Source organism: Passer domesticus, chromosome 10, assembly GCF_036417665.1.
Source record: "Passer domesticus isolate bPasDom1 chromosome 10, bPasDom1.hap1, whole genome shotgun sequence".
Classification (NCBI taxonomy): Eukaryota; Metazoa; Chordata; class Aves; order Passeriformes; family Passeridae; genus Passer; species Passer domesticus.
Genome location: NC_087483.1, coordinates 1,150,475 through 1,221,552, shown reverse-complemented (window position 1 = coordinate 1,221,552; position 71,078 = coordinate 1,150,475). Strand labels below are relative to the sequence as shown.

Here is a 71,078-nt window from a genome sequence, read left to right as displayed (position 1 = left end):
ATGGAGTCCAGCCCATGCCCTAACACCTCAACTAAACCACGGCACCTAGTGCCACATCCAGTCTTTTTTTAAGCACTTGCAGGGATGGTGACTTCACCAGCTGTCTGGAGGGGTCTGTTCCAGGAAGAACCAAGATAGCACTGGGGCCTTCTACCTCCCCCCCAGTAGTGCTTGGAGCTCTGGAAGTTTGTCTTTCTGCTTAGGGAAAGGCCATGGAAAAGTACTGGGAAAACTAGTCACTAATAGAGTAGCTTACAGAGCTACAAATATATGTGCAAAGAATACAGAAAACATAGAAAAGAAAAATGGCAAAACCCAAACAGCATGAGCGTGGTCTTGGGCATGATCACATAGATCCAAATGGTCTTCTCAGCCCTATATCTGTGTATTTCTGAGAACCAAAGGAATCCTGCTGGAGCCTGTGGGGAGATGGGTTTGGGAGGTACAAGTTCATTCATTTTTTTTCTCCTTGGGGCAGCTCCTGTTCCTAACATCAGCCGAGCCTGTCTCCAGCCTGATGCCTCTGATGGTTGCAGCCAAGCAATTCATGGCAGGCAGAAGACATGACTTTCTCCAGGGCTATCTGTGAGTGGGAGTCAGAATAAAAACTACAGAACCCACAGCTCCATTGGAAAATTCCCTTCCTTTTAATTCTGTAAATAAGTTCTGTGTCCACTTCTGAATTGTCAGTTGTTTGTTAAGGATGGGAAGTTCTCTTTTACAAATTTTTTAATGTGGTTTGGAATTGGATAAGGGTCTCCTTCCTTCACAAACTCCAGCCCAAACTGCCTTTGGAATATGGCCCACTGGGCAGTTTTTGCCAAGCCATGGTATGTCTGGATAAGAAAGCAAGGGCAATGGTATTTGCAGCTAAAAGCCAACAAAGCCTGGGACAGCCAAAGCATCCTGTGGAGATCCAGGCCTCCAGCTGTTACTAGAAATCAGCAGAGTTCCAGCCAAATGGTTCTGTGTCACTAAGTGCAATCTCTTTGCCTGGATCAGAGCCTTGCTCAACAGAAAAAGCAGAAAGATCAGCAAGGGTGATCCCAAAGGCCCACAACAGCATTGTTATGTTGTTATTTTGCTCATCTTGTTTAAGTTTGCAACTAAATGTTGAGCTGATGGGGGGGGGGGGGTTGGGGGGGGCGTGGGTAAGAAAAGAAAAGAGGCTTATGACAGGGCCATGACATTCTACAAGAGGAATCACTGGTGTGCCTGGTGTGCATTTCCTGGACCTGTCTCAATTCCATTAAAGAATTGTAGCCCTGATTTAAAGCAGACAGGTAGGAAACGACCTTTGAGAGCCAGAGGCTAAAATGGCTTGTGGATTTTTTTTAAGAACGAGGACATAAAAATTACCAATTGCAATAAATAAAGAGTTAAAAAAGAAGTATTTTGGTATATGAATAATTAGAAACACAAAAATGTGGAGATGGGAATGCATGTTTTCATGAAAATAATGACATTATAGACAAAAAACACAGGGCTGTTGACATTTCTCTCTCCTCCTGTGGCATTCTTGAGTGCTCTAACCACATCTCCAAAAGACCTAGAAACAAAAGAGAAGCAGTGAAATGAGAAGCTGTTTAGCTCTTGGAGTGAAAGCCAGCCCACACAGGAGATGTCTCCTGCAAATGCCCAGAACCTGCAGGATGCAGGAGGGCTCTGCCAGAAGGCAGATGATGCATTTTCCTCTCAAGTGCATGGGCACTGCGCCTGTTCCTGAAGCACTGGGGTTCACTGCCTCAGCTCCTAAAGGGAGTTTGTTCTTTCATCTTGGGTTTCAGTTTCTAAACTGTGTGGTTCCTATCCTAACCACAGATTATTTCCTTCAGCAAACCATGGGAAAGAAATGTTCCTGAGAACTGTTATCTGACAGCTTTGATAAGGGGGTTGCCCTTTCAGGCAAGCAAGATTCTTCTTTTTTCATTAGTGTGTCAGTATGATTGTGAGACATACAGAAATGCTAAAGAAATTAACACAGAGCTGTCCCACACTTGAGAGACAAGGAGATCTTCCAGGTCCTGCTCCTTGATGCAGGCAAGACCTCGGCAGCATGAAGATGTCTCTGACAAAGCACTCTGAGCACACTCACAAATTCTGAGCAGCACTGAGAGATGGGACAATCTATCCCCAGTGTGTGAAGACGTTTCCAGCTGGCCTGACTTCATGCTGGGTAGACATTTCCACCAGAAAACCTCCTGGCCCATGGTTGTGCAGAAGTAACTGCGTTTGGACTCACCCGCTGCCAATACATCCCCTTTCTGTGTATTTAATCACAGGGTTTTCCATGGTCACCATTCTCTCCGAGGGAAACAAAATAGAAGATGCTCAGTTTTAAGCAGAGATCCGAGCTTCCAGGAGATACAAAAGGCAGCCCCACTGTCAGGGACTCTGAGCCCTTTGTGGTCAGCTGGGTAACAATAGTAACAACCACAATAGCAAAAACAAACCAAAAGAAAACAAACAAACAAACCCCACAAAAATAAGCAAAACAAAACAACAACCCTTCCCCCCAACCAAAATGACAAAAATAAATCCCCAGCCAAAAAGACAAAACTCCAAAACCAGTCAACTTCTGTGAGGTTTGTTTGCTCTGATGACTATTTGGGAGTCAGGAATCTAAGGAGAATTTAAGAAGCTAAAAATTGTGTTCAGTTTGGCCACTAGCACACAGGACTTGTCCAGATGATTTGCTAGTCCACAGCCTTCATCTGGTTCAAGAACAATTGCTGCTTCAGCCTTTAGCAGAGAGGGAAGCTCAGGCAAAGACAAGCCAGTCCAAGCTGCCCTCAGAGGCAGCAGGAACACCCAGAGCGCTCCCTCGCTGCCTCAGAGCACAGCACTTCCTCTGGGGAGTCCTGAATGTCCCCAGTGGGACACCAGACTCAGGAGGAGCATTTGGTACAGCTCTGCTGACACCTGCACAGAGTACACTGTCCCTCAGACAAGAAATACGCCACACTAACCCAGTATCTCCAGGTACTTCTCAATCTCCGGTTTCGGAGCAGCCATGCTGCTGTCAGACCTGGAGATGAACAAACTGCCCCAGCTCGAATTCCCAGGTTCAACAGAATAGATTCCCCCAGGTAACGCTGCTGCAGCAGCAGGTTTAGTGCCAGAGCCCATGGAGGCGTGCTGAACCTGTAGCACTTCTGGTGGGGACAGTTCCTGTGCCTCACACCAACCTTGGGGCCCTTCATTGCCAGTTGTTTTCTGGAAGTCTTTGCGGTCTGCCAGGTGAGATGTCAACACTTGCACCTCAAGTCAGAGAACAAAGCAGTCAGAGACTACAGCTTGTCCCTATCAGCCAAGAGTCATTGACTGTGAGCAAAGGGAAAGAACAAATTTACAAGGGATACAGACAGCTTGTTTCAGTCCTCCATCTGGGTCACCATGTTCCCCCTGTAAAGAAACAGAGAGAGCAGGAACATGCCAGCAGGAATCAGTTTGGATGATTGCTGGCCAAAAGCCAAAGAACAAGTCCCACTGTCCAGGGCAGCACTTGAGATCCAGCACAGCAGGAAATGTCCTTCAGAGTAACTGTGATATATACTAGAGCAGGATGGCACTCAGAGGCACGGCCCCACTCCCTGCTGCTCTGCACTGAAAGGCAAGAAGGGCAGAAAGCATCAGTTTGGTGACTGCAGTGGCTGTCCCTCCTTCACTCCCTTGCTTTTGTAGAGCCTGAGGGAGGTGATTAACTTTCTCTCCGATGATTTTCATTTCTTCTTCCAGCCTCTTCTCCCTTGCCTTGTTCCTAGCCTCAGATTCCTGCAGCTCTGCCTGCACATCTTCCTTGATGGTTTGTAAACAACAATGGAGAGGAAGTTTCATGAGTGGAGTGGCTGCCATTCTTTCTCTCACCTGGTTTTGTTGGTCACCCCTGTGCTGATGGAGATTCATCTTCTCTTGAATTCTTCTCATGTCTTCCTTGTTCTTTCTCTTCACTGCCATGATGGCACTCTGAGCTTCAGGCAGCTCTGCTTGTGGCTCTGCCTTGATGTCCTGTGCACACAAATGCAGAGCAAGTGACTGGGAGCTGCCATCAGGCTCAGCTTTTTCCTCTTGCAGCCTCAAAATCACATCTATTCAGCCACGTCTTTCTGCTTCCCTACCCACCTCTGCTTCCACTGCAAACCTCCTGTCCCAGTGCTGATCTCTGCAGATTCCAAGGCTCTGTGCTTTCAGTGCCTGTGGGACTCCTGGCCTCCTCAGTCCCAAGAGCTCAATTTTATGCCCCTCTTCCTGCCCTTCCCTCTGTCACCTGGCCAGTCAGGCTTACCTGGCCATTCTGCTGTGGCTCTTCCACCTGTGGCCTGAGCTGCTCTTCCTGCTCTCGGGCTGGGAACAGCTCTCCCTGAGCCTGGCATGGCATCTTTGATAAGCAGTCTGCTCCTGCTCTTTCTGTACAAGAACCTGCACAGAAAGCAAGAGACGATGGGTTTCGACTTCCTGTGTGATATTTGTGAGCCAAGACTCAAAGGCTGATGGGCTCACACATTCCCAAGGCACTGTGCTGATGCTCTCCTGGGTCATTCTCTGCCCGTGGGGAGGCACAGATTCCAAAGTGATCCTGGCACTACAATCAGGGGCCATCTGGGACTGAAGCTCCAACAGCCTGTCAGGCAGCTGACAGGGAAGGTGTGGCATTCCTCAAGGCTCTGGTGAGTGCCTCCCTCTGCTCCTGCCATGTCCTCTTTGTCTTTCAGTAGTGACTGACACCCAGCCCTGTCCCACAGCTCCATCCTGGCTCTGCAGGTGGCTTCCTGGCTGAGCTCACTCCTTGTGAGAGACACTTCTGCAGTTCACGTTCTCCTCAGGCCTGCACCAGCATTCCTGCCTTCCTGACGTCTACACTCTTGTTAGAAATCCTCGTCATTCAGGAGATAGGGATGCATGCAAAGATACTTTGATGTATGTCACAGAGCCTCTACAGACACCTCAGTATATGGAAGAGGACCAAGGTGTTTTTTCTCCCTCTTTTGTCAACTGAGAATTCTGACCAGCAGTAACAGAGACTCTCATAAGGCCCAATTAACAAATGCACTTACACACCCCTGGGGATGCCAGTGAAGGAAACCGTGTGTCGTGTAATGCATGTATGACCAGAGTCACCAAACAGCACCTAACCATGGAATTGTTCCACCTAACTAGGACAAGCAGAAATTAAAAAAATTAAGTGGGGACTTCAGGGCAGAAGAGGCCAGAGGAGGAAAACAGCTTTGAGGGGAAAAAACCCATATCTGGAGGGGGAAACATCTCTGCCTGTTCAGAACTGGTACAGGGAACATGTCTCTAATCCTCTCCTGAAAGGGATGCTTTAGGTGAGGTTTGCACCTCCAACATCCTTGGGCCAGAGATGGGAAGATTCAATTATGTAAAAGTTACATAGATAGATAGATAGATAGATAGACAGACAGACAGACAGGTAGATCTCACTACTATAATCTGTCTTTACTGTCCTCTCTCACATCAAAACTTGGTAGGCAGTGCCCCCACTCAGCAGCAATCCTGAGATTGCTGTCCTGTTGCTTCAATAAACCACACTCTTGGGGAATCTGGAGCTTGTAGGTACTTATGGAAAACGATCTGACCCAGAGCATTGCACTGAGAACTGCACTCTTTCTGCATCTGTGCTTGAGCAAGTTCTTCTCTTGGACTCAACCACACTGACACTGCTGAAGTGGCTGTAATCAGAAATGCTGCCCAGCCCCTCCCAGCCCCTCTGATCTCTGAGGACCAGTTGGAATGAAAGGCCGTTGATATCCTGCTCAATTCCCGAACACAAAACAAATTGATTCCCTGGGCTTCAAAAAGCCACAGGCGTTGATAACCTGAAAGTGATCTCAAAATGCCATACTGGCTGGCCAAGAAATACACAGTTTCATCTGCACCAAGGAGCTAGCACTGAATGATGTCTTGTCATGCAAAACTATTTCATTCTACAGCAGTGACACCTTAGAAATTAAAATTCTAGCAGAACCAGTACCAGTCCTGTAAAAGCGCAGAAAATAATGAGGAAAAGCAGCATGGATGGGAAAAAAAGAAAATGAAGAAACCTCATTCTCCAAGCAAAGACAAAACAGCAGTTAAAAAAAAGGGGGGAAAAAGTAACTACAAAAAGTGGCTAAAATAGTTCAGTGGAGAGAGTAGAAGCTGAAGGTCCCCTCATGAGCCTCCCGTTGCCCAGGCTAAAGCTCCCTCAGCACCTCGTCACTGGGCTTGTGCTCCATACCCTTGCCCAGCTCCCATGTCCTTCTCTGCACCCGCTCCAGCCCCTCAGTGACATTCTGCTTCACAGGGCCCACAACTGCACACAGCACTCACTGCAGCTGTGGCTGCAGCGCTGCCCAGCACAGGCCGACACTCAGTGCCCTGCTCCTGCTGCCCCTCTGCTGCTGACACAGGCCACCCTGCCCTTGGCCTTCTTGGCCACCTGGCCACACGCTGCCTCACGTTCAGCTGCTCTGGACCGGCAGCACCCCTGGCTCCTTTTGGCCCACGCAGCTGGCCAGCCAAAAAGTTGCCCATCTGACTTCAAATACTGTATCCTCCATTTCAACACGTCCCTCCTGTGCAGAGCAACACAAGACCGCACTCAGGGACTTGCAGCTTCACCCCCACTCCAGGCTCCAAGGCACTTTCCAAAGCTGCAGACTTCACCGCGAAACAGATCCACAGAAACTCGCTGCTTCTGCCTTTTGCCTGACAAGAAGGCTTCGCAACTGCGCGGTTCCTTTCCTTGGCCACACGGGACAGAAATGGCCCCCCACAGCTTCAGGGACAGCGCAGTCATCTCCTTGCAGCTTATCAAAAGCCAAAAGTCAGCTGGGCCAAAAGAGTCTGTACGAGTGAAGAACTCCTCAGGAATACTGCAGAACACTTCCACAAGCCAACCACACCTTTCCATGATGGAAAAACCAACATAGCCCTGGGATCTCCAGCACTGCCATGTGTGCCCTTGGCCAAAGCACTGCAGAAGCCCAGAGATAGAGCTTCACTGAGTCAGGCAGCCAAAGGGTCATCCAGAGCCCCCAGCTCTTCGGTGCCTCAGCATGACAGGTTAAAGGCCAATTTTGAGCTGTCACTGCCCACAGGAAATGGCTACATCCTGCAGGACTCCAGCACTCAGCATCCTCGGCCAGCAACACAAAGTGCTGGCTCCTCAGAAACTTGCACCTCTGCCTTGCACTAAAGGCAGCAGCACCCACAACTGGCACTTAGTCTCTTGGAATGATGGGGCTGTGCTGTGAGCACAGCTGGACGCATGTGGTTGTCCTGCTCACTTTGCTCCTTTTTGGCTTCTTGTCCAAGAGCAGAAGGAGCCAGGGGAGAGACGGCTGTTGCTTTTGTCGTCTGTGGCAAGACAGAATCATGAGGGACAGGTTGTTACCTACCATTTCTAACCTCATTTCTCCTTGCATCTACAACCAGAACTTCTAAGGAGAACTCATCAACTGTGTCACAATGGTCTTTTGGTTCCATGACCCCTCCAATGCATCATAATGGTCTCCACAGTTCTATGAGACTTGGTGTCACAATGGACCCTCTGTAGATGGGTCCTCACAGTGTCACAATGGTCCCTACCTTCCATGGAACCATACAGCTTTAGTATGGTCCCCCTGTTCCATGAGGCGAGCGAAATATCACAGTGCTCTCCATGATTCCATGAAGCCCCACGGTGTAACAATGGTCCCTTGGTCTCACAGGGCCCCACAGTGTCACAATGGTCCCTTGGTCTCACAGGGCCTCACGGTGTCACAATGGTCCATGCATTCCATGGGCCCTGTGCTGCTGCATTCCCCCCTCCCCTTCTCAGGCCGCCCTGCCAGCTGAGAAATGCTCCTTGGGCCTCGGCCTTGGCCAACAGCCCCTGGGCTCAGCTCCTCTGTGTAGGAATCCATAAAATCAGAGGGTTTTGGGAAAGCTGCGAAAGGCAAGCCTCAGAGACAGCAGAACTGTGATTAGAGCTAAGAAGTAGCCATAAGATAGGTCAGCAGAAAATTATGTAAGAAGTACACAAATAAGCACAAATAGAACAATGGTCTGTGTATTAACGCTGGGCTAAAATAACTCCCTAAGCTCCAGAAAAGTATATCTAGTGAGATATTAGGAAGTTCTAAGCTTAATAATGGAGATCTGTGCCTTGTATTTTAAGGCTTACAAGCAGGTAATGTATTTGAAATAAGCAAGCATTCTTTATGTTATGCTGCCAGCTCAGAAATGCTCCTTGGGCCTCGGCCTTGGCCAACAGCCCCTGGGCTCAGCTCCTCTGCAGCTCAGCACAAACACTGTCTGCTCCAGGCACTGCTGCTGCCCAACCAGCTCCTGGTTGCTGTAGAAGCAGCCCTGGGAACTGGTTTTGTTCCCTCAGTGGCACAACATCCCTGTTCTCACAGTGCCAAAGAAAGCTGTTGATGCCAAGTGCGGCCAGGATGAACCATTGCTGTGACTGCAGCCCCTCTCTTGGGCCGTACAAACAGCGCTGCAAAAGGAGCCCCTTGGAGCTCTCCTGGGCCAGCGACTCCCTCTGAGTGGGGCCTCTCCCAGCCGGGAACTCTCCCGTTTGCTGCACTCGGGGATCCTGGACAAGGAGGGAGCCTGGACCGATATCCCCCACTCCTCCAGGCTCAACCCTTCACCCGCTGGGGAGATGCCAAAGGATCCACAGGGAGCATTTCCTGCCCTCAGGGGAATTTCTCACAGGTGCCTTGCACTGACTCTTTGTGTCTGTGTGCACACAGGAGTGCCTGTGCTGGGGAAATGTGGCAGAAATGCTGCTCTTGGAGGGGTTGGAGTGCCTTGGATAGCTGAGTCAGTCAGGTCTGCAAGTGAGGTCAAGTCACAAGGTCTAAGCTGAGTTAAATGCTGCTAACAGTTGTTCTTTTGCTAAGTTGTAATGTTTAATATAAGTTCTTACCTAAGTTAAATATTGTTAAGCATTATTAATCTCTTATATTGCTAAATCATAGGTTATAAATTAGCTTAAACACTATTAAGTGCTGTTCTTTTGCTAAATTGTTAAGTTTACAGTAGAAGTAAATGTTAAGGTGTAAGTTAAGAAATGTTAATTTTGAGCTCTGTTCAGCTTTTAGGCCCTATTCCTTTTATCCTTGCTCTCACTGTCCTTCTGTCACACACGCACAAAGAGACAGTTCTTGGTTCATTTCTGGTTTGATTGGCTGGATTTTGTTTGGTTTTGTTGATACTTTGTTTCTTTGTTGTGCCTGAAGTGTCCAGTCAAGAATGTCACTTGCCAAAGAACTTTGTGGTGCTGTCACTTAATATTAAATCTGATTTTTGCTGATCCCTTGCTGGGGATTTTTTCTCAAGCTTTCGTTTGTAGCAGGGTGAAGGAGCCCTGGCCCAGGCTCTGGCCCTGGGGGACACGAGGACGCTGCCAAGGGGGGTCCCTCTCCCCCTTTCCCACCCCCATGGCCCTGGCCCCCCGTCCCCGTGTCAGGCTCTGGGGTCGATCTCGTGGAACATCCTCTGGGGGAGGCTGCGGCGCCGGGGGCGGGGGGACCCGGGGGGACAGGGGACCCCACTGTGAACGAGCAGGGTTGGACTGCTCTGGGGGAAACTGTGAGGGGGGGCTGGAGCAGAGTGACCTCCCCAGTGACCTCACACAGCCCCTGTGATGTCACACAGACCATGTGATGTCACAGAGCATCTGTGATGTCACACAGCCATCTCTGTGATGTCAGACAGCCTCCTGTGATGTCACTGAGCCCCCTATAACGTCACACAGCACCCTTGTGATGCCACAGAACCAACTAAGGGATGTCAACCTGGAGTGTCATGCAGCTGCACTGTGATGTCACAGAAGACTCTGAGATGTCACAAAGTCACCATGTGAGGTCACAGTCTGTTCTGTGATGTCACAGCCTGCTCTATGATGTTACACAGCCATCTAATGATGTCACAACCCAATCTCTGATGTCACAGAGCCACCCTCTATGATGGCAAAGTCTGCTCCATGGCTTCACACCCTACTCTATGATGTCACAGCTGTGAGATGTCACAACCCCCTCAGTGATGTCACAAAACCCTCTCTGTGATGTCATACTGCCACTCTGTAATGTCACAGCACGCAATTTGATCTCACAGCCTTCTCTATGATATCATACAGCCATGTCATGACGTCACAGCTGCTCTGTTATGTCAAAGAATCCCCTCTATGATGCTGTAGCTGCTTGACAACCTCACACAACAAACTCTGTGATGTCACACAGCTCCTTTCTGGCATCACAGCTGCTCTGTGCCTCTATGACACAGCCACAGAGGTGCCGCTGTGACACAGCCCCCTCTGGGACATCCCCCAGCCCCTGCCAGTGCTGAGCCCCTGTCAGCTCTGGCTGTGCCCTGCTGGTGTCCCTGAGCTGCCCTGGCAGTGCCCCAGCCCTGCTGGGCTGTGAACAGGAGCTGCTCCTGGCCAGAGCTGTCTCTCTGCAGCGCTGCCCTTGCCAGGAGCTGCCTCTGGGCCAGGAGCCCGGCCCAGCTCAGCAGCACAGACACAGCACCAGGACTTCAATGACCCTCTGGGGCTTTGGTGCTCTTTGTATCTGCCATGGCCAAAGTGCTGCCTAAGTTGGCTCTGTCAGGGCCTGCAGCTGCTGCCCATCCCTGTGCCCTGTGCAGCCCAGGCTGTCCTACGGTGTCCCTGCCCTGGCCTCTGTCCCTGCAGGCTGTCGTCATCCCCCGGCTGCCCCACCTGGCTGGCGCCTTCCTTTGCTGACAGCTCTGCCTCCTGCCTGCCTCTGCCTGCCCACACAAAGCCTTGGGCTGCTCCAGGCTCCTTCTGGGGGACGTGTTGCACCACAGCCCTGCCCTGGCAGGGAAATTCCTTTCTCCTGGTGTCCACTTCGGGCCTCCTCAGCTGCCCTTGGTGCCATTATTGCCTTCTCGTGCTTATATCCTCTATGAAGAAAAGCTCCAGCCTCTCTGAAACCACCCTTCAATTCCTCCCAGGCTATTCCTGTTCTGTCCTGTTTCCACAGCATTGATCACAGAGCCGTGTGCTTCTACCTGCTTGTTATGTGATGAGGCCTCCAAACCCCATTTTGGGAGATTTTTGTGTCCTCTCCAAAGTATGTGAAAATGGAAAAATAATGGTCAAGGTTGTTTTCTCCCAAATCTTGCAGTGACAGAACAAGGGTCAATGTCTCTGAACTGAATGAGGGCGGATTTACATTTCTTAGAAGGAGGAAATATTTTATAACTATGAGAATTGCACAAAACTGCAAATGTTTTTCCAGAGAAGTGGATTCCCCATCCCAGGAATGCTCCAAGATGAGGAACTTTGTGCAACCTGACACAGTGAAACTCTCTCATCCCCGAGGACGGAATTGCTGTTGTGTGGGTTCTCTGATGTGCTGGGTGCCCTCACAACGCTTCTGGCCAGAATGTCTGCTGAGGGTAGCCAGGCTGCTGCAGGGGCAGTGACCTCACAGCCATCACCATGGCAGCCCTGTCCCCTGGGCCTGGCTCTCCCTTTTCCTCTACCCCTGCCTTGTCTCTGCTGGCATGAAGAGTTTTGTCATTCATATCTTGTCCCCAAGGTGCTGGGGCCAATGGCTTCCCAGGCAGGCTCCTGGAGCAGAAGTGGCTTTTCAGAGCCCAGGCAGAAATGAGCCCTGAGGCAGCAGCTCTGCAGTGCTGGCCACCAGACCGGGCTGCCAAGGGAGGCTTCTGGCCATGCCCTGCAAGCAGCTGCTGCTGCCAAGGTGCCTTTGGTGCCTCAGGCTCTGCCTGGCACAGCTCCCAGCACGGCACTCTGCCCTTGTGCCCGAGCCCTTCTCTGTGCTGGGGCTGGCCTGGGGCTTTTCCTGCAGCGGGACCTGCCCTGCTCCTGGCACAGGAAAGGCAGTTCCTGCTGGAGCAGGAGGCTCTGCCTGCAGTGGGCTCCAACAACCCCAGCCAGGCCGTTTGCAAAGCCCCAGTGGGAAATAAAGGAGGAGGGTCCTGCTGATTTTGGGGTGAATAAAGCTGGAACCAGCCTGACTCCTCCATCCTGAAGTTCAATATCCTCAGAGGGAGCTGAAGCTGTGGCAGAGATGGAAAAATTCCTGGAGAAAGGAACAACCAAGTGACACCACTGAAAGCTTCTGCAGAGCTGCTGAGCTGGCCCAACCTGGGCACATCTGGTTGACAGGGCAGCACTTCGGACTGGAAAAGTCCTGACCCAAATTTTATTGGTAGCATCTCCTGACATTTCTTTTCTTGGGATGTGTGGAAATTCTACCCTGAAGTGGGGACACACCTCAAGATCACGTCTCCAGGTTGAACCAAAGGGATTTGCCCACGGTCATTGGTGACATCAATCTCTGCTTAATTACTGGTTTTGTTTTAATCCAGTTGCTTAGAAATCACTTCCGAGTGCTCTAAATAATAAAATATGTAACAGCTCTTATATCTTGGTGTAAATATTTCTAATTAAGATAATTTTGTCTCATCATTACCATGGTAGATATTTATATAAATATCTCTGGTTTGCTATCCTTAATCCTGGGGGACAAATTCTATAAAGGTTAGATTCCACTTTGATAATTATTTACACATGAAGGCTTGAAAATTCTGGAGATGAGACTGGATCAGCTGCTCCATGGCTGTTCTCACAGAAAGAATTTAGAAAGCCTGGAGGTCCTTGGGGGTATTTGGGTGTGGATATGACAGTGTGGTGAGAGACAGAGAAAGCAAGATAAGTTTCCAATGAATTGGTCAGGGAACTTTTAGGGAGCTGGGGGGAAAGAATTGAATCTATCCACAGGTGGTGTGTATAGTAAGTTGGTTTTTCTCCATAAAGTTGTTTACTGAAGGATATTGTCTTAATTAGCCAATCATGTGTAATGTGTTGACTAAATGACCAATGAGGTCCACCTGTAGCAAACCAAGGTATAAAAGAAGAGGATTGAATAGACAGGTGGCCTTTAGCCCTTAGCTTTCTGGTCTGAGTCTGTGCCATCTCTGACTCAACGGTGACATTTGGGGATCTGTGGGGCTATTAGGGATCCTCTCTGCACGCTGTGTCCTAACAGGAGCTTTTCCAATAAACATTGCCTGAAGCTCCAACTGTGCACATGACAGGAACCCCTCTGAGTGCTTCTGGGACATCCCAGCACTTTGGCAGCCTGGGGACTCCTGGGATGTCACTGTGGAGCCCCAGTCAGTGCCTGTGACAGATCGGTGCCTTTGCAGCCCAAGGTCCCCTGGGATGTCACCATGGAATGGCTGTGACTGCCTCTGAGCACAGGGCCCTTTACCATCCCCAGAAACCCCTGGGAGGTGTCCATGGAGTCCCTGTCTCTGCCTGTGACATTCCAGCTGTTGAAGAGCCTGGAGACTCTTGGAAAGTCCCCATGGAACCCCTCTGAAGGCCTGTGACAGATCTGATCTTTAGCGGGCAACCATCCCCAGCCCCCTGTTGCTATGGTCAGTTTCCATGGCAACCATCCCCAGCCCCCTGTTGCCATGCTCAGTCCCTCGGCAGCTCCATGCAGACCCCATGCCAGGGGTGGGTGCCATGGACACCAGCTCAGGCCTGCAGCCAGAGCCCGTTGCCATGGCAACCATTGGCAGCCCCATCCCCAGGGTCATGGGATCCCAGATCCACAGAACTGGCTGAGCTGGGAGGGACCCATCAGGATCCTGGAGTCCAACTGCTGGCCCTGCACAGGACACCCCAACAATGCCAGCCTGGGCCTGGCAGCGCTGGCCAAACGCTGCTGGAGCTCAGAGAGCCCTGGAGCTGGGAGCCTTCCCTGGGGAGCCTGGGCAGTGCCCCAGCAGCCTCTGGGGAAAAACCTTTTCCTGAGATCCAACCTGAGCCTGCCCCGACTCAGCTGCAGCCGTTCCCTCCAGTCCTGTCCCTGGGCACCAGAGGGAAGAGATTCCCACAGCCCCAGCCAGGGACCCGCTCCCAAGGCTGTTGCCATGGCCACCAGGGCTGGGACCAGCTGGGATGCTCGGTTTCCACTGGCTGGGGTTTAGGAATGGGATTCCTCAGATTCCTGCTCCAGCTAAAACCACGCTGCTGCTCTCTGCCCTCCTGTCTCCCATGGAATGCACAAAAGGCAAAGATCCTGGGCTGGGATAAGAACAATTTATTGGGAACAGCAACGAGATAAAGAACAAACAGGAACAGAACAATACTGCTAACAAAAGGGAAAAGAAAAACTATTTACAGGGAAAACCGAAACACAACTCACTGGGTCATCCTGGCCACATATTTCCGCCTACCTGGCAAGGATACTCTTCTCCTCAGGGAGAGAGAGACCCTTTCCTGCCTCTGGCAATGACCTGAGGAGGGAGTGGATCTAATGACATGGCCCTGGCCAGAACCTCATGTTCATTGATCCCACATCATGTCATTGGCAGGAGCAGGAAAAGGGACAGGTGTCTTCCCAGCATGGATTACAGTGAACATGGAACACAGGTCTCTTCCCAGTGTGGATCCTCCAATTGGGTATGAAGCTGGAGCCAGGCACGAAGCTCTCGCTGCAGTTGGGGCATTTACAGGGCTTCACTTACAGGTGCCTCTGTTGGTGTCTGGTTAAGTTAGAACTGTTGGTGAAGCTCTTCCCACACTGGGAACACTCGTAGGGCCTTTCCCCAGTGTGGATGCGCCGGTGGGTGACGAGGTGGGAGTTGTACTTGAAGCCCTTCCCACAGTCCAGGCAGCGGAAGGGCCTCTCATCAGTGTGAATCCGCTCATGCAGGAGGAGATTGGAGCTGGTGTGAAACCTCTTCTGACACTGGGGACACTCGTAGGGCCTCTCCCCAGTGTGGATGCGTTGGTGGGTCACAAGGGTGGATCTGTAGCTGAAGCCCTTCCCACACTCCCCACACTCGTAGGACCATTCCCCGGTGTGGATCATCTGGTGGCTGATCAGGGTGCTGCTCTGCCTGAAGCTCTTCCCACACTCCAAGCACTTGTAGGGCTTCTCCGCTTCTCCCCACCATGAAGCTCCTCATGGACCATCAGCTCCGAGCTCTGGCTGAAGCTCTGTCCACCTTCCTGGCACAGGGTGGGTCTTTCCTCCTCAGAGCACCCTGGGCTGGGTTTGCAGGCCCTCATCCTGTGGGATCTCTTGGGCTTTACCTCCCTGTTCGATTCCTGTGCCATGGAGTCCTTCAAAACAGCTTCTTCCACGAGGCTCTGCTGTGAAGATTTGTCATCTCCGGTCTCCATCCTCAGCACCTTGTCTGGGGGATGAAGGACAAGGAGTGGATGGGCTTTGCCTCTGTGCCAGAGGGAAAGGGAACGAGACACCCCCAGTGCATCCCCAGCAGGATGGCCAAGGCAGAGGGGTTGTCCTGCAGCCACGGGCCATGCTGAGCTGGGAGATGCAGCAGGAGAGAGGGAGAAAGGGGCACTGACTTCCTCCTCACCTGCCGGGGTGTCGTGGGGCATCTTCCTCTTCCTTGCAGCATCCCCCTCCATCTGGCTAAGGTTTGGGAATGGGAAAACCTGGTCTGGGAGAAAAAAAAAAGGGATGAATACATCAAGTTTTGTACGGGTTTCAAGGTAAACCAGGTGGAGATTCTAAGCCAGAATTACAATTTAATAAGAAAATTAAGATCAAAGCAATGAAACAGAAACACTGCCTTAAACTGACACAGTCAGGATATAACCTGGCACCCTGTTGGTCAGGGTGCTGGTAGCAGTCCCATTAAATGGTGGCTGCAGTCCTGTTGCAGTGATGAACGTGATTCTGTTGAAGCAGTGATCCTGTAGAATGGTCTGGTCTTCCTCTGAAGGTCCAGTGGTGCTTATGGAGCTCTTGTCCTCTGGGAATCCAGTAGCCAAGGTGCTCCTGGTGCTGCAAGGCTCAGTTTATATCCAGGTAGGAATGCTTGGCTCCTCCCCCTGGGCAGAGCATCCCACAATGGGATGATGTCATTTTACCAGTCCTGCAGGGACACTCAATGGCCCATTCACAGAAGATAGCCCCTGGAGAGCGTTATCAGGGCTGAGTCATGGAAGAGATAAAGAACACTGCCCCGCCTGTTTATTACAGTTTGTCAACATGGTGATGGAAAACATGCACTTGGTTACATCTGACACTGTAACCTGAAACAGTGGGGTAATCCCTGCTGGGGGGTGAAACCACCTCCCTTACCCAAACTGGCTCAGGTGTCAAACCCCCACTCCGGGAAGGCCACTCACACAGGGGACAATGTCACACTTGCCCTGCACCAGGGGATGTTTCTGTCCCTGTCACTCCCTTGTTTTCTCCCCCTTTCTCTTTCCATCTCTCTCTACCTCACATTTACTGTTCAATACCATCCACTTTGGATTTGGTCTCATTAGCACCTTAACTGGGAAAGAGGCATCTCTCTAACAATTTTCTTAACCAGATTGTGACATTATTTTGGCACAGTAAGTTCAGGGCACTGTTCTCTGACCCCAAGTGCCTTTGACAACAGCATGGTTCCCTCAGAGGAGGAGGTTGTGGGTCTTTCTGCAGGAACTCTTGGAAATCTGGACGCAGCTTCCTCTGAGTGACTCATGGGAGAACTGATGAGGAAAATGGCTTTTGTGGGTGGCCAGTGTAAAGAAAATATTTTCTTGTCCTTCCTTGAAAAGTTCATTAAAATCACTGGAGGAAAGAGAGCAAATGTTACCAGCGAGACTGACAAGGTTCATTTACCCCAAGGTGAGGAGCACAAGGCTGCTGAAAGTCCCACAAGGAGCCCAGCTCCATGAGGTAAATTCCCAAATAATCCCTGAATTCACAGGCTTCGAGGCCTTCCCACATGTGAGAATACATTTTCTCTTCATCCCTATCACTACTGTGACAGCTACACGGAGCTTTCTCTTCCTTTTAATAGTCTGTATTGATCCAAATTTCCACGTTTCTTTTATCGGCACCTGCCAGCAGCTGAGCTGAACCGATGAAACTTGGAATTGCCACAGAATTGCTTCTATTGTTGGTTTATTAATGTTTGGGTTTTGTTGTCATTTCCATCACAAGTGAGTTGTGGGAAGAGCAAATATTCCTCAAGGCATTTAATGTAGTGTTAAGTTTGATTTCTGCCAAATCTATTTTGTCCAGTGCCCAGGGCATGCTTGAGGGGTCTCTGTGCCTCTTGCCCTGGGTAATGCTTGGGAGGGGCTTGGGGGGAATTTTGTCCTTGTCCCTGTCACCCCAGGCCATTCCCCAGGGAGTTTCCATCATTCTCACCCAAGGGAATGCCTGGGGGGTCTCCCTCCCTCTCATCCCTGTGCCAGGGGGTGCTTGGCCCAGTCTCTGTCCCTCTCAGCCCAGGGGATGCTCGGGGGTCTCTGTCCCCTCACCCTGGTGGTTGCTCGGGGGTCTCTCCATCCCGTTGGCCTCAGGGAATGCTTGTGCAGGGCTGGGGACCAGGGGCTCTGTGTCCCTCTCACCGCTGAGGGTGTTCAGGCCTGGGGGGGCTCTCTGACCTTCTCATCCCTGGGGAGGCCAGGGGGGTCTCTGTCCCTCTCAGCCCTGGTGTGACCCCACCCAAACATCATCGGGGTCAGAGGGACAGAGACCCCCCAAACCCCCAGAAGGGCTGAACCTGGGATCATGCTCATACCCCCATTTTTCTGTTTAGCCCAGAAATGAGTTCTGCACCTTTAAGGCAGGTTCTGAGAGCGAAGGCAGGCAGGAAGTGAGCAGGTTTTTTAAGAAACTGCACTCCTCCATATTCTGGCTCCTGGACAGACAGATAGCAGGACAGGGCTCTCCATTGGTTTTAGTTAGTTTTTAGCTCTCTGAGGCAGATAAGTGCCCTGGACTGTGGTTTTTCTTTTACTTTAGAGCTGTTTAAACCTGCTCTCAATATCCAGAAGAGCACTGGCAGCTCCACCTGTGGCCCATTGGGCCAAGCCTGGTCCATGGCATTTCCAGTGCTGGAGAAACTGATAAGAGACTGAGTGAGCAGAGCTACAGCCCACAGAGGGACTTTCTGAGTTTGTCATCTCTTTTGGAGCAGCAAGAGGTTTTGTTGTTTAATATTGGTCATCTGCTCTACTCGTGAATTCCTTGCCTGTTAAATAACCAGGTTTTTCCACTTTTCTCCAAGGAAATCTTTCCCCAAACTAACTGGGGGAGATGCTGCTTGAATTTGCTTTCTAGAGGAAACCCCTTTTGGAGGTTTTCTCCCAAATTTGCCCTAAACTAGGACAGGGTGGTGGAGAGAGGAGAGAGCCCCAAGTGCCTGGACTGGGAGGAGGCTGGAGAGAGGGACCCTGGAACCCCGAAACCCCCCAGCATCCCTAAGCAGGACCCTGGAGAGGGGGGATCCCCAGGTGCTCTGGGATCCTTGGCAGCCATGAGAGAGGGGACCACCAGAACCCCAGAGGGATGAGACTGGAATTGGGACACTCGTGGTGGCTTTTTTTTAGATTCACTTTTGTTTTTTGAAGGTTTTCATGGACAGCAGGTGACTTCTAGAGATGGACTTGGGTGGAAGACCTTCAGCCTCTCTGTGCTCATCCCTTGTTTTTCCCCAAAGCAGGTTTTCCCATTACCAAACCTTGGCCCAATGGAAGAGAATGCTGCAAGGAAGCAAAAGATGCCCTGAGACACACAGACAGGTGAGGAGGAAGTCAGTGCCCCCTTCCCCCTCTCTCCTGCTCCATCTCCCAGCCCAGCATGGCCCCGGCTGCAGGACAACCCCGCTGCTGATGCCGTCCTGCTGGGGATGCACTGGGGGATCTCCTGCCCCTTTCCTCTGGCATGGAGGCACATTCACAGGCTCTGGGGCAGGAGGGGGAACCGCGGGCGGTTTGGGGTGCGTGGCTCGGCTGCTCCCGGCGCAGTTCCCCCGAGCCCCGGCGCGGCTTCGCCAGGCCCCCCCACGGTGCTTGCCAGAGGTTCTTTAACAGAAATGCTGGTAAATTGACCATCTGGAATTACACTAAATATGATTTCAAGAAGCTGCTGGTTTGCTGGGCAGTTTGCCAAATTCCACATTGTTGTTTCTTTCAATAAAACTGCACTTTAAAAGGTCTTAGCAAATTCATGCTTGCATAAAATTTGTTGCTACCATGGCCTTCCCTCAAAACTAATTTACATAAAATCATGACACACTTAATTACATCCTCTTAATCCCTCCAGTAAATCCATCATGCTGTTATTTCAATCACAGATTGTTCAACTTGTCAGTGCCTTATTTCTATTAATGGCATCAGAATAAGTTATATTTTGTTGTATGTATAACTTTTAAGGATATCCATTTTTGATTCTATGATGTTTAATTTAATGCAAATTCAGGGTTGATAAGACTAAACAAAGTTAAACCTCATTAGTGTTAGATTTGAGCAATGTTAAATTACATTTTATTAATTTGAAATCCTGCTGTTCTGGATTGAAAGAAAACATATGTATTCTATTTGCCATCTGTCAGAGGTAGGGCAGTTATCTTCTGTTAATTGGGCAGTAAATTGGACCCCCAATGGCTCCCACAGATCCCAAACACCTGCAAGGACCTCCAAGCTTTCTAAACTCCTTCTTGTGAGAGGAGCCTTGAAGCAGATGTATCCAATCCCAGTCCCAGACTTTCAAGATTTTGTATGTAAGGAATTATAAAGGTGGAATGAAACCTTTCTAGAATTTGTCCCACAGGATTAAGGATGGCAAACCACAGCTGTTTCTATAAATATATATTATCTATTATGGTAATGATTAGACAATATTATCTTAATCAGAAGAATTTGCTCCTAGGTATAACAACTGTAACATATCATATCATATCATATCATATCATATCATATCATATCATATTTTCATATATCATATTATATAATATACTAGGAAGTGATTTCAAAGTAACTGTGTTAAAGTAAAACCAGTTATTAAGCAGAGATTGATGTCACTCCCTGTGTTGGTTTGAAAAGACAGGTGTCTGCTAAGGAAGGCAGGAGCCTCTCCTAAAATGTAAAATGTAAACTCCCTCCCTCTAAATTGTTATAAATTTGAAATTAAGGGGCTCTCAGGAAAAAATATGGGAGCAGGAATAACAGTTCTTTATTAGGGAAACAAATAAAAAGATAAAATAAACAATGCAGTAAAGCAAGACAACACTGACAGAGTCAGAACACAACCTGACACCCTGCTGGTCACGGTGTTGGTAGCAGTCCAATTGGAAATATGGCTGCACTCCTCCTGGAGTGTCAGGTGCGGTTCTGTTTGAGCAGGGATCCTGTAGAAAGGTGTAGTCTTCCTCTGAAGATCCAGTGGAAGAGGCAGCAGCTGTTCCTCTGGGAAATCCAGTGGAGAAAGCCATGTTGGTGTTCCAGAATTTTTAAGATTATATCTGGTAGGAATGCTTGGTTCTCCCCTCTGGGCAGATCATCTCACAATGGGATGCTGTAGTTCTTATCAGTCATGCAGTGACATTCAGTAGCCTGTTATCAGCAGATGTCTGCCCTGAGGAAGGAGTGGGTGTGGAAGAGATAAGGAAAACTTCCCACTTAACAGAAGACAACTGCCATACAGATGGCAAAGAGAATACAATCTGTTTGGCAATCCAGGACTGTCTCCTTTGTGAAACTCAGAGGCCCCAAGGAGCCAAGGGTCCATGGTGACTTTGTGGAGCCCAGTGTCATGGAGGAGGCATTGTGACACAGTGAGGGCACATGGAGCCGAGGGGCCCTGGTGACAGATCAGGGCTTTGTGGGAGCATGAAGCCATTGTGACATTGCAAGGTCTCATGGAAGCACGGGGCCATTGTGACACTGCAGAAGGAAGGGGACCAAGGAGACCATTGGGACACTGTGGGGTCCCACAAAACCAAGGGAACAGGGAACAGGTCTGGCTGGCTGGGCCTCCTGGGGATCACCTGACAGGTCCAGCTGACCTTGGCATGTCGAGGGCTGCTTTCTCATCTGTCCCTGAAGCACTGGGGCTCTGGGCTTTCCTTCCTATGGTAGAGAACTCTCCTTGTCCTCCAGGGGCCCATTGTCAAAACTGGGATTCCTCCTCCAAATTTCCTTATATGCAAAGATTGTTCCCAGATGAAATCTGCCAGGAGTGACAGCTCTGGCTGCCTTGGCCATCCAGGAACCACCTCTCATCTGACTTTGAAACACTGGGACCATGTGATTTTTTTTCTTATGGGAAAAAAATCCATCTCGACCAGGCACCCATGGCTAAAATTGGGCATCTGCCTCCAGCATTCCCTATATCCAAGGATAACTCCCAGACAAAAGCTGCCAGGACTGACAAGTGTGGCTGGCCTTGGCTTCCTGAGGGCTGCTACTCATCTGCCTCTAAAACACTGGGGCTTTGTGCTTTCCTTCGTAATGAAAAGAACTCTTCTTCCTGTCCAGGTGCCCACGGCCAAAATTGAGATTCCACATCCAAAGTGCCCTATGGCCAAGGGTAGCCCCTAGACAAAAGGTGCCAGCAGAGACAGGTCTGACTGGCTTGGCCTAAGGGTGGCCACATCTCATCTTCTTCCAGAACACTTGGACTTCACACTTTTTTTCCAGTACAAAAAAACCCCCATTCATCTTGACCAGGTGCCCATGGTCAAATCTGGGATTCCATCTCAAGAGCTCCATACATCCAAGGATTTTCCCCCAATGAAAGATGCCAGGACAGACAGGTCTGGCTGCCCTTGGCCTCTTGGGGGCTGCCTCTCACCTGCTTACCAAACACATTGGGTTGGTGATTTCCTTCCAATGGAAAAGTACCATCCTTCTTCTCAAGGTGCCTGTGCACAAAATTGAGATTCTTCCTCCCAAATTCCATATATCCAAGGATTCCTCCATGACAAAAGCTGCCAGGACAAACAGGTCTGGCTGGCTTGGCCTCCCGAGAGCCACCTCTCTCCTCTTCTGCCTTTGAAACTCTTGGGCTCTGTGCTTTCCTTCCCATGGAAAAGAACCATCCTTCTTATCTACACAGAAATGGCCGAAATTTGGATTCCACCTTATGGCCCCCAGGGCAGAAGCCCAGCGGGGAGGCCGGTTGTCCAGGATAGCTCACGGAGGGTCCAGGATCGCCCAGCGGGGGTTCAGGCAGCCCAGGCAGCTATAGTGATTTGCAGCTCAGCTCTTTAGTGATTTCAGCTCTTTTAGCATGCCTGGGGCCGTCACCCTGGGTATCGCCGCAGCAGACGCAGAGAGAGAGGAGCAGCGCTGTATGGGTTCCGCAGGGTTCTTTATTGGGGTCTCCGCGAAGGGTCCAGGGACAGCTCTCCTCTCCCGAACCGGGCAGAGCTAGGGGTTTTTATACCTTATAGGGGGATTGAAAACTGTCCAATAGTAAGGGTCAGGGAAAAAGTGGCCTATGGATCTACAGCGAGATAACAGGGTCCGAAAGGCGGAAGAGAGGGGCTTCTAAACCCTTAGTCATGCTGACTTGGTATTTCCTAGCTCAGGCTTCTGACCTCCAAGGCCTTGCAGGCCTTGTGCCTGCTACAACTCCACTTTCTGTATTTAGAAAAAAAGGCGTTCCCTATGGTTCTTTTAAAACAGTGGACAAGGCATGAGAACATAAGTAACACGATGACAATTACAAGAAAAATCCACAACATTCCCTTAACCAAAGATGCAACCCATCCCGTTAATCCCCATTGACCGAAGAGGTCATTGACCCAGTCTGGGGTCTGTTCTACTTTTAAGTCCTTCACAAGTCCCTTCAGTTTCTGGATGTTGGCGTGGATGGATTCCGAGCGTGAAGAGAGATTGAAGCAGCACATCCCTTCGAAGTCCTCGCAGCCATGTCCGTGGGCAAGCAGCAGGAAGTCAATCGCTGCTCGATTTTGGAGGGAGGCGTGTCTTGTGGTTTCTTCTTCCTTTAAGAGATCACTCAGGGCAGCAGAAGTAGCGTTAGCTTGCTTACTGAGCCAGCACCCAAGGTGATTTATGTCACCCAGGGCCTTAGCTGCAGCTACCCATGGTAGGAATATAGAGACCGCTATCTTTTTAGGTTTGTTCCAATCGTATAATTTGGGATCGCAATTTTCATCAAATGCTGTGTAGGACCTTTTGTGGCGTTTTAACTCGCTCTCTTTTTTCCAATTGTGCAACAAGGTGATATTTGGAGTAAGGGTGGAAAGTTTTCCTAGGGTACAGGGACCTCCCTGGAGTCGTGAGGGGATCCCAGCCCATACTCTGTCACCACAGATGAGAAACGTTCCCTTGGGTAGAATTTTGGGATGGAGAGAGGACACAGAGATCACACGAGCAGTGTAATTACACCAATCGTGAGGGTTGTAGGCTTTGTTAATTGGTGATATGTCTTTTCGGTATGTGTTTTTGTTCAGATCAATTTCAGGCAAATTATTCTTTGGACGTCTAAAGTAAAATTTGACACAGAAGGTGGCCTTAGAGGACCCCAATAGATCCAATTCTTGAGGTTCCTCAAGAGCATTGGGCAGTATTTTTGTCCACTCGTCCCAAGTTTCTACCTGGTGGGGTCTCTTACCTGTGGTGCGGAGAAGCTCTGAATTATAGGCGGGCCAATCATCGGCTACAAAAGGAATTCCTACTAGACATGTGGAAAGTGGGTTATCAACGCTCCCCATGGATAAGCACATGTTATCCTGTTTTAATGTTCTTGCTAAGGTTACCCAGACATTATGGCTCGGCTGTGGGCCGATCCAACCGACGGCACATGGCACGGTGAGGAACATCCAGGCAGCAGTGAGGACAGCGCCAACGGAGATATTTTTCATCTTTGGGCAGGAATGGGGCTTCTGATAGGGAATATAAGCAAAACTTGTTATTTTTATGGTAGGAGGGGAGGGTTAGGGTTCCTTTCTTGTTCCTTTCCTCTGTTCCTCCCACCTCCCCCCTTTATTTTTAGTTTTTTACTGTTTTTTTGTTTTTGTTTTTTCTATGGTACTAAGGGTGGGGGAGTGGGTAAAAGGTTAGAGGCTTTTGGTAAGGGTAGATAAAAGGGATAATAGGGTTTTTAGGGTAAAAAGGGTAATAACATCTAATTCAAAGAACAGTTTGTTTTCAGGCTGTGCCTGGCCTAGGGCTTGATGCCTCAGAATGTTGTTCAGCTTTCTGGTTTGTCTGCTGCTGTGTGATGGGACAGTCGTCTCCTCCACTTGTGGACGTTTGGCGACGTCTTCGTCTCCAGGCCGAGCTGGTCTGGTTTTGAGGAGGTCTTGTGTTTGACTCAGGAGGATTCTTGTCACTGCTTGTGGAAGTGGTATTTGCAGTGCCTAGGTATGGTTTTATGTTTTTCCCTGGGTACCATCTTGGACCAGATGGTAGCAGAACACACGCGTATCCTCTTCCCCACGTGATGAGTTCGAAAGGTCCAGAGACTTTATGTGTTTCTGGGTCCTTCACCAGCACAGGTGGTTTCTCTGTGAGCTTTGCTTGGGTGGTATTTGCAAAGTGGCGAAGTATTGGTGGATCAGGCTCTGAGGTTGTACAGTTCAGGAAGTTGATGACATAGAGAGCCTTGCAAAGTCTTTCAACTGGAGAAGTGATTTTTGTTCCTCTCTGTTGCTGATTGAGGACTCTTTTGAGAGTCTGATGTGTCCTTTCCACGATGGATTGTCCTGTGGGGTTTGCAGGTATACCTGTCTTGTGTTGTATTCCCCACTCACTGAAGAACTCTTTTAACTTACGAGAGGTATAGGCAGGTCCATTGTCTGTTTTGATCTCCTTTGGTACTCCCAGGGTTGCAAATGCGAGGAGAAAATGTTTTATGGTGTGCTGCGCAGTTTCTCCTGTATGTGTTGATGCAAATACTGCTCCTGAGAATGTATCAACCGATACATGCACGTACTTTGACCTTCCAAAAGGTGCAAAGTGGGTTACATCTGTCTGCCACAGCTGGCAGCTGTTTAAACCTCGGGGATTGACTCCTGTCCCCATAGATGGTATTTGGTAGTTTTGACAGTTTGGGCATGTGGCAACAATAGCTTTTGCCTGATCTTTTGAAAGCTTGAACATTCTGATAAGGGCAGGCACATTTTGATGAAAAAATGAGTGTGACAACTTTGCCTGGGCAAAGATGTTAGGGACATTAGCAGTCTCTATTGCCATGGCTAAGGTGTCTGCTTTCCTGTTCCCTTCTGCAATGAAACCTGGGAGGTCAGTGTGTGACCTCACATGCATTATATAGTAAGGTTGTTTTCTGTGGGAAATTAAGCGTGTTAATGTGGAAATCAATTGGTATAACTTTGGATTGGAAACCTCTTTGAGAAGAGCATGTTCTGCTCTCATAGCTATGCCAGCAACATAAGCTGAATCTGTGACCAGATTAAAAGGTTCGTCTTTGAATTTCTCAAAGGCTCTGACAACAGCTGCTAACTCCGCAATCTGTGGAGATCCCTCCACTATTTTTATGTCAGATTCCCAATTTTGGGTCTTAGGGTCCTTCCATGTCATTACCGACTTGTGGGATGACCCTGAGCCATCTGTAAAGACAGTTAGAGCTTTGAGAGGTGTCCTACTTTGGACTAATTTTGGAGTCAGATGAAATGTCACATCACGATTAAAAAGCTTATGTTTTGGGATATGCACTGAAATTTGGCCTGTATAGCTATCTAAGGCATACTGGAGACTCTCATTGGTCTGGAGCAAATGTTCTAGATCCCCAGTGGTCATTGGCAAATATATGCATGTGAACTCACACCCTGCAAGGGAACGGAGGCGAGTTCTAGCCTTTTTTATTAAATGTGCCATAATTTCTTGGAAGGTGGTAATGGTTTTTGTGGGTTGGTTATTTGTAAAGATCCACTCCAGGATTAGTAAAGGGTCTCGAAGTTGAGTGTCCCATTGGAAAATCAGTCCATAGAACCTAGGTGCTTTTCCCAGAATGACGAACTGGAAAGGCCGGCTGGGCTCGAAACGATGGGCTTTGCGTGAAGACAGGGCTTCCTGGACCTTGGTGATGGCATCTCGGGCCTCTGGTGTTAGAGTGCATGGAGAGTCCAGATTCTCCTTGCCCCGAAGAAGGCTGAACAGTGGAGCGAGGTCCTCTGTTGTAATTCCTAGCAGTGGACGTACCCAGTTGATGGATCCGCACAGACTGTGTAAGTCTCTCAGGGTTTTTGGGTCGTCTCGGATGGCGAGCTGCTGGGGTACGATGGTCCGTTCCCGGATCTGGAGTCCAAGGTAAGTCCATGGGTTGGTGTACTGTATTTTGTCCTCACGGATCTCAAATCCTGCCTTTTCTATGGTTTCAATAGTCTTTTTAACTGCTTTGTCCAAGTACGTTTTTTCTGGTGCACAGACCAGGATATCGTCCATATAGTGATGGATGATCGCATTTGGGAATAGGTTCCGAACAGGAGACAGGATGTGAGCAACATACCACTGGCATATACTCGGACTGCACTTTAGTCCTTGTGGAAGAAAACACCAATGATATCTCTTGAGTGGAGCCTCTCTGTTAAGAGAGGGAACGGAGAAGGCAAACCGTGGAGCGTCCTGGGGATGCAGCGGGATGCTGAAGAAACAGTCTTTAATATCAATGATAGCAAGTGTCCAGTCTCTAGGCAGCATGGATGGTGAGGGCAGGCCAGGCTGGAGGGGACCCATGTCCTCAATGACCTCGTTGATTCGGCGAAGATCGTGGAGGAGCCTCCACCTGTCTGTTCCAGGCTTTCGTAGTACGAAGACTGGAGAATTCCAAGGGCTGGTGGTCTCTACGATGTGGCCTTTGGCGAGCTGTTCGTCCACAAGGGCATGTAGTGCGCGCAGTTTGACTTTAGAGAGGGGCCACTGCTCGATCCAGATCGGGTCATGGCATTTCCAGGTGAGACGAGGAGTGTCTGGCAGTGCGCGCTCCTCAGTGGCCCCAATTAGAAATCCGGACTGGGAATACGTAGGGAGGCTCCCCACTGACATAAAATGTCCCGTCCATACAAGGTGATGGGGGCCCTTACCACAAATGGGCGGATGGTAGCCAACTTGCCTTCAGGCCCTTCGACGAGGATGTTGTTCTTGCTCCGCATGGAAACTGTAGCTCCACCGATCCCTGTGATCAAGCCTGCCACAGGTTGTAGCTCCCAGTGTGCTGGCCATTCAGAGCGGGCGATGATGGTCACGTCTGCACCGGTGTCCAGCATCCCTGGTAGGTGGAACTTCTCTCCTCTGCAGGTAAGACCGCACTCGATGACAGGCTTACTCGGTCCCACAACTTGTATCCACATTGCTGTGGGGTTGAGAGGAAGCTGTTCCCTGTGATTCTTAGGGAGTAGAAAGGCCTGTGCAAATGGGGTACCCTTTGGAAGAAAATATGGTAAGTCTGTGCAGTACACCTGGACAAAGATTTCTTGTCCCGGGTGCACTGTTTGTACTTCTGGAACAACAAATATTTCCTTTGGGGTATGGAGAGAATCACCTATAATTAGGATGTTAGAAGGACCTCCTTTTGGCCCACGTTTGCCTGTGGGAACACGATAAACATTGTTATTTTTAAAGTCAATGGACAGTGCAGTTACCAGCTGACGGCGCGTTCCCTTTGGTATTGCTCCGTGTGTTGGATCCTCCTCATGTGGTCTGGAATCTCCTGGGATGGTGCGTGACTGGGTCTGGATGGCCTTTGATTTGGTGTCCTTGCGTGGGGCCCCACCACGCTCCGATGGAAGTTTCCCGGACGCGGCTGATAGTACTGCTGATTCTGGGGCCTTTGGTGGAAATTGCGAGGGTACCTGGGAGGTGACCTCTCTGGACAGTCCTTTATAAAATGTCCAAAATCTCCGCAGTGGTAGCAGCGGACCTGATCCTTAGAAGCTATTACTGCATATGCACTAGAAACTCCTTCTGCAACACCCTTAGTCACTGCTTGGGCCACTGTGTCTTCAGTGGACAGGTGACGTGTGCAGCTTTCCAGCATTTGCTCTATGGTAGGTTCTTTGTCTATGGGTAAGGCTCTCAGAATTATTTTACATTTTTCATTCGCATTACTCATGGCAAGTTTACACAACAGTTCTTTTCTTGCCTCTGTGCTCTCTATCTGTTTTTCCAGAGCATCCTTAATTCTATCCACAAATTTGATAAAGCTTTCATCTATTCCTTGTTTGATAGTAGAAAAATATTGGGTAGGGGTAGAATCATCTGGGGTGAGAAATAAGGAGGTTTTTGCTGCTATAGCCACGTCTTGTAATGTTGCCTTAGGTAAAGTATCAGCTTGGTCAGAGGGTTTCTGCAAATCCCCTTCACCAGCCAGCTGTTCGAGTGTAAAATTTGGCTTATCAGCATCTGCAGCATAGTTATCTGATAATGTTTTTAATTGCTTTTTCCAATGCCTTTCCCAAAGCATGTACTCGGCGGGAGAGAGGAGGCACTGGGCAATATTTTTAATATCGTGGGGTACCAGAACATGTGCTGAGAACGTAGCTTCTATGAAATTTCTAAAAATATGTGAACTTCTACCATGTTCTGTGGCTGTATTTCTTAATTGCACAAGTTCTTTATTTGTAATAGGTTCCCATGTCTTTCTATTAGTGGCACCTCCTTTTTTTCCCTTCTTATATTCTACTGGAAAGGCAGTAATTCTCTGAGCTAATTGCCAGTCCCCTGCCTGTGTGGCTTCCATTTTTATTTTTGCCCAAGGATCAACATATTCTATTTCCAAATCAGAATCGCTGTCACTGCTGTCATCAGATGACGAGAAGTGAGAGCTATCAGGCCTTGCCTTATGTTTCTTATGGCTGGCTGGAGCTGCATTTGGCAGAGGTGCCTGTGGCTGGACCGGGTATAAGGCAGCACATGGCAGGACGTGGCTACACGTGGCACATGGCGGGGTGGCCGTGCAATGCGTGATACAGTATGCACAGGACTGGGGGGCGTGGGGAGGGGGGGCAGAACTGAGGGAAGTCTGGGGGGTCCCGACCGGGGGCTGCGGAGCGTGGGTATGGGGTTGCACAGCGAGGGTATGGGGGCAGGGGGTATGCGGGATGTAGGAGGCGGCGGGACTGAGGGAGGGTGCGGCGGGCACGATTCCGGCGGCAGGCAAAAGCGCGGTGGTGGGGGGGGGCACGGGTGCGCAGGCGGGCTGGTCCGGTGCCGCAGCAGGGATGATGCCGGGGGCAGGGAAAGACGCGATGGTAGCGGGGGGGGCGAGGGCGGGGGAGGGAGTGGGGGCGGACGCGGCAGGGACAGGAGGGACGGCAAGGGGGGTGGGGGTGGCCCCAGTAGGGTCGGGGGGAGCAGGGGGAGGGGTGGGGTTTGGGTCAGTCCCGGCGGGAACTGGCGCAGATGCTCTCGGAGATAACACAGAGCAAGGAGGCGCGCAGGATGTGGCTCCCGAGGGGAAGGCGGGGGGGAAGAGGGGGTGGGCAGGGGCCGTGGGCGCCCTGGGGTCGGGGGGTTGCGGAGCAGATGGCAGGACCCTAGGACCCAGCGGAGTGCTGGAATCCAGGGTGGAGGGGCTGTTATCTCCTCCATTAGCATTTGAAATAGGCGCTTCTGTTAAGTGAGATAAGAACTTTTCGTTTCGTTCGACAGAAGTTAGCCCTGAAGCTAAAATCTTTTTGTTAGTTTTTTCTACAGCTTTAGTGATAGCGTGGAACATCGGTAAAAACTGAGTTACAGAAAAGTCTTGGTTAGTTTGAAACTTATATATCGTGGTCCCAATTGTATCCCAAAAGGAGTCTAAGGTAATAGTCTGTGTATTAGTATCTGGGAAGTGGCAGAGAATCCATTTTATAAAACGTTTCAGGTTAGTTTTTGAAAGGTTACCTTTAGAAAAAGAAAAGTTGTTAGAAGATAGGATTTCTAGGATTAGGGAATATAAATCTCTCTCGTTCTGGGATCGTTTACTAAGCTTTGATCCCATTTTTCAGTTCCCGCCAGCAGAAAAAAGAGAAAAAAAAGAAAAAACCCAAAAAAAAAAAGGACCCAAGGAAAAAATATTTTTTGCGCGCAAGAGAGGCTGTGTTAAACTTACACTTTTCAGCCTGTTGTGGGTCAAAGTTCTGCTGGGGGTCGTCTGCTCATCAGCCTCCGCGGACACTCGCGTGCCCAGGTGTCGTTGTTGCGGGTCGGCTGACGTCCTGTCCAGAAGAGTCCTTCTAAAACGGAGAGCTTCTCCTTCCAGGATCTCTGGCGAGCGGAGGCAGTGACAATTTCACGAAGAAGTGCTGCTCCTCTGAAATGCCAGGTCCGGCATTCAGTTCCGCGGCCAGGCTATCACGGCGGTTCAGATGTTGGCCCAGGGGCCCCCCGCTGTTCGGGCGTCGGCTCTGTTCGGAGCGCCAGCTATGGCCCCCAGGGGCAGAAGCCCAGCGGGGAGGCCGGTTGTCCAGGATAGCTCACGGAGGGTCCAGGATCGCCCAGCGGGGGTTCAGGCAGCCCAGGCAGCTATAGTGATTTGCAGCTCAGCTCTTTAGTGATTTCAGCTCTTTTAGCATGCCTGGGGCCGTCACCCTGGGTATCGCCGCAGCAGACGCAGAGAGAGAGGAGCAGCGCTGTATGGGTTCCGCAGGGTTCTTTATTGGGGTCTCCGCGAAGGGTCCAGGGACAGCTCTCCTCTCCCGAACCGGGCAGAGCTAGGGGTTTTTATACCTTATAGGGGGATTGAAAACTGTCCAATAGTAAGGGTCAGGGAAAAAGTGGCCTATGGATCTACAGCGAGATAACAGGGTCCGAAAGGCGGAAGAGAGGGGCTTCTAAACCCTTAGTCATGCTGACTTGGTATTTCCTAGCTCAGGCTTCTGACCTCCAAGGCCTTGCAGGCCTTGTGCCTGCTACACCACCTCCCAAATTTGCTATATCCAAGGGTTGCTTTCAGACAAAAGCTACCAGGACAGAGAGGTCTGGCTGTCCTAGGCCTCTGATGGCTGCCTTTCATCTGCCCTGGAAACACCTCTGTTCTGCGCTTTCCTTCCTATGGAAAACAACTGTGCTTCTCCCCCAGGTGTCCATGTCTGAAACTGGGATTCCACCTCTAAAATTCTGTATATCCAAGGGTTGCTTCCAGGCAAAATCTGCCAGTACCATCAAGCCTTGGCCTCTGGTGACTGCCCCTGCAACACTGGGGGTCGGTTCTTTCCTTCCCATGGAGATCACTGGGACACTGTGGGGACCTCACGAAACCAAGGGGATCATTGTGGCACCACTGGAGCCCATGGAACCAAGGGGCTGTGGTGACACAGCGGGGCTTCATGCAACCCAGAGATCATTATGACTCTGTGGGACCTGATGGAACCATGGAGATCATGAGCACCCTTCATGACCTCGTGTCACCAAGGGGACATTATGACACATCAGGGCCCCATCGAACCAAGGGAACATGGAGCAGGTCTGGCTGGCTTGGCCTCCCAGGGGCCACCTGATAGGTCTGGCTGATCTTGGGATGTCAAGGGCTGCCTCTCATCAGCTCCTGGAGCACTGGGGCTCCATGCTTTCCTTGCTATGAAAAGAACCATCCCTCTTTTCAGATGCCCATTGGCAAAACTGATACTTTCCCTAAAAAATTTTCCAATATGCAAGGGCATCTCTCAGAAAAAAAACCTGCCAGCTCTGGCTGGCCTTGGCCTCTGGTGGTCAGCTCTCATCTGCCCCTGAAACAATGGAGCTCTGTTCCTTCATTCCTTAGGAAAAGAACCCATTTTCATGCCCACGGCCCATGGCCAAAATTAGAATTTGGCCTCCCAAATTCTGTATATGCAAAGATTGCTCCCAGACAAAAGTAACCAGAACAGACAGGTCAGGCTGGCCCTGCCCTCTGGTGATTTTCTTAGACCATGAGCTGAATGTTTCCGTTTGAAAACACCTTGGAGAGGGCCCGGAGATCTCCCAAGGAGGGGTTCTGAAACCTTGGGCCCATGACCACTACATATGGACAAAGGAGCTCTGTGCTCTGTGCTGTTGTGGTGGTATTGCATCATGGAAGGGATGTCCGAAAAGAAGCTGCTAGCAGTTTCCTCCATGTCTGTCAAAAACACCCAATCAGTAATTAGCTTTGAGAATTGACAATCTGTTAAACCACTAAGGAAGCTGTACACGGCTCTGTGAAGACACACATTAAAGACGAGAAAGCCTGGGAGGGTCTCTTTCCTTTCTGGCCAGCAAAGAGGTAACAAGGCTGACCCAGCCCCCGTCTCAGCCGGGCCGGGCCGGACGGCTCCTGCCGTGGGGCCGGACCCTTCCCAGGGAGCCCCCCAGGCCCCATCGGCTGCCGGGCAGGGCAGGGGAGGCCGCGGGGCTGAGGCCGGGCCGGGCCATGGCTGCGGTTGCCAACACCTGGGCGCTGCTGAGCCCTGCCCCGCCGCCAGCCCGGGCCCAGCCAGGATCTGCCGGGCCCCAGGAGCAGCCCCGGGCCGGGCCGGCTCGGCCAAGATTCTGCCACCCTTGGGCTTCACCCGCAAGCCCCGGGCAGGGGGAGGAGAAGCCATGGGCCCCGGCCGTGCTGCTGCTGTGTTCTGGCCTGGCTGCTGAGATCCTGGCCCTGCCCCAGCGCGGCCCATCCTGACACAGCCCCAGCGCAGCCGCTGCAGAAACCTCCATGGTAAAACAGCTCTGGCCGCAAGGACCGAGCCCGGCCGGGGTCACGGAACCATCTGCAGGTCCTGGGTGAGATATTAACTCTTTCAGTGCTTCCATCCTCCCTCGAGTAAGAGAAAAGGACAAAGTGCAGGCACACAGAGGAGCAACATGAAGACACCGAGGTCAGTGAAGGGGACGTTGAGTCCTGGATGGGAGGGATGAGGAAATGCCATAACCTTGGGACTGAAATCCTCTTGTGAAGCTGTAGAGAAGGATGTAATTGATACATCAGACTCTCTTTTTCCCTATAACACATTGAAAAGGATGGGAAGATGACTTGTTCAGGAAAGACCTCCATGGTAAAGTAAGCAAATGTTGAAGTAGCTGTGTTCCCATGTGAAGTTTGAACAGACAGAGCAGAGTGATGAGACCCTGTGCCCTCATAGGGAGAAGAAGAAAACCACTGTTCTCAGAGATGAAGATGATTTCAGAAATAGATGAAGAGAACATTTGCTCTTAAACAGCTAATCTTTAAACTAATACCCCATTAGTTGACATGGCCCATAAACACAACTGTGGGAAAAGCTGTCAAAAAATGGGAGGGACTTCATGATTGCAGATTTTCCAGGTGGCTGCTATTAATGGAAATTGAGAGCCACAAGAGAACTCTTTTCTTATGGAGAAGTCTCCATAGCAAGAAAGAGAGACTCCTCTCCCTACATGAACTGAAGGAAGACTACTCTAGAGAAGGTAAACTGAAAATATTAGGTTTTGTCTCTTTACATTGTCAGTAAGAAAGAAAAGGTTGTAGGGAAAGAAAAGTGTTCCAAAAGTTTTGTTCTGATTCTTATTACACTTTTAGTTAGTATTAATAAACCTTTCTTTATACCCTTTTAAAGTTTTGAGCCAACTTTGCCTTTCTCCTAATCCTGTCTCACAGCAGGAAATGAGTAAGAATATTCTAGTGAGTGCACTGGTAATTGGCCAACATTGAGCCCACCACGCTAATTGATGCATTGGCCAAGAAATCTCAAATTGGAGAGAAAAAACACTACAGAAACATTCCTGATGAACTGCATGAGAACAAAGGGAAATCAAGGCAGAGCCATGGTTTGTCAGAACTTGCCTGATCCTAATGAGCCCCATGATGAATTTGGAGATGAGCCCTGGAACCTCAGGGTCTGAGAGGAGAGTGCACAAACCTTTCCAGGAGTCCAAGCCAGAGGAAACACCCAAAGTGTCTCAAAGCATGAATGGGTCCCACTGAGGTCCACCCCCAACACAAGCTCTTAATGGACGCCATAGAGGAGAGAATTGGAGGCCAGGATGGCACAAAAAGCTTCTCAGAGACTCAGTGTGGAACAGAAAATCCAAAGAACCTTAAAAACCTTGAGCATTTCAAACCACTAATGAGCCGCAAGGAATGTCAGTACAAAGCTCTCAAGGGACTCATTAAAGCAGATAATTGGGGCCATGATTGCACAAACCTCTCCCAGAGTCTGTATCAAAAGGGAAGCACCAAGTACCTTAAAATAACTGAAGTACCTTGAAGCATTAATGAGCCCCACTGGATGCTGTTACTGACAAAGCCTCTCCAGGGACTAATTACAGCAGATAATTGGAGGCCATGATTGCACAAAACTCTCAGAGACTCCAAGACAAAAGCCAAACCCACAGTCCTTTGAAAAACCTGCAGTCCCTGGGAGCATTCAGGAGCCCCCAGGGCCATTGCTGAGCAAGGCTCCCCAGGGACTCCTTCCAGCAGATCCTTGAGGCCACTGGGATGTGGGCTATGGGGGGGATGCTGAGGGCAGGACAAGGGGCTGACAGTGCCCAGCCTGGCTGGGGCTGTGCCAGGAGGCCCCAGGGCCTCAGGACAAGGTGTCTCCTCCCAGCCCTTGGTGGCACAGACCCTGCTGCTGTGCCCCAGGTCACCAAGACTTGGCTTCTCTTTGCTCCCACCTGTCATCACTGCCTCCAGTTCTCTGCTCTGCCTGGGGCCTGGGGACACTTTCTCAGTTGTGTCCCTTAGAGGGACCCATTAAAAGACCAAGAAACTTTGGAGTTGGATTCTAACTTGGAGTTCTGGAGAGGTTTCTGCAGCTGCCTCTCAGGGACTGATGTTCAGGGCCTGAGCACAAAGCCCCAGAGGGTCATTCAAGTCCTTGTTCTGTGTCTGTGCTGCTGAGCTGAGCTGCGCTCCTGGCACAGAGGCAGCTCCTGGTCAGCAAGAAGAGCTTCAAAAGCACATTTCTCTTGAGGAGCAGCTCTTCTGCCAGCCCAGCAGGGCTGGGGCACTGCCTGCAGCCAGCCCGGGCACAGCCCAGAGGCACAGAGAGCTTGAATCAGTCAGGGCTGGGAAGGTGCTGAGAAGTGCCTGGGGCAGAATCACTGCCAGCCCTTGGCACAGGAACCTCTGGCTGCAGGACAATGCAGCTGCAGCTCCTGGAGCCATCTCCTAAAGCTGGAACATCCCAATGCCTGCAGACTCTGTGAGTACATTCTCAGATTCTCTCTTGTGCAGAGCAGCCAGGGGTGCCCAGGGCTGTCCTGCAGAGCAGGCTCCTGCAGCCCAGGGCGCTGTGCTGGGGCAGGGACTCTGCTGCCTGCCAGGGACAGCTCTCAGCCAGCCCTGGCAGCTGCTCCCAGCACTGGGGGACAAGATCTGGGTGGCAGGAGACAGCTGGTAAGGCTTGCAATTGTTCTCCCGGGGTGGTGAGGATGCTGCACTGTTCAGGACTGCTCCAAAAATGGCATTTAACTGCAGAACATTTACAGTTAGATGATAAAGGGAGCAGAGCAAGGAAGGGGCTGCATAGAACGAAAAATCCTGCTTTTTTAATCTAGTGGTAGGGGTTGTCTGGATAGGAAACTTCCCACAGACATTAATCTCTCAGTTAAGTTTGGGAAAAAATAAAAATATTTTTCTCAGATCTTACTAAAACATTCAGTGACAGGAATCAGCACAGGGCACCTCACAGGCAGCATCAGTGTTGCTTTTCCACCATCCTCAGGGTTGCTCTGATATTGCCATTAGAGCCTGCAGAGCCAGAGCTGCCCCTCGGCAGTGCCAGAGCTGGGAGAGGTCTGCAAAGCAGAGCTGAGCCCCCAGAGCTGGGCTGGGCTCTGGCAGCACTGGCAGGGCCCAGCCCTGGGCACATGGAAGCAGCTGCTGGCAGAGACAGCTCCAGACAGCAGAGCACTGGGCAGGCAGTGGGGGAAAAGTGCCCCCAAGCTGTGCTAGGATATTTAGAGTCCTCTCCAAACCTTAACTACTTCATGATTACATTTTATACAGATCCCCATGCCAAGGCACCACAAATGTCCAACAGCAGCTCCATCAGCCACTTCCTCCTGCTGGCATGGGCAGACACGTGGCAGCTGCAGCTCCTGCACTTCTGCCTCTTGCTGGGCATCTCCCTGGCTGCCCTCCTGGGCAACGGCCTCATCATCAGCGCTGCAGCCTGCGGCCACCACCTGCACATGCCCATGTTCTTCTTCCTGCTCAACCTGGCCCTCAGCCACCTGGGCTCCATCTGCACCACTGTCCCCAAAGCCATGCACAATTCCCTCTGAGACACCAGGAACATCTCCCACAAAGGATGTGCTGCACAGATCTTTTTAATTATGTTCTTCTTCTCAGCAGAGTTTTCCCTCCTGACCATCATGTGCTACGACTGCTCCATGTCCATCTGCAAAGCCCTGCACTACGGGACCCTCCTGGGCAGCAGAACTTGTGCCCACATGGCAGCAGCTGCCTGGACCTCTGGCTTTCTCACTGCTCTCATGCACACAGCCAATACATTTTCTCTGCTCCTGTGCCATGGCAATGCCCTGTGCCACTTCTTCTGTGAAATCCCACAGATCCTCAGGCTCTCCTGCTCCAAATCCTCCCTCAGGGAACTTTGGCATCTTTCTGTTACTGTGTGTTTAACTTCCAGCTGTTTTGTGTTCATTGTTTTCTCCTATGTGCAGATCTTCAGGGCCGTGCTGAGGATCCCCTCTGAGCAGGGACAGCACAAAGCCTTTTCACCTGCCTCTCTCACCTGGCTGCAGTCTCCCTGTTCTTCAGCACTGGTATATTTTCCTACATGAAGCCCCATTCCATCTCCTCCCCACCCATGGATCTGGTACTGTCAGTTCTGTACTCGTTGCCTCCAGCTCTTATTCCCCTCATCTACAGCCTGAGGAGCCAGGAGCTCAAGGCTGCAGTGTGGAGACTGATGACCGGATGGTTCCAGAAATATTCAAGTGCAGGCCAATTTCTGCAAATCACTTGTAATAAAAGTAATATTTGATACTTCTTGCTGGTTTAATTTTAAAGGTTTTCTTTCTTTTACTTTTTTTCATATTGTCCACAAAGAAATGCCATTGTCTGTGCTACTTCTCATTTTGTTTATCTCCACCTTCCCTGTGGCCACAGAGTGTATCAATGAGGGGCTCCGCTCTCAGTGGCTTGAAACAAACTAAAGGATCTCCCAGCAAAGTTTCCTGCAGAGATGCCCTTTTGTTGCCTTCTCTGGAACTGCAGCAGCAATGTCTGTGCGCAGAGTTGGGGGCAGATCAGTGCTGGCACAGCAGCTGTGCCCAGCAGCAGCAGCAGCACTTGGTGTTGCCAGTGCTGCTACCGTGGCCCTGCCCCGCTGCCCTGGTGGCCCTGGTGTTGCTGCAGGGCCTGAGTGCTCTCGGGGCCGGGCACAGTCCTGGGGGTGGCAGTGCCGGGGCTGCAGCAGGGACAGGCCATGGGCACTGCTGGGGCAGCGCTGACGCCTCAGGACAGGCCCTGGGGGCTCCAGGCTCCTTGCCCAGGCTCTCTCAAGAACATGGCCAGGCCAATGCTTAGCACAGAAAAGCCCCAGGCTGAGCAGCTCCAGGATGGCCGTGGGCAGGCTGGGGGCAAACAGCATGGCTGGGGCTCTGCAAGGGCCCTGGGGGAGACGGGAAGGAGCAGCAGAGCAGGGGGTGATCCATCCCCAGGGCGCTGCACAGCCCAGGGCAGCGTCCCAGAGCATCCTGATGGAGCTGCCAACAACATCCCCCCTCTGCAGCCCTGACCTCTCCCCCAGCTCACAGAGGTGCCGCATCCTTGCAGGCACAGCCACGGCAGCACTGGCTCAGGAGCCCCTGTTTGCATTGCACAGAGCAGGCAGGAGCACCCCCATGCTGCTGCTGTGGGGACATGAACCTGAGGGAGCACAAATGGCATCAGCCCCTGGGGCCAGCAAGGGCTGGGGGACACCAGGGAAACCACTCAGCTTTGTCCTGGCCTCTGCAGTCAGCCAGAAAGTTTGTTCCCTTGAGCTGGGAGTTTCCTGTGCCACTGCAGACGCTGTTGCTCAGAGCCAGGGCTGCCTGGCAGCCACCCCCAAACTGCCACAAGCATTTCCTTTGGTTACCCTTTGCTTTCTTCACTCTTCCTGCCACAGATTTCTTCCTTTTGCCACCCCTGTTCCCTCCCCTGCAAACAGCCCATCCCTGTTTGCCCTTTCCTCTCTGGCCCCACTCCCCATTCCAGTTCCTGACTTGGCACCATGGGAACGTCCCTTGGGCAGCAGGATCATCCTCCAAGTGCTGCAGGAATTGTCTTCAGGCTCCTGCAGTGCCTGGTGCTGCTCCCTTGCCAGAGGCACTCCAGGCCAGGGGGGCACATCTGGGCTGCTGTGTCTGCCTGTGGAGCTCCCTGTTCTGGGCAATGAGGAGGAGCTGCAGAGGCTCTGCAGGACTGACAGGATGGGCTTTGGGGCTGGGAGGAGAAGCTGAGGGACCTGGGCTGCTGGAGCTTCTGAGGAGGAGGCCCAGGGCTCATCCTGCAACTGCTTCAAGGGTGGTTTCAGAGAATCCCAGAATCAGCAAGGTTGGAGAAGTCCTTGGAGATCATCAAGTCCATCTGTGCCCTGACACCGCCTTGTCTCCCCTGAGCCTCCTCTTCTCCAGGATAAACAACCCCAGCTCCCTCAGCCACTCCTCACAGCAATTGTACTCCAGACCCCTCACCAGCCTTGCTGCCCTTCTCTGGACACGCTCCAGCTCCTCCATGTCCTTCCTAAATTGGGGGCCCAGAACTGGACACAGCACTCAAGGTGCTGCCCAACCAGTGCCCAGCACACGGGAAGAATCACTGCCCTGCTCCTGCTGGCCACACCATTCCTGATCCAGTTCAGGAGCCATTGGCCTTCTTGGTCACCTGGGCACACTGCTGCCTCATGTCCAGCCTGCTGTCCCTCAGTCCCTGCAGGTCCCTTTCTGCCTGGCTGCTGTCCAGCCACTCTGTCCCCAGCCTGTAGTGCTGCAGGGGTTGTTGTGGCCAAAGTGCAGAACCCAGCACTTGGACTTGTTAAATCTCACCTTGTTGGATTTGGTCCCTGGATCCAGCCTGTGCAGGGCCCTCTGCAGAGCCCTCCTACCCTCCAGTAGATCCACACTCCTGGCCAACTTGTTGTCACCACAGTTCCCTGAGGCCCCAGAGTGTCACATGGTCTCCATGATTCCATGAGGCCTCCCCGTGTCACAATGTTCCTTTGGTTCCATGGAACCCATTGGTGTCTCAAAGTCCCTTGGATCCTTGGGCCCCACAGTGTCACAATGGATCCTTGGTTCCATGAGGTCTGGGAGTGCAGCAATGCTCTCCTTGGTTCCCACTGTCTTTTATGCCTCTCACTGTCAGGCAATAGAGGGGCACCTGGTAGATGAAGGGGAATGGGAATGGGTACCTACTCAAGGAGGTAATAATAAAAATTCCTCCTGACCCCCACTCCCAGGCCAGGTGCCACTTCAGAACAGGTATGAGCCCCTGGATCTGGAGAGTCAGCCAGATGATTTAGAAGAAAATTATCTGCCCAGTGAGCCTCCCAATTATGATTCATCTGTGAGGATAACAACCTCTAACATCAAAAAGGAAAAAAAGTGTAATCATGGGGGGTGACTCCCTTCTGAGGGGAACAGAGGGCCCCAAATGTGGATTGTACCCACACTACAGAGAGGTCTGCTGCCTCCCTGGGGCTTGGGTATGGGATATCACTGAGAGACTGCCTGGGCTGATTCAGCCCTCTCATTATTAGCCACTGCTGATACTCCAGGCTGGCAGTGATGAGACTGAAAAGAGGAGTGTCAAGGCAATTAAAAGGGACTTTAGGGCACTGGGACAAGTGGTTAATAGGACAGGGGCACAGGTAGTCTTTTCCTCAGTCCCTTTGGTCTCTGAAAAAAACTGTGAAAGCCATAGGAGAGCTGACATCATCAACAAGTGGCTCAAGGTTTGGTGGCATCAGCAGAATTTTGGAATCTTTGGTCATGGGGCAACTTTTACAGCACCTGCTGGAACCAGATGGGCTCCATCTCTCTGTTAAGGGCTTTTGCTCATTACGGTTTTTAGTTCATGAACTGGTAGAACTTGTTTAGAGGGCTTTAAACTAGGTCTGAAGGGGGTAGGGGATGCAGCTGGGCTGTCCGGAAGCAGGCCCAAGGGTGGTAAGCCTGAGTTAGGGGTGAAATCAGCAGCCCAGCTGAGGTGCATGGATACCAGTGCACACAGCATGGGTAACAAACAGGAAGAGCTGGAGGCCATGGTCCAACAGCAGAGCTGTGATGTAATTCCCATCACAGAAACTTGGTGGGATGACTCACATGGCTAGAGTACTGCACTGGATGGCTACAAGTTCTTCAGAAGAGATGGGAAAGGGAGAAGGGGTGGAAGGGTGGCCCTTTATCTTAGGGAGGCTTTGGACACCACAGGTATTGAAACTAATGAGGATGGAGTTGAATACCTGTGGGTGAGAATTAGGGGGAAGGCCAACAAGGCTGACATCCTACTGGGAGTCTGTTATCATCCACCCAGCCAGGAAGAAGAGGTAGACAACTCATTCTATAAGCAGCTAGAGAATGTTTCTGGATCATCAGCCTTTGTTCTTGTAGGTGACTTCAACTTGCTAGACATTTGCTGGGAACTTAATAAAACTGAAAAGAGGCAGTCCAGGAAATTTTTAGAGTGTGTGGAGGACAACTTTTTGTCACAGCTGGTGGGTGGGCCGACCAGGGGATGGACTATGTTAGATCTGGTTTTTTGCAGAGATGGGCTGGTGGGAGATGTGGTGGTTGGCGGCCACTTGGGGCAGAGTGATCATGAAGTTACAGAGTTCTTGGTATCTGGTGAAGTCAGGAGGAACATCAACAAGACTTTTATACTGGACTTTCAGAGGGCAGACTGTGGCCTATTTAGGAGGTTTATTCAAAGAGTTCCTTGGGAAGCAGTCCTTAAAAGCAAAGGTGTTCAGGAAAAGTGGACGTGCTTCAAAACAGAGATCTTGAGGGCATAGGAACAGATTGTCCCTGTGTGCTGAAAGATGAGGCGAAGAGGCAAACGTGCAGCCTGGATGGGCAAGGAGGTTTTCAAGGAACTTAAGAATAAAAGGAGGAGGAATCCTCTTCGGAACCAGGGTCAGGTCTCTCGGGAGAGAATGAAGAAGGAAAATTAGGGAAGCCAAAGCTCAGTTTGAACTTAGAATAGTGACTTCAGTAAAGAATAATAGAAAATGATTTTACAAATATATTAACGATAAAAGGAAGCGTAAGACCAACCTTGTTCTTTATTAGATGCAGGAGGGAATTTGGTAACTGCAGCTGAGGAGAAGACAGAGGTGCTTAATGCCTTTTTTGCCTCACTCTTTAGTGGGAAGATGACTTGCCTTCAGGGAAACTTCCCTCTTGGGTTGGTTGATGGTATCAGGGAGCAGAATGGGCCCCCATTATCCAGGAGAAGGCAGTCAAAGAACTGCTGAGCTGCTTGGGTATTCATAAATCCATGAGACCAGATGGGATCCCATCCCTCATCCCAGGGCGATGAGGGAGTTGGCAGATGAGCTTGCCAAGCTGCTCTCCATCATTTACCAGGAGTCCTGGCTCACAGCTGAGGTTCCAGATAACTGGAAGCTGCCCAATGTGACTCCCATTCACAACAAGGGTGGGAAGGAGGATCCAGGTAATTACAGGCCAGTCAGTCTGACCTCAGTACCCAGTGAGGAAATGGAACAGTTTATACTGAGTGTCATCAGCCAGCACTTCCAGCATGGCCAGGGTATCAGACCCAGCCAGCATGGGTTCAGGAGGGGTAGGTCGAGTTTGACCAAGCTGGTCTCCTTTTATGACCAGGTGACCCTTCTGGTGGATGCAGGAGAGGCTGTGGATGTGTCTATTTGGACTCCAGCAAGGCCTTTGGCACTGTCTCCCACAGCACACTCCTGGAAAAGCTGCAGCCCAGGGCTGGGACAGGAGCACTCTGTGCTGGGTTCAGAACTGGCTGCATGGCCGGCCCAGAGAGTGCTGGTGAGCACTGCTGCATCCAGCTGGCAGCCAGGCACCAGTGCTGTCCCTCAGGGCTCTGCGCTGGGGCCAGGGCTGTTCAATTGTTTTTATTGATGACATGGATGAGGGGATTGAGTCTTTCATTAGTAAATCTGAAGATGACACTGAGCTGGGAGCATGTGTCCGTCTGCTGGAGGGTAGGAGGGCTCTGCAGGGACACCTGGAATGGTTGGATGGATTGGCAGAGTTCAATAAGATGAAGTTTAATAACTCCACGTTCCAAGTCCTGCATTTTGGTCTCAATAACCCCCTGCAATGATAGAGGCTGGGGACATTGTGGCTGGACAGTGGCCAGGCAGAAAGGGACGTGGGGGTACTGCTTGACAGCCGGCTGAACATGAGGCAGCAGTGTGCCCTGGTGGCCAAGAAGGTCAATGGCTCCTGGCCTGGATCAGGAATGGTGTGGCCAGCAGCAGCAGGGAGGTCATTCTTCCCCTGTACTTGGCACTGGTGTACTTGGCATTCTTCCCCTGTACTGGCACCATACCTCGAGTGCTGTGTCCAGTTCTGGGTCCCCAAATTTAGGCAGGACATGGAGGGGCTGGAGCATGTCCAGAGAAGGGCAACAAGGTCGGTGAGGGTCTTGGAACACAAGTCCTGTGAGGAATGACTGAGGGAGCTGGGGTTGTTTAGACTGGATAAAAGGAGACTCAGAGTTGACCTTATGACTCTCTACAGGTTCCTGAAATGTGGTTGTAGTCAGGTGGGAGTTGATCTCTTACTCCAGGCAACTACTGACAGAACCAGAGAACACAGTCTTAAACTGCACCAAGAGAAATATAGGTTGGATATTAGGAAAAAGGGTTTTGCAGAAAGGGTGATAAAGAATTGGATTGGTTTGCCCTGGGAGGTGGTAGAGTCATCATCTTTGGATGTGTTTATAAAAGGCAGGATGTGGCATTCGGTGTCGTGGTTTAGTTGAGATGCTGTTAGGGCTGGGTTGGACTCAATGATCTTGAAGATCTCTTCCAAACCAGTAATTCTGTGATTCTGTGACTCAGTGATCCCAATAGGCCCCTGCCAGCTCAGCCCCTTCTGCAACTGTCACCTTTTGGCTCAGCCTTTGTGTCCCCTCCAGGCACTGGCAGAGCTGTTGGGGACAGGGCAGGAGCAGAGCAGCCCCAGCGTTCCCCTGTCTGTGACACCCCAGCGGTGACAGCCCCAGCGTTCCCCTGTGTGTGACACCCCAGCAGTGACAGCCCCAGCGTTCCCTCCCTGCAGACGCTCCAAGGGAAGCGTCCAGAGCCGCGTCCAGTCCATGGAACTGAGCGGCCACTGCCCAGCCCAGCCTGGGCTGATGTGGATTCCTCTGCACACAGCTCAGGGAAGGTCCCCCTGGCCACCTGCACAGTGCCACAGACAAGTGCCAGACACAGTTACAGAGCTCTGCCCAGAGCTGACAGGGGGAGTTGCTTAAAAAACCCAAAAAGTCAAAGAAAACTGACAAAAAATCAAACAAAACCATATGAAAACAAAAAAGCCCATCACCCAAGGAAACAAACAACCAACCAAAACAAAAAAGCAAGCCAAAAAAAACCAAGGAACAAAAACCCCAAATCAAACAAACAAACAACAAAAAAAGAAAACAAAAAGAAAACCAAAACAAGAAAAAGATAACTCCCCTCCAGAAGAGCTGTTCCATTCTTCACTTGTCATACCTGTGTTCACACAACACCTGGGGCTGCAAAAAATGAGGATTCATTGGGCACATTTGCAGGAAAAGCAGGTTTAGGAGAGGATCTCAGCAGAACTGTTCTCAGCTGAGCCAAAAAGGCCCCTTTGGCAGCTGCAGGGCCATTGGAAATTCAGAGCCTCAGCCCACAAGGCAGGAAAGGGCTCTGAGTTCCCCTCCCCTGACACCAAACCCTGTTCCCAGGCTGCTTCACACACAGGATTCTTCTGCGGGACTGCGCAAAGCTGAGAGTGTGCTCTGGCTTCTCCATGTTGCGTGTCCTAAAGCTGCCTGGGAGAAGAAAAGCCCTGACAGAGCCAACTTGGGCAGCACTTTGGCCATGACTGCTGGCCCTGGGCATGAGGCAGGAGGAGACAAGTGACCCTTGCAGGCCTGGGGCCTCATTGCCTCCTTGTCCCTGCTCAGCAGCCTGGCAGGGGCTGCCCCATGGTCCTGCCCATTGCACATCCCCACATCCCAGTGCCCATCCCGGGAAGAGCCCTGAGCAATGAGGGAGGGACAAGATGTGCTTGGCCAGGGGCTGGGGCTCAGGCCTTGGGCCTTTGCATTCCTGAAACACATCCAGGTTTGTTCAGCACCAGAGACACCTTTGCCTTGTTTGTCCCCAGCTGTCATCACTGCCTCCAGTGTTCTGCTCTGACTGGAAGGTGGGGACACTTTCTCAGTTGTGTCCCTGACAGGGATCTCTTCAAAGTATAAGAAACTTCAGTGTTTCAATCTAACTGAGTTCTTGAGGGTTTTGTGACACCACTGAAGGAGTTGTGACATCACAGAACTGGCTGTGACATCACAAAATAGGATATGAGGCCATTGAGCAAACTCTGCAATCATGGAGGGTGGCTCTGTGGCATGAGAGCATTGGTTGTGACATCACCAGGTGTCTGTGTAACATCATAGAGTAGGCTGTGACATCACGGAACATATTGTGACATCACAGGGCGATTTTGTGACGTCACAGTCTTCTACAACATCACAGCACTGCTGTATAACATAACAGGGTGACATCATAGACCTGACTCTGTGACATCACAGGGGCTGTGTGACATCACAGGGGCTGTGTGAGGTCACTGGGGAGGTCACTCTGCCCCAGCCCCTCTCACAGTTCCCCCAGAGCAGTCCAACACTGCTCGTGCACAGCGGGGTCCCCTGTCCCCCTGGGTGTCCCCCCCCCGGTGCCGCAGCCTCCCCCTCCCCCAGAGGATGTTCCACGAGATCAACCCCAGAGCCTGACACGGGGATGGGGGGCCGGGGCCATGGGGGGTGGGACAGGGGGACAGGGACCCCCTGGCAGTGTCCCCTATGGCCAGAGCCTGGGCCAGGACTCCTTCACCCTGTTAGGAACAAGGGCTTGAGAGTGCTGAAAAAATCCCTGCAAGGGATCAGCAGCAACCAGATTTAATATTAAGTGACAGCACCACAAAGTTCCTTGGCAAGAGTCACTCTGCTCCTGACTGGATACTTCAGGCACATCAAGGAAACAAAGCAACAACAAAACCAAATCAAATTCAGGCAGTCAAACCAGAAATGAACCATGAACAGTCCCTGTGTGTGTGTGTGCGTGTGTGTGTGTGTGCATGACATAAGGACAGTGAGGACAAGGATAAAAGGAATACAGCCCAAAAGGTTAAGAGAGCTCAAAGTTAACAGGACTTAACTTATACCTTAACCTCAACTGATACCTTACACATCAGAGTTTAGCAAAAGAACAGCACTTAACAGTATTTTACCTAACTTATAATGACTTATAGGTCATTATAAGTTAGTTTAAATATGACTTAGCAATTTAACAGAGGAATAACAACAATATTTAACTTAGCTTATAACTTAACAACTTAGCAAAAGAACAACTCTTAGCAACATTTAATTTAGCTTAGACCTCGTGGCTTAACCTGACTTACAGGCCTGACTGAGTCAGCTATCCAAGACAGTCCAACCCCTCCGAGAGCAGCATTTCTGCCACATTTCCCCAGCACAGGCACTCCTGTGTGCACACAGACACAAAGAGTCAGTGCAAGGCACCCCTGTGAGAAATTCCCCTGAGGACAGGAAATGCTCCCTGTGGATGCTTTGGCATCTCCCCAGCCGGTGAAGGGTTGAGCCTGGAGGAGTGGGGGGATCGGCCCAGGCTCCCTCGTTGTTCAGGGATCCTGGAGTGCAGCAAACAGGAGAGTTCCTGGCTGGGAGAGGCCTCACTCAGAGGGAGTCACTGGCCCAGGAGAGCTCCAAGGGGCTCCTTTTGCAGCGCTGTTTGTAGGGCCCCAAGAGAGGGGCTGCAGTCACAGCAATGGTTCATCCTGGCTGCACTTGGCATCAACAGCTTTCTTTGGCAGTGTGAGAACAGGGATGTTGTGCCACCGAGGGAACACAAACCGTTCCCAGGGCTGCTCCTCCAGAAACCAGGAGCTGTTTGGGAAGCAGCAGAGCCTGGAGCAGACAGTGTTTGTGCTGAGCTGCAGAGGAGCTGAGCCCAGGGGCTGTTGGCCAAGGTCGAGGCCCAAGGAGCATTTCTGAGCTGGCAGGACGGCCTGAGAAGGGGAGGGGGGAATGCAGCAGCACAGGGCCCATGGAACCAAGGGACCATGGTGACACTGTGGGGCCCTGTGAGACCAAGGGACCATTGTGACACTGAGGGGGTCTCATGGAATCATGGAGAGCACTGTGATGTTGATCGTGGAGAGCACTGTGACATTGCTGAGCCTCATGGAACCAAGGGGACAGTACTGACACTGTGTGGCTCCATGGAATGTAGGGATCATTGTGACACTGTGTGGCCCCATCAAACCAAGGGTCCCTTGTGACACCACAGGGCCTTATGGAACTGTGGAGACCATTATGACACTTTGAGGTGTCATGGAACCAAGGGGCCATTGTGACACTGAGGGTTCTCATGTTATCATGGAGACCATTGTGACACTATGAGGTCCCATGGAATAATCAAAGCATTGTGACACTCTGAGGCCTCATGGAACCAGTGAGACCATTGTGACCCTGGGGTGTCTCCACAGAAACAAGAGGATCACTGTGATACTCTGGGTCCTTGTGAAACCAAGTGGCCTTTGTGACACTGCAGGGCTCATGGAACCAAAGGTCCATTGTGACATTGTGGGGCCTTGTGTCATCAGTGGTCCATTGTGCCACTGTGGAGCCAAAGGAGACTATTGTGACACCACAAACCCCCAGTGTCCAAAGGTCCATTGTGACACATCAGGGCTTGTGGAACAGAGGAGTCATGTGTCATTGTGGGGCCTGGGGAACCACAGAGACCATTGTGACACTGCAGGGACCCATGAAACCAAGGGGCCATTGTAACACTTTAGGGCCCTATGGAACCAAGGGAACATGGAACAGGTCTGGCTGGTTTGGCCTCTCAGGGGCTGCCTGACAGCTGACCTTGGCATGTTGAGGGTCTCTACTCATCTGCTGTTCAAACAATGGAGCTCTGAGCTTTCCTTCCTATGGAAAAGAGCTCTCCTCTTCCTCCAGGCATCCATGGACACAATTGGAATGTCATAATCAAATTTGTTATATCTAGGGATTGCTCCCATAGGAGTATTGCCAGGACAAGTGTGGCTGGCAGCGGTTTCACAAGGGTCACTTCCCATCTGTCCCCAAAACACTGGGGAAGGTTCCATGCTTTCCTTACTATGGAAAGAACTGTCCTTCTTCTCCAGGCACCCATGGCTAAGACTGGGATTCCACCTCTAATATTCACTAAATCCAAAGTCTGCTCCCAGACAAAATCTGTCATTCCTGACAAGTCTGGCTGGCCTTGGCCTACTGAGGTTCTCACCTGCCTTCCAAACACTGGGGTTCTGTGCTTTCCTTCCTATGGAAAACGACTGTCCTTCTCAGCCAGGTGTCCATGGCCAAATTTGGGATTTCACCTCCAACATTCCCTACTGTGACAGACTGGAGGAGATTGTTGGCTCAAAATATTTCATGTGTGGGGGAGGAAGGGGCAGGTCCAGCCCTGCCCTGCCCTGGAACCCCAGCACTGCCCTGCCCTGCAACCCCAATCCCCCCAGAGCCTCTATCCCAGCCCAGCAGTGGCTGCCAGTCCCTGGCACAGCACAGGCAATGCTCCACAGCCACCTCTGGAGCCCCAGCCCAGCTCCTGAGTGACCAAATGAGCCCAAGTCCCACCTGGGGAAAGGGCCGAGGAAGACCAAGGGGTATTGAAGGCTGACCACAAGGCAAGCACACATCTTGACCCTACCTCCTCTTGGCATTTCCATCTGAACACCGCTGGAATCTGGTAGTTGGTAGCTGTGTGTGTGCTTCTCTGCATTTTTTTCTCGTCTTTTTCTCTTTCTGTGAGATACATGATGGTTCAGAGCAGGACCACAGGCTTGGGATATATCATACATTTTGAGGGGTGAGACAGAGCATACCATTTAAATAAAATGCAATACTGCAAGTGCCAGAACACCTCTGTCTTTCTCCATGGATCTTATCACTCAGAGATGCTCTAGGACAGGTTTGCACCCTGGATTGAAGCTCCCAGCTTGGACTGAAATCTCAGAGGGACTCCCAAGTGTCCTTATGCTGGCATTGGATGAAGGGAGATGCAGCTCCTTGCCTGGCTGCACTGACAGCATTGCCCAGAGCCGGGCACTGGGCACAGCGTCACCCTGAGCTAGCTGTGCCCCCTCCCAGAGCCCCCAGGGCCGGGCAGCTGCTCCCAGCCCTGTGCTCTGCAGAGGGAACTGGGCCCGGGGCTGCAGAGCTGCCCCACGGCTCTGCTGCAGCTCTGCCTGCACAGGAGGGGCTTCACGCCTTGGAGCCCCGGCCCTGAGGGCAGAGGCTTGGCTGGGGGACAGGAGGGAGGGGGCTTGTTCAGAGGGAGGGGCTGCACTGGAACGGATCCTGTGGACATCTCTAAACTCTCCCTGCCACAGCATTGCTTGGTTTTGTTTTCTCTCCTTCCCTGATCTTCTCTCTGTTTCCTGCAGATTTTCCTCCTGCATGTGTTTCCCTGTGCTTGATCCCTCCCTACCAGCACTCACAGACCCCAAATCTCTGCGCACTCTCCTTGGCCTGACAGAACCCTGTCTCTTTGCAGGGCACTGGCTGCAGCTTGGAAAAAGGACAGCTCAGACTGAGCATGATGAGTCCAGCAAAGGGGATGCTGCTGCTGTCCATGGTCAGAGTGGCTGAAGGTACAATAGGGATCTCCTGTGAGCCTGCTGGTCACTAAAAGTAACACTTTAAATGTTTCAAGCACGTGTCAAAATTCACAACTAATAATTCATAATCATCCATTAATATTTATCCCCCCTCCATGCCACAATCCAATAGTCGGGATTCATCCCCACTCTCTTGCACTCTCCAGTAGTAGGAATCTGAACACAAAGTCTTAAAAAATTTCCTCATTTTTATTACAATCCTTGTCTTGGAAATATTTGATGACTGATCAGAACCCCTCAGCATGTCAGAGCTTCATGAGCATTTCACCACCCCTGCAGCAGAAATACTCAGAGATGTACTCACAGAGTCTGTAGGCATTGGGATGTTCCAGCTTTAGCACATGGCTCCAGGAGCTGCAGCTGCATTGTCCTGCAGCCAGAGGTTCCTGTGCCAAGGGCTGGCAGTGATTCTGCCCCAGGCACTTCTCAGCACCTTCCCAGCCCTGACTGATTCAAGCTCTCTGTGCCTCTGGGCTGTGCCGGGGCTGGCTGCAGGCAGTGCTCCAGCCCTGCTGGGCTGGCAGAAGAGCTGCTCATCAAGAGAAATGTGCTTTTGAAGCTCTGCTTGCTTACCAGGAGCTGCCTCTGTCCCAGGAGCCCAGCCCGACTCAGCAGCACAGACACAGCACAAGGGCTTTAATGACCTTCTGGGGCTTTGTGCTGAGACTCTGAGCATCTCTTTGTGAGAGGGAGCTGAAGAAACCTCTCCAGAACTCCACGTCAGAATCCAACTCCAAAGTTTCTTGGACTTTTAATGGGTCCCACTGAGGCACACAACTGAGAAGGTGTCCCCAGGCCCCAGGCAGAGCAGAGAACTGGAGGCACTGATGGCAGGTGGGGACAAAGAGAAGCCAAGTCTTGGTGACCTGGGGCACAGCAGGGTCTGTGCCACCAAGGGCTGGGAGGAGACACCTTGTCCTGAGGCCCTGGGGCCTCCTGGCACAGCTCCAGCCAGGCTGGGCACTGTCAGCCCCTTGTCCTGCCCTCAGCATCCCCCCTAGCCCACATCCCAGTGGCCTCAAGGATCTGCTGGAAGGAGTCCCTGGGGAGCCTTGCTCAGCAATGGCCCTGGGGGCTCCTGAATGCTCCCAGAGACTGCAGGTTCTTCAAAGGACTTTGGGTTTGGCTTTTGCCTTGGAGTCTGTGAGAGGTTTGTGCAATCATGGCCTCCAATTATCTGTTGTAATTAGTCCCTGGAGAGGCTTTGTCAGTAACAACACTCAGTGGGGTTATTAATCCTTCAGGGTACTTCAGTTATTTTGTGGTACTTGGTGTTTCTCCTTTGATACAGACTCTGGGAGAGGTTTGTGCAATCATGGCCTCCAATTATCTGCTTTTAGGAGTCCCTTGAGAGCTTTGTACTGACACTCAGTGGGGCTCATTAATGCTTTGAGATACTCAAGGTTTTAAACTTGTGTCAAGGGCTGATTCTCAATAGATTGCAGCAAGGGAGCTGCTCTGCTACGTACCAAACCCTGACCCGGAATTAGCTCGTCTACCAATGATTTAGCGCCGGGTGCCTCATGATCATGCAATATGCGACGGGGGAGAGGCGGTGCTGCATCCGTCCGCCCCTTCAGTCCCAACCACGAGTGATGCTCCTCACCGGGCCTGCCCACAGACAGGCGGGTGGCCGGCTGTCGCGAGCCCACCGAGGCGCCAGCGGCGCTGCGGTATCGCTACGTCTAGGCGGGATTCTGACTTAGAGGCATTCAGTCATAAGCCTGCAGATGATAGCCTCACGCCAGTGGCTCCTTAGCCAAGCGCACGCACCAGGGGTCTGAACCTGCGGTTCCTGTCATACTGAGCAGGATTACTATTGCAACAACACATCGTCAGTAGGGTAAAACTAACCTCTCTCACAACAGTCTAAACCCAGCTCACGTTCCCTATTACTGTGTGAACAATCCACTCTTTGGTGAATTCTGCTTCGCAATGATAGGAAGAGCCAACATTGAAGGATCAAAATGTGACATCGCTATAAACGCTTGTCTGCCACAAGCCAGTTATCCCTGTGGTAACTTTTCTGACACCTCCTCCTTAAAACCCAGAAAGTCAGAAGGATTGTGAGGCCCTGCTTTCACGGTCTGTATTTGTACTGAAAATCAAGATCAAGCGAACTTTTGCCCTTCTGCTCCACGGGAGGTTTCCATCCTCCCTGAACTCACCTTAGGACACCTGCGTTACGCTTTGACAGGTGTACCGCCCCAGTCAAATTCCCCACCTGCTGCTGTCACCAGAGCGGGTCGTGGCCGGCACATGCCAGCCGCTTGGCACCAGAAGCGAGAGCCCCCCTCAGGCTCACTGTGAAAAAATGATCAGAGTAGTGGTATTTCACCAACTGCTGGGACGCTGGCGGGAGGGTCGCCCCACACCACCGAGCACGTGCCTGGCCTCGCACTTATTCTGCACCTCTCATGTCTCTTCACAGCGTGTGAGTGTCTGTCTGAAACTTCCCTCATTTTTTGCCTCTCGATCGTCATGAAATCCAAGACCACCAGGGAAAGGAAAAGACCCTGTTCTGAAAATCCAGGTCTGACTGGTCCACCAAGCCAAATTATTGTCTATGGGTGTGTTTGCTCAACTCATGGAACACTGCACCCAAGAAGGGGCAGTGTGCTCTCCTTTGCTTGCATCACCTAACAACGCTAGTCCTGGAACTTCTTCACCCTCCTGACTTGGCTGGACTTTCTCTCTGGAATTACCTTCCCGGAGGTCACCACTAAAAGACCCTCCATTCACCGTACATCAACCACCGTGACAGATGGACTGAGGTGGAAGAGGGTTTTCCTCTCAAGGACTGAGACATGCGACCCCTACATGGAAAAGCTCCCTCTTCTTCCCTAAAGAATGAGACTGAAATCCCTACCGTAGGGTGAGGGAAGGTGTGCGTGGGGACCAAAGAAAGTTTTGCAAGTGACCAGTGGACCAAGAAGACAATGGTTCTTACCTACGATGCCTGCTGCTGATGGACTATTGATGGACTTTTTGTACCCTTTCTCAATAGACTATTTTGACATGTGCCCCCTTCCCCCATTCAAAAGGACTATAAAAGAGTTTAGAACTGACTGTCGGGGTTGGCTGTTACTTGTCTCTACCCCAACATGGGAAAAGGTGGTTCTGGGCAGGCCGCACTTTGAAGAAGGAGTCTGGACTCTTGCTTTTCGGTCTTCAGTGGAGTTTATTGTTCCTTGTCTACAAACTTTTTCTGTCTGTCCAGCCAAGGTCTGATCAGCAAGACAGCCAAGGGTACTCCCTCCTGCCCACAGGGCGGTTGTCTCTTTTATAGTGAAAACCACGTATTAGATATTTACCTTCAATTTCCAATACTTTTCACCCTTGTTGGCAAGTGTACCTTCACCATGAACCAATCCACACATGCCAACATCATCCCGAACATGGATGCCAAGGAGAAGAAAGAAGAAGGACAGGGCACGCCCAAATCCCTCCATCTTGGGACTCCTGACCCCCATGTACAGGATTCCAAACCCCCCTGTACAAGGTTGAAAACTCCCCTGTACAGTGCTCCAAAATTTTTCCCTTCACCCTGTGATTGCTACTACTATGCTACTTAAACTTTTGTGGCCTGTAATTCTTCATATCAGGTTGGCAATTTGCTCCATGAATTAAGATCGCATTTCCAGGTGTCTTTGGCTTCCTGCCAGGGTCTCCGAGCCCCTGCCAGGGTTTTGAGACATCCAGGGCATCCAGAGAGATGTCCTGGGTTCTGACACCCATGGACAAAATTGATACTCCCCCTGAAAAATTCCCTATATTCAAGGGTTCTCCCAAACAACAGCTGCCAGGACAGAGAGCTCTGGCTGGCCTTGGCTTCTGGCAGTCACCTCGCATCTTAAGGAAGCCCTGAGGAAAGTATTTCAGCAGGTATGACTGCTGGAATATCAATGAGTCTCATCCTCTGAAAAATTCAGATACTCTTCTGATCGTATGTGTCATTTTCTTCTCATTGTGTATTATGCATGAAATATTATTTTCAGCTAAAAATATGATTCTTATCACTTTACCTGTATTATCTGACACAAAACACCTCATCTACATATGGATACAGGTCACCTGTATAAGCAAACACAAGAAAGAATCCCAACAGAAAATTATTTGTCTCTGCTCCCATCTGTCGCATCTACTTTGGAGCTGGAGGTGTAGCCTCAGCACTTGGGAGGCCTCAGGGGGTCACAAGCTCAGCTCCCACACAGAGAACTTGCGGACCCCGGGGTTCTCTTCTTGACCCCTGCATGCTCAGCCAGGCTGAGATGGACACTGATGGTTTCTGGGGCAGGCTCTCTGAGCCCAGCCCAGCTCCCTGCAAGCTCTGCCAGCTGCCCTGAGCTCTGGGCAGCACCAGGGGCCTCTCCCCAGCCCAGCCCAGCCGGCTCTGGCCCCACAGCTCTGCTCAGGCCAGGCTGCTCTGGCCACTGGCCCCACAGCCTCAGCCCCTGACAAGGGCACAGCAGCAGCTGCAGCTTACACAGGACTCAGCCCCAGCCATGGCGGAAGGTGCTGGGCCAAGGCCAAAGGAGGCTCCCTGCCTGCCCTGCTCCCCTCTGGCTCAGGTACTGAGAGCTCTGCAGCCCCTGCTGCCATCCCATGTGCCCAGGGCAGCACAAGAGCCCCGGCCTTGGGGCCCTCAAGAGCTGCTCCTGCTCCAGGCCCAGGGCCCATCCCAAAGCTGGGGCAGCCACAAAGCTGTGCCCATTTCTGTTCCTTGCTGCTCTCATGGGGATGGATCCTCAGCCACTTGGAGGTTGCTGATGAATTTCACTGCTCCAGAGGCCTTCTTCTTTCTTGAGCTCTTCATTTCAGGAATTCAGTGAGAAAAGCTCATAAATATTTGTTCAATACACCCAAGCAAGAAAAGCTTCTGGGAATAATCTAAGTTTTCAATTCTTCTGTGTATAATTAGACAGATTTCATAAGTGTATTCAAAGTGAATATACTATATTGAAAACAATGCCAAGAGGATTGTTTTCTCCTGTTAAGTTTTCTTCCCCTATTTATTAATTGATATTAGCAATCCCCAGTTGATAATGACCCCCAGCACGTCCTAATGCAGTCTGGATAGATATGAAATCAGGACCCTTTATTGCTGACAATTAATCAGATTTTGTCCACACACCCTCCCCACCATTTCCCTCATCCAACCCCTGGTGCTCAGAACACCTGAGGAATGGAGTCATATCCAGGGGTGTCCCCAGGGCTCAGGACTGGGGCCAGGTCAGTGAAATCTCTTTATTGCTGATCTGGATGAGGCCATCGAGGGCACCCTCAGTCAGTTCCCAGGTGAGCCCAAGCTGGGTGGGACTGTGGCTGTGCTGGAGGGCAGGAAGCTCTGCAGAGGGATCTGGACAGGCTGGAGCCATGGGCCCAGGACAATTGGATGAGGTTCACCAAGGCCAAGAGCCGGGTCATGCCCTGGGCTCACAACCACCCCAGATCCTTGTCTGTGCCCTGTCCCTGATCCCCACAGCCTGTCCTGTTTCCTTCATCCCTGCATTGCCAGGGACTTTCTGGGACAAGGGAGCTCTGCTCTGGCTACGGAGGGAGCTGTAAGTGCCACCACTGGAGTGGGAATCACAACTCATCAGGTTTGTGTCCTTTGGGGGTCAGGAACAGGTGAGACTCAGAGGCACAGAAAGTTTCTCTTCATGGTCAACAGACCATAGTTGAACAGGATACCATTTAATAACACTCACGCTCTTCCCTGAGCTATGTGCAATATCCCTGCAGCATCTGATGAGTTCACCATCCACAGGTGATTTCCATACTAAAATTGACTTTAGACAAGTGTGGGTCTGTGAGAGATATAAACACAATTAAGGTTTTGAATCAGAATGCTCATCCTGGAGTGGGGGCAAAACAGTTCAAACAATTCCTGATTGGCAAAGCTGTCAGTGGTGGATGGAGAAGGGAGGTCAGGCTGCTTTTGGTGTTGAGAAAATGCTGAAACCAGCCTGACTCATTTTATCTCCTCCCATCATGGCTGATCTCCCCTCTTTCCCCTTCCACCCATTGGCTTTTGTCTCCCATCAGGCCCCCGGTGAAGAGCCTGGCTCTGTGTTCTCCATCACCTCCTGGCTGGCACTGCCAGGCTGGGATGAGGAGCCCGTCAGCCTTCCCTGCTCTGGGCTGGACAAGCCCAGCTCCCTCAGCCTCTGCTCACAGCCCAAGGGCTCCAGCCCCACCTCGGAGGCCCTTTCCTAACTCTGCTCCAGCTGCCAGATATCTTTCCTGCCCTGGGGAACCCAACCCAGGCCACAGTGACCTGGATAATCCATGTCGTTGATGTCCTGGTCACACTGCCCTGGCCCCTTGTCCCCATGTCACCTCTGGGCTGGATCCTGTGGAACATCCTTTGATGGAGGCTGTGGCTCCAGGTGAACTGGGGGGATACCGGAGGACAGGGACCCTGCTGGGCATGAACAGCATTGGACTTGTTGGGAGAAACTGTGAGGGGGAGCTGGGGTGGTGTGAGCAACCCAGTGACCTCACACAGCCCTCCTGGGATGTCACACAGCCCCTCTGGGATGTCACAGACTGCTCTGTGATGTCACAGCTCATTCTCCAGTGTCAGACAGCTGGTCTCTGATGTCACAGCCAACTGTGTGATGTCATAGTCTGCTCTGTGACGTCAGACCTCTGCCCTGTGATGTCACAGCGAGTTATGTGATGTCACAGAGGCAGTCTATGATGTAATAATTCTTGGCAACCTCACCTAACGCACTCTGTGATGTCACAGCCCAGTCTATGACCTCGTGTTCCCAGATGATCAATTGTCTACACCAGGTGAGCTCACACCAGGAGCTTGTTCCCCAAAACCCCAGGCCTATGGAAACCACACAATTGTGTGAGGAGGAGAACTTGAAGTTCAGCAGCCTCAGTGTCCTGCCAGCTCAGCCAGGCCCACTGGAACCTTGGGGTCCACGACAACCAGGGACCACCAAAGAGACTCCCAGGACAGAATACATGGGTAAAGGGGAGGTGAAATATGTTAATGATTTCAGGGAAATGATTATCATATGTGTGTTTAGTCCAGAACAATCAATGAATGTGTGTACAAAATACAGAAAATAAACAGAAACTTTCCTGTGCTCAGCATGCAGGGCTTTGGGAGGAGCTCTCCCCTGTTCATCTGGCTGAATAAAGAATGCTGCTTCTTAATGCTACATTGGGGTTAAGGAGTTTTCTGTTTTACCGAATTTTTGGTAACACTCCCAGTGCCAAGGAAAGCTCTGTCTCCTGCTGTTCACAAACAGAGAAGGGCTGGTGGCAGATGTGGGGCTTGGAGGCTGCCTGGAGCTCAGTGACCATGAAATAATCAAGTATTTAATATTCTGTGAAAGAAGGAGAGGCAGCAACAAAACTTCTACACTGGAATTAGGAAGGGCAGAGTTTGGTGTGTTTAGGATGCTGATTTGGGGAGTACTGAATCAGGTCCTGATTTTTTTTTTAAGGGAAACAGCCCTTAAAAACAAAGGGGTCCAGGCAGGATGGACACATTTCATGAAAACAATCTTAAGGGTGAAGGAGCAGCCTGTCACAGTGTGGCAAAGATGAGCTGGTGAGGAAAATGACTGGCCTGACTGCCCATGGCACTTTTGTGGGAAGTCAGGTATAAAAAGGAACAGCAACTCAGGAAGTATTAAAGGTTGACGTTAAGTTATACAGAAAGAAAATTAGAGAGGCGAAAACTCAATTAGAACTTAACGTGGTGGCTTCTGAAAAAAAAAAAAAGTATTTATAAAAAAATTTATAGCAAAGGGAGAAGGAGAACTTCTACTCTTTATTGGATGCAGTGGAGAATATAGGAATTAAAGACAAGGAAAAGGCTGAACTACTTAATATCTTGTTTGTCTCAATTTTCAATATTATGACAGGTTGCCCTCAGGACAAGTGTTCCCCTGAGCTGGTAGATGGGCACAGGCAGCAGAACAGCCCCTGTAATCCAGGAGGAAGCAGCTGGGGACCTGCTGAGCCACTCAGGTGCTCACAGGTGTCTCTGGGATCAGATGGGATTCATCCCAGGGGGATGAGGGAGCTGGTGGATGAGCTCCCCAAACTGCTCTCCATCATTTACCATCAGTCCTGGCTCAGCAGGGAGGTGCCAGAGGAGTGGAGGTGCCAGTGTGAGCCCATCCCCAAGAAGGGCTGGAAGGAGGATCTGGGGAACTCCACGCCTGTCAGCCTGACCTGGGTGCCTGGTAAGGTTATGGAACAGAGCACCTTGAGAGCCATCACAGGGCACGCACAGGATGGCCGAGGGAGCAGAGCCAGCCAGCGTGGATTTAGGGGTGGCAGGTCCTGCCTGACCAACTTGGTCTCTCCTTTTATGACCAGGTCAGTGACATGTGGATGCAGGAAAGGCTGTGGATGTTGCCTATCTGGATTTCAGCAAGACCTTTGACACTGTCTCTGACAGCATTCCCTGGAAAAGCTGTAGCCCATGGCTTGGGCAGGTTCCCTCCTTGCTGGGAGATTTAAGAGCTGGCTGGAGGCTGGGCCCAGAGAGTGGTGGGGATGGTGCTGCACCCAGCTGGTGTCCAGTCACTGATGATGTCCCCCAGGGATCTGTGTTGGTCCCAGTCCTGTTTAACATCTTCACTGATGATCTGGGTGAGGGGATCGAGTCCACCATCACCAAATTTGCAAATGACACCAAGCTGGTTGAGAGTGTGGATCTGCTGGAGGGCAGGACAGGAAGACACAGCCTTAAGCTGCACCAGGGGAGGTTTAGGCTGGACAGTAGGAAGAAGTTCTTCACAGAAAGGGTGATTGGGAATTGGAATGGGCAGGCCGGGGGGAGGTGGCAGAGTCATTGTCCCTCTCCAGTGGCATGTTCCTCTCCATCGTCTGGGTGACAATGCAGTATTAGGGCGTTGGTGGGACTTGCGGATCCCAAAGGTCTTTTCCAGCCTCTTTGATTCTGTCATTTTCTGATGATTGGGACATTCTGGGGAAGCAAGGAAACATTGTGACACTGCAGGGCTTTAGTTCCCCAAGGAACTGAGGGGACCATGGTGACACTGTGCAGCCCCATAAAACCAGGGGTCCATTATGGTGCTGTGGGGCCAAATGGAACCAGGGAGTGCACTGTGACGCTCTGGGTCCTTGTGGAATCATAGAGGCCATTGTGACACTGCAAGGCCTTGTGTACCCAAGGGGTTTCACCATTTTGACACTGAGAAACCAAGGAGACCATTGGGACACTCCAGGGCCCAGCAGAACCAAGGGGCCATTCTGACACTGCAGGGACTCATTGGAACCAAGGGGACATTGTGACACTGCAGGATCCTGTGTAACCAAGGGCCACTGTGAAACTAAGGGGCCTCAAGGGATCTGGAAGAACATTGTGACATTGTGTGGCCTCACGGAATCAAGGAGTCCATTGTGACACTAAGGGGACTTGTGGAACCATAGACACCATGGTGACAGTGTGGGACCTCGTGCAACCATGGGGCTATTGTGACACCCTGGGGCCCCATGGAACCAAGGGGCCACTGTGAAACTGCAGCACAAATTAGAACATTGTGACACTGTGAAGTCCCATGAAAACAATGAGTCCTTTGTCATATTTTGGGGCCCCATGGAACCAAGGAGAGCATTGTTGCTCTGCATGGTCTCATTGAAACAAGGCGACCACTGTGACAGTGCAGGGTCTGGTGTAACCTCAGAGCCATTGTGACACTTAGAGGCCACATGGAGCCAAGGACATCTTTGCAGATGACACCATGCTGGGTGTGAGTGTTGATGTGCTGGAGGGTAGGAGGGCTCTGCACAGGGCCCTGGACAGGCTGGATCCAGGGGCCAAATCCAGCAAGGTGAGGTTGAACAAGTCCCAGTGCTGGGTCCTGCACTTCGGCCACAACAACCCCTGCAGCGCTACAGGCTGGGGACAGAGTGGCTGGAGAGCAGCCAGGCAGAAAGGGACCTGCAGGGACTGATGGACAGCAGGCTGGACATGAGGCAGCAGTGTGCCCAGGTGGCCAAGAAGGCAAATGGTTCCTGGCATGGATCAAGAATGGTGTGGCCAGCAGCAGCAGGGCAGTTGTGCCAGCACTGATCTGCCCCCAGCTCTGCACGCAGATATTGCTGCTGCAGCTCCAGAGAAGGCAACAAAAGGGCATCTCTGCAGAAAACTTTGCTGGGAGATCCTTTAGTTCCTTTAAAGCTCCCAAGAGCACAGCCCCTCATTGACACAGTCTGTGGCCACAGGCAAGTTGAAGAGAAACAAAATGAGATATGGCACAAACAATGACATTTCTTTGTGGACAATGTGAAAAAATTAAAACAGGAAAAGAACATACAAAATGAAACGAACAACAAGTATCAAAGGTGATTTTTATTACAAGTGATTTGCAGAAATTGGCCAGCAGTTTAATGTTCCTGAAAGCATCCAGTCATCAGTGTCCACATTTCAGCCTTGAGCTCCTGGTTCCTCAGGCTGTAGATGAGGGGGTTCAGGGCTGGAGGCACCACCAAGTACAGAAAAGACACCACCAGTTCCAGAGATGTGGAGGAGATGGAGGGCGGCTTCAGATGAGCAAAAATGACCAGTGCTGAAAAACAGGGAGACCATAGCCAAGTGAGGAAGGCAGGTGGAAAAGGCTTTTTGCCGTCCCTGCTCAGAGGGGATCCTCAGCACAGCCCTGAAGATCTGCACACAGGAGAAAACAATGAACACAAAACAAGAAAATCCTAAACAGGCACTAGCAGCAAGAAGACCAAGTTTCTTGAGTTTGGAGTGTGAGCAAGAGAGCTTGAGGATCTGGGGGATTTCACAGAAGAACTGGCACAGGGCATTGCCACGGCACAGAGGCAGGGAAAATATATTGGCTGTGTGCAGCAGTGAATAGAGAAAGGCGCTGGCCTAGGCAGCTGCTGCCATGTGGGCACAAGTTCTGCTGCCCAGGAGGGTCCCGTAGTGCAGGGCTTTGCAGATGGACATGGAGCAGTCATAGCACATGATGGTCAGGAGGGAAAACTCTGCTGAGAAGAAGAACAGAAAGAAAAAGAGCTGTGCAGTGCATCCTGTGTAGGAGACGGTGGTGGTGTCCCAGAGGGAATTGTGCATGGCTTTGGGGACAGTGGTGCAGATGGAGCCCAGGTGGCTGAGGGCCAGGTTGAGCAGGAAGAAGAACATGGGCGTGTGCAGGTGGTGGCCGCAGGCTGCAGCGCTGATGATGAGGCCGTTGCCCAGGAGGGCAGCCAGGGAGATGCCCAGCAAGAGGCAGAAGTGCAGGAGCTGCAGCTGCCGCATGTCTGCCCATGCCAGCAGGAGGAAGTGGCTGATGGAGCTGCTGTTGGACATTTGCTGGGGCTGCACATGGGGACCTGTTGATGGAGAAAGGACAGTGACCAGTCAGGAGAGGCTGCTTTGAGCCAAACCTGGACCATTCCCTGCAGAGTGTCCTGCTGGGACTCACCCACCCTTGTTCCTGCTTTGGGAAAACCTTCACCCAGGTCCCTGCCTGAGGTCCAGTTGTGCTGGCTGAGTGTGCTAGGAGTAGCCAGGCCTATGCAGGGGGGGCTCTTGAGGAGCCATCCCTGCCCTGCTGCCCCGAGTTTGTGGCCATGTGGAAGAGGGACAAGGCTGGATATTCAGGATTTGTCAGGGATATCACTCCTAATGGAGAATGAATTGGTACCATCTGCACTCACACTTCTAAAGAATGTCAGGAGTTGGTTTTAGGAGTTGTTTTAAAACATCATTGCTGGATTGCTGAGGTCAGAAAACTGCAGCATTCCTGCTGCACTCAGAGTTTGCCACTGAGAGATGAGAGAGGCAAAGGATTCCCTGTGGCTGAGGGAAGGTGAGGGGCTGGATGGGCTTGTTCCCAATTGCCCTGGCTTTGCACCTTTGGCTGCAATCAGAGCACAGTCACACTCTCGGGTCACCCTGGTATAAAACAGACCCTGCCCAGAGCAGAGGGATCCCTGAATGTCTCACCCTCTCTCAAGGTCTCTGGGCAAGGTCTCAGCACCCCCTTGTGCCAAGGACACTCACGGCTCCTATGGCAAACCCAGCAGCATTTCCTCAGGTGTGGCAGTTCTGCCCTTCCCCGTGGGACATTCAGGGAACTGCCAGAGGCTGTGGCACAGATTTGCACCCAGGAGGCCAGCCCAGCTCAGCAGCACAGACACAGCACAAGGACTTGAATGACCCTCTGGGGATTTGTGCTGAGGCCCTGAACATCAGTCCCTGAGAGGCAGCTGAAGAAACCTCTCCAGAACTCCAAGGCAGAATCCAACTCCAAAGTTTCTTGGACTTTTAATGGGTCCCACTGAGGGACTCGACTGAGGAAATGTCCCCAGGCCCCAGGCAGAGCAGAGAACTGGAGGCACTGATGACAGGTGGGGAAAAAGAGAAGCCAAGTCTTGGTGCCCTGGGGGCACAGCAGGGTCTGTGCCACCAAGGGCTGGGAGGAGACACCTTGTCCTGAGGCCCTGGGGCCATCTGGCACAGCCCCAGCCAGGCTGGGCACTGTCAGCCCCTTGTCCTGCCCTCAGCGAGATTCAGTGTTGGCTAATTACCAGTGCACTCACTAGAATATTCTTACTCATTTCATGCTGTGTGATAGGATTAGGAGAAAGACAAAGTAGGCACAAAACTTTAAAAGAGTATAAAGTAAAGTTTATTAAGAGTATAAAGTAAAGTTTATTAATAGTAACTAAAAAATAGAGTAATAAGAATCAGAACAAAACTTTCAGAACACTTCTCCCTACAACCTTTTCTTTCTTATTGACAATGTAGAGAGAAAACCTAAAATTTTCAGTCAGTTTACCATCTCTATAATAGTTTTTCTTCAGTTCACTTAAGGAGAGGAGTCTCTCTTTCATGCTATGGAGATCTCTTCATAACAAAAGAGTATTCTCGTGCCTTCAATTACAATGAGTAGAAGCTGCCCAGAAAAATCTGTAATCGTGAAGTGCCTCCCATTTTTTCACAGCTTTTCACACAGCTGTGTTTATGGGCCATGTCAGCTTATGGGTTATTAGTTTAAAGATGAGCTGTTTAGGAGCAGAGGTTCTCTTCATCCATTTCTGAAATCATCTTCATCTCTGAGAACAGAGATCTTCTTCTTCTCTCCCTGAGGGCACAGGGTCTCATCACTCTGCTCTCTTTCTCTGTACAAAATTCTCAAGGGATCACAGTTACTTCAACATTTGCTTCCTTTAGCATGGAGGCCTTTGCTGAACAAGTCATCTCCCCATAGATTTTAAAGCATTATATGGAAAAAGAGAGTCTGATGTATCAATTACATCCTTCTCCATAGCTTTACAAGAGGATTTCAGCCCCAAGTTCAAGGCACCTCCTCATCCCTCCCATCTGGGACTCAACTTCTCCTCACTGACCTTGGTGTCTTCATGTTGCTCCTCAGTGTGCCTGCACTTTGTACTTTCCTCTCATTCGAGGGAGGATGGAAGCACTGAAAGAGTTAATATCTCTCCTGGGGTCTGCAGATGGTTCTGTGACCCCGGCCAGGCTCGGTCCTTGTGGCCAGAGCTGTTTTACCATGGAGGTTTCTGCAGCGGCTGCACTGGGGCTGTGTCAGGATGGGCCGCGCTGGGGCAGGGCCAGGATCTCAGCAGCCAGGCCAGAACACAGCAGCAGCACGGCCGGGGCCCATGGCTTCTCCTCCCCCTGCCCGGGGGCTGCGGGTGAACCCCAAAGGTGGCAGAATCTTGGCCGAGCCAGCCCGGCCCGGGGCTGCTCCTGGGGCCCGGCAGATCCTGGCTCGGCCCGGGCTGGCGGCGGGGCAGGGCTCAGTAGCGCCCAGGTGTTGGAAACCGCAGCCATGGCCCGGCCCAGTCTCGGCCCCGCGGCCTCCCCTGCCCTGCCCGGCAGCCGATGGGGCCTGGGGGGCTCCCTGGGAAGGGTCCGGCCCCACGGCAGGAGCCGTCCGGCCCGGCCCGGCTGAGACAGGGGCTGGGCCAGCCTTGTTACCTCTTTGCCAGACAGAAGGGAAAGAGACCCTCCCAGGCTTTCTCATCTTTAACATGTGTCTTCACAGAGGCATTTACAGGTTCCTCAGTGGTTTAACACACTGTCAATTCTCAGAGCTAATTACTGTTTTTTTTTTTCCAGAGACAGAGGAAACTGCTAGCAGCTTCTTTTAGAACATCACTTCCATGATGCAAAAGCACCACAACATCACAGAACACAGAGCTCCTTTGTCCATATGTAGTGGTCATGGGCCCAAGGCCTCAAAACCCCTCCTTGGGAGATCTCTGCGCCCTCTCCAAGGTTTTTCAAATGAAAATATTCATCTAAGTCTAAGAAAATCACCAGAGGACAGGGCCAGCCTGACCTGTCTGTCCTGGCTACTTTTGTCTGGGAGAAATCCTTTTACATAAGGAATTTGGGAGGCCAAATTCTAATTTTGGCCACAGCTCCTAGATATGAAGACCGGTTCTTTTTCATAGGAGTGAAGGAACAGAGCCCCTCTGTTTCCTGGGCAGATGAGAGGTTACCACCAGAGGCCAAGGCCAGCCAGAGATGGCAGGTTTTTTCTGGGAGATATCCTTGCCTATAGGAAAATTTTTAGGGAGAGTACTAATTTTGGCAATGGGCATCTGAAAGGAGGGATGGTTCTTTTCCATAGCAAGGAAAGCACAGAACCCCAGTGTTGCAGGGGCAGATGTGAAACCCTCGACATGCCAAGGTCAGCCAGACCTGTCAGGTGGCCGCTGGGAGGCCAAGCCAGCCAGACCTCTTCCATGTTCTCTCTGTTCCATGGGGCCCCATAGTGTCCACATGGTCCCTTGCTTACATGAGGCACTGAGGTGCCATAATGTCACCCCCTTGGTGACACAGAGCCCTGAAGGGTCGTGATGCTCTGCATGGTTCCATCAGGCACCACAGAGTCATAATGGTCTCTGGGTTGCATGAAGCCCTGCTGTGTCACCACGGCCCCTTGGTTCCATGGGCTCCAGTGGTGCCACAATGATCCCCTTGGTTTCATGAGGTCCCCACAGTGTTCCAGTGATCTCCATGGGAAGGAAAAAACCCAGCCCCAGTGTTGCAGGGGCAGTCACCAGAGGCCAAGGCCAGCCAGACTTGATGGTACTGGCAGATTTTGCCTGGGAGCAACCCTTGGATATACAGCTTTTTCCAGGTGGAATCCTAATTTCAGACATGGACACCTGGATGACAATGACGGCTCTTTTCCACAGGATGGAAACCATGGAACACTGGTGTATCAGGGGCAGATGAAAGGCAGCCATCAGAGGTCTAGGCCAGCAAGACCTCTCTGTCCTAGAAGCTTTTGCCTAAAAGCAACTCTTGGATATAGGGAATTTGGGAGGTGGAATCCCAGTTTCGGCCATTTCTGTGTAGACAAGAAGGACAGTTCTTTTCCATAGGATGGAAAGCATAGAGCCCAATGTTCCAAAGGCAGAAAAGGAGAGCGATGGCTCCTGGGAGGCCAAGCCAGCAAGACCTGTTTGTCCTGGCAGCTTTTGTCAGGAGGAATCCTTGGATATATGGAATTTGGGAAGAGGAATCTCTATTTTGACCACACACACCATGAGAAGAAATATAATTATTTTCCATATGAAGGAAAGCCCAGAGCCCCAGTGTTTGGAAAGCAGGTGAGAGGCAGCCCCCAAGAGGCCAAGGGCAGCCAGACCTGTCTGTTCTGGCAGCTTTCACTGGGGAGAAATCCTTGGATGTACGGAGTTTTGGAGGTGCAATCCCAGTTTAGGCCATGGGCACCTGCTCAAGATGGATGGTTTTTTTTCCTATAGGAAAGAGAATGTGAAGTCCAAGTGTCCTGGAAGAAGATGAGAGGTGGCCACCCTCAGGCCAAGCCAAGCCACACCCATCTCTCCTGGCAGCTTTCATCTAGGGGCTATCCTTGGCCATAGGGCATTTTGGAGGTGGTCCTGGGTTGACTATATGGTGCTTTTATCCCCAATCGTCTTGTTCTGTTTATACTGAATAATAAGTTTTACACCTTTAAGACTCTCTTCCAGACAGTGAGGAGGGCAGGGAAGAAGCGCGCAGTTTGTTTTCAGACTGCTCTCACTCCTCCACATTCCTGCTCCTGGACTGTGTTGTCTGCGGATGGACAGACAGCAGGACAGAGCTCCTTTTTCCCTTTTTCTTGCTTTTAGTTAGTTTTAGCTAGCTGAGGCAAAGAAGTTCTCCGGATTGTGATTTTTTCCTTTTTTTCTTGGACCTGTTCAAGCCTGCTCTTGACTGAACACCCAGAAGAGCACCGGCAGCTCCACCTGTGGCCCCTGGCCGGGCCTGGGCCGCTGCGTTTCCAGCACCAGAGAGACTGATCAAAGACTGAGTGAGCCGAGCTGCAGCCCGGGGAGGGGACTGTTCTGAGTTTGTTTTTCCTTGGATTGTTTAATATTGTTTTATTGTTTATTGTTTAATATTGTTTGGTTTCTATTGTTTAATAAACAGGTTTCTTTCCACTTTTCTCCAAGGAGATATTTTCTCCCGAACCGGTTGGAGGGGGGAGGGGCAATTGAATCTGCTTTTGTAGAGAAGCCCCTTTGGGGGTTATCTCCCAAACTTGCCCTAAACCAGGACAGAGGTGGAATCTCAATTTAGGCCATGGGTGCCCGGCCAGGAAGGAGAATTCTTTTCATTAGGAAGGAAAGCACAGAGCCCCAGTGTTTCTGAGGAAGATGAGTGACAGCCCTCAGGAAGCCAAGGCCAGCCAGACTTGTCACTCCTGGCAGCTTTGGTCTGGAAGCTATCCTTGCCTATAGGGAATGCTGGAGGCTGATGCCCAATTTTGGCCATGGGTGCCTGGTCGAGATGGATGTTTTTTTTCCCATAAGAAAGAAAAGCACATGGTCCCAGGGTTTCAAAGGCAGATGGGAGATGGCCCCTGGGGGGCCAAGGCAGCCAGATCTGTCTTTCCTGGCAGATTTCATCTGGGAACAATCTTTGCATATAAGGTAATTTGGCAAGGAATCCCAGTTTTGGCAATGGGCCCCTGGAGGAAAAGGACATTTCTCTCTCACAGGAAGGAAAGCCCAGAGCCCCAGTGCTTCAGGGACAGATGAGAAGCAGCCCGCAACATGCCAAGGTCAGCTAGACCTGTCAGGTGGTCCCCAGGAGGCCCAGCCAGCCAGACCTGTTCCCTGTTCCCTTGGTTTCGTGGGACCCCACAGTGTCCCAATGGTCTCCTTGGTTCCATGAGGCCCTGGAGTGTCACAATGTTCCCCTTGCTTCTGCAGTGTCACAATGGCCCTGTGCTTCCATGAGGCCTTGCAATATCACAATGGCTTTGTGGTTCCACAAAGCCCTGATGTGTCACCATGGCCCCTCAGCTCCCTGTGCCCTCGCTGTGTCACAATGGCTTTTCTGTGACACTACAGGATCCACAAGGTCACCATGGACCCTTGGCTCCTTGGGGCCCCAGAGTTTCACAATAGTCTCCTTGATTCTATGAGGCACCACAGTGTCACCATGGCCCCTTGGTTCCATGAGGTTTTGTAGTGTCCCTGCGGTCTCTGTCAGAGGCTGGATGAGATCGATGTCCCGAGACACCTTGGGATGCTTGGAATGCCCGTGTGGGGCCAGGCCCGGGTGAGGCCTTGGTTTGTGAGGGGACAGAGCCCCGCCCCCAGCCCTGGCAGAGCTGTCAGTCACACAGCAGGGGCCGTGCTATTCCAGCTCTAATTGGTCCAGCCGTCAATCAATCACACACTAAAAGCTGGTGCCATCCCTGACTCTGATTGGACAAGCCACTGGCAGTCCCACCCCAGGGGCGGACCCATGAAGGCCCGGGGGGTTAAAAGCCGGAGCACGAGGCCAGCCCATGCTCTGGATCCTGGGTTTCCTCTGTCAATGGTGCTGGAACCTGATCAGTTGGTACCTATGTGTCTGTCTTCTTATAGATTTTCTGTCGTTCTGTTTTTCTCTATTTCTTCTCCATCTAATCCCACTTACCTGGAATGTTTTTGGGTATCTTAACACCTTAAGTGTTAAGAATTTTTAGGTAAATGGGCTAAGTGAAGTTAATGCTATGGTAAGAGTTTTATGTTGAAGTGGATGTTGTATTAAACTCTTTGCCAAAGTTTCTTGTTTGTCTATATTTTGCCAGTAAAATTTGTGCCATTTTGACCTCTTAGCTCAGCTGGTTAGAGCATGGTGCTGGTATCACCAAGGCTGTGGGTTCAATCCCTGTGTCGGCCATTCACTCAAGAGCTGGAATTGATGATCCTTGTGGGTCCCTTCCTTCGAAGAATATTCTTTGCATCTGGCCATGTTGAGAATATCTGGTGTTTCTCCTGTGCACCAAACCCAAGGAAAGGAGCCTTTTGTTCCCCCCAGCATTTCAGTGTTCTGGCCCTGCAGGCTCACAATGGCCTCTTGTTTCCATGAGGCCCCAGAGTGTCCCACTGGCTCCTTGATTCCATGGGCCCCAACAGTGCCACAATGATTACCTTGGTTCCACAACTTCCCACAGTGTCCCACTGGCCCCTTGGTTCCATGAGGATCTGGAAGGTCACACAGGTTTATGGCATTTGTCCTTGCTGCCTCTCACATCCCCCTGCCCCACCGAGAGTGCCCCGAGCCACCCGTGAGGGACAGGCCCTGCTGGCCCAGGCTGGGCTCAGGGCTTGGCCTTTCTGCTTCCCCCAGCCAGCCCAGGCCTTGCTCAGCATTGCAGTTCCCTGCCCAGAGCCTTGGGCTCCCTCCACTCCTGGCCTCAAGGATCTGCTCTCACCAGTCCCTGGGAGCCCTTGGCATTCCCTGCCCTCAGTGGGGCCCAGCCATGCTCCAGGGAACTTGGAGTTTTGCTGCTGACTCCTTGAGCAGCTTCTTCAGCCTTCTCTCAGTGTGTCAGGGTCCCAGACTCAGCCCCAAATCCACCGTGGGGATCGTCAAAACACAGAAAGCTCTTGATGGACCTTTCTTAGGTGCTCTTCATGTGTCCATAGCTTGCGCAGCTGATTGGAGTCAGTGTAGAGTTCCTTTAAGGATGAAAGATTTCAAAGTATGCCTCATTAGGTTTTTTTTCTTTAATCAAGTATTTTTTTTATGTTCCAGTTCAGAGAAGAGCTGATAGAAGCATTCCCCAGGTGATCTTGATGCTGAATGTCTCCTTGGGAGGTCTGGGCATGGAGAAGAATGAGCCCCTTGAGGGCTGACCCTGTTTGGACAAGCTGCTCCTCACCCCCAGCCTCACCATGTCTGCAATGCATGTCTCCTCCCTCTGGGCAGAGCACCTCACAGTGGGATGATGTAATTTTTATCAGTCCTGCAGTTACACTCAATGGCCCATTAACAAAAGATATCTCCCTGGAGGGAGGATTGATTTGTTGAAGAGATAAAAAACCTGCCCAATTAGCAGAAGACAACTGCCCTACCTCTGACAGATGGCAAATACAATACACACATTATCTGTCAATCCAGAACAACAGGATTTCAAATTAATAGAATGTAACTTAACATGGCTCAAATCTAACAATAATGTTCAACTTTGCTTAATTTTGTCACCCCTGAATTTACATTAAATTAAACATCACAGAATCAAAAATTAATATCATTAGAAGTTATACATACAACAAAATTTAACTTATTCTGATGCTATTAATAGAAATAAGGCACTGAAAAAGTTGAACAATCTGTGAATGAAATAACAGCATGATGTATTTACTGGAGGGATTAAAAGGATGTAATAAATGTGTCATGATTTTATGTAATTTAGTTTTGAGAGAAGCCCATGGTAGCCACAAATTTTATGCAAGCATAAATTTACTAAGACCTTTTAAAGTGAAGTTTTACTGAAAGAAACAACAATGTGGAATTCGGCAAACTGCCCAGCAAACCAGAAGCTTCTTGAAATTGTATTTAGTGTAATTCCAGATGGTAAATTTACCAGCATTTCTGCTAAAGAACCTCCAGCAAGCGCCTTGGTGGGGGGGCCTGGCGGAGCCATGCTGGTGGCTCAGGGGAACCGCGCCGGGAGCAGCCGAGCCACGCACCCCAAACCACCCATGGTACCTCCTCCTGCCCCAGAGCCTGTGAATGTGCCTCCGTGCCAGAGGGAAGGGGCAGGAGATCCCCCAGTGCATCCCCAGCAGGACAGCGTTGGCAGTGGGTTGTCCTGCAGCCGGGGGCCATGCTGGTCTGGGAGATGGAGCAGGAGAGAGGGGGAAGGGGGCACTGACTTCCTCCTCACTTGCCTGAGTGTCTCGGGCATCTTTTGCTTCCTTGCAGCATTCTCTTCCATTGGGCCAAGGTTTGGTAGTGGGAAAACCTGCTTTGGGGAAAAAAAAGGGATGAGCACAGAAAGGCTGAAGGTCTTCCACCCAAGTCCATATCTAGAAGTCACCTGCTGTCCATGAAAACCTTCAAAAAGCAAAAGTGAATCTAAAAAAAGCCACCAAGAGTGTCCCAATTCCAGTCTCATCTCTCTGGGGTTCTGGTGGACCCCCCTCTCATGGCTGCCAAAGATCCCATAGCTCCTGGGGATCCCCCCTCTCCAGGGTCCTGCTTAGGGATGCTGGGGGGTTTCGGGGTCCCAGGGTCCCCGTCTCCAGTCTCCACCCAATCCAGTTACTTGGGGCTCTCTCCTCTCCCCACTGCCCTATCCTGGTTTAGGGCAAATTTGGGAGAAAACCTCAAAAAGGGGTTTCCTCTAGAAAGCAAATTCAAGCGGCCCCTCCACCAACCAGTTCGGGAAAAGATTTCCTTGGAGAAAAGTAGAAAAAACCTGATTATTTAACAGGCAAAGAATTCACGAGCAGAGCAGATGACCAATATTAAACCACAAAACCTCTTGCCACTCCTAAAGAGATGACAAACTCAGCAAGTCCCTCCCTGGGCTGTAGCTCACCTCACTCATTCTCTTATCAGTCTCTTATCTGTCTCTTATCAGTTCCTCCATCACTGGAAAAGCCACAGCCCAGGCTCGGCCCAGTGGGCCACAGTTATGAGCTTCAGGTGCCCTTCTGGGTGTTCAGTCCAGAGCAGGTTAAAACCTTTCTTTCCAAAGAAAAAGAAATATCACAGTCCAGGGAACTTGTCTGCCTCAGAGAGCTAAAAAAAGCCTAAAAGCCAAGGAGAGCCCTATCCCACCATCTGTCCCTCCAGGAGCTGGAATGTGGAGGAGTGAGTGCAGTTTGTAAAACAAACTGCTCGCTTCTTCCTCCCTCCCTTCGCTCTCAGAACCTGCCTTAAAGGTGCAGAACTCATTTCTGGGCTAAACAGATGAAGAGGGTATGAGCATGATTCCAGGTCGAGCCCTTCTGGGGGTTTGGGGGTGTCTCTGTCCCTCTGACCCCGATGATGTTTGGGCAGGGGTCACACCAGGGCTGAGAGGGACAGAGACCCCCCCACAGCCTCCCCAGGGATGAGAAGGTCGGAGAGCCCCCCCAGCCAGAAGCACTCTCAGCAGTGAGAGGGACACAAAGCCCCTGGTCTCCAGCCCTGCACAAGCATTCCCTGAGGCCAGAGGGATGGAGACCCCTGAGAATCCCCCAGGACAAGGGGACAGAGACCCCCGAGCATCTCCTGGGCTGAGAGGGACAGAGACTGCCCCGAGCACCCCATGCCAGAGGGTGAGAGTGAGGGAGACCCCCAGGCATTCCCTGGGATGAGAATGATGGAGACCACCTCAGGAATGGCCTGGGGTGACAGGGACAGGGACAAAATCCCCCCAAGCCCCTCCCAAGCATGCCTCAAGCATCCCCTGGGCACTGGACAAAATCAACTTGGCAGAAATCAAACTTAACACCACGTTAAATGCCTTGAGGAACATTTGCTCTTGCCACAAGTCACTTCTGATGGAAATGTAAACAAATCCCAAACATTAATAAACTGCCAATAGGAGCAATTCTGTGACAATTCCAAGTTTCATCGGTTCCTGCACAGCTCCAGCTTGGCAGCTGGCAGGTTCCAAAAAAAAAAAAAAGATGGAAATTTGGCCCAAGATTATTAAAAGGAAGGAAAAACTCTGTATACCTGTGACAAAGGTGACAGGGACGAAGACACTTATGATTTTCACATGTGGCAAAGTCTCCAAGCCTGTGAATTCAGGACTAATTTAGGAATTTAGCTACTTGAGCTAGGCTTCCTGTGGAACTTCTAGCAGCCTTGCATTCATCATGTTGGGGTGAATGAATCTTGTCAGTCTTGCTGGTATCATTTGCTCCCTTTCCTCCAGTGATTTTAATAAAATTTTCAAGGGAGGACAACAAAATATTTTTGTTACACTGGCCAGCCACAGCAGCCATTTTCCTCATCAGTTCTCCCACAAGTCCCTCAGAAGAAGCGCCGTCCAATTTTGCAAGACTTCCTCAGACAGAACCACAACCACCTCAGAGGAGGGAAATATGCTGTTGTCAAAGGCACTTAGGGTCAGACAGAAGTGCCTAAACTCACTGTGCCAAAATAATGTCACAATCTGTTTAAGAAAATTGTTAGAGAGATGCCTCTTTCCCAGTTAAGGTGCTAATGAGACCA

The 71,078-nt window shown here is 51.0% G+C and overlaps 1 long non-coding RNA gene across 1 annotated transcript; it reads right to left on the bottom strand.

The window, feature by feature from the left end:
- Nucleotides 1–19,976: 19,976 nt before the first annotated feature.
- On the bottom strand, nucleotides 19,977–39,119 carry LOC135308435 (uncharacterized). Its single transcript, XR_010368865.1, has 2 exons — nucleotides 38,732–39,119; nucleotides 19,977–20,402 (listed from the first exon to the last, which is right to left on the bottom strand). It is a non-coding gene; the product is annotated as an uncharacterized LOC135308435 (long non-coding RNA).
- Nucleotides 39,120–71,078: the final 31,959 nt, after the last annotated feature.